Source organism: Trachypithecus francoisi, unplaced genomic scaffold (genome assembly GCF_009764315.1).
Source record: "Trachypithecus francoisi isolate TF-2019V2 unplaced genomic scaffold, Tfra_2.0 Lachesis_group1, whole genome shotgun sequence".
Taxonomy (NCBI): Eukaryota; Metazoa; Chordata; class Mammalia; order Primates; family Cercopithecidae; genus Trachypithecus; species Trachypithecus francoisi.
Genome location: NW_022681454.1, coordinates 60040330 through 60112418, shown reverse-complemented (window position 1 = coordinate 60112418; position 72089 = coordinate 60040330). Strand labels below are relative to the sequence as shown.

The window sequence follows — 72089 nt, the reverse complement described above, 5'->3', positions numbered from 1 at the left end:
TTTGAGTATTTCCATTTTTCTGAACCAAACTAGTGTATTTCTTAAATGTATTTGATTGAAGTCTCATGTCTCCTTAAAATGTATAAAACCAAGCTGTGCCCCGACCAGCTTGGGCACATGTTCTCACGACCTCCTGAGTGCTGTGTCATGGCTATGATCATTCATATTTAGTTCTGCATAAATATCTTCAAATAAAAAAAAGAAAATCAGCAAAGAAACATTAGAGTTAAACTATACACTAGACCCTAGACACCTAACTGACATTTACAGACTATGTTAGCCAACTGCTACAAAATACACATTCTTTTCATGAGTGCATGGAACATTCTTCAAAATAGACTATATCTTCATCCACAATACAAATCTCAACAAATTACAAAAAGTGGAAATCATATCAGATCTCTTTTCTGATCAGAATGGAATAAAACTTGAAATCAATAATAAGAGGACCCTTGGAAACTGTATAAACACGTGAAAATTAAGCAGCATGCTCCTGCACGACCAATGGACTAATGAAGAAATTAAGAAGAAGCTAAAAAATGTATTGTAACAAAATAGGATTATATTATACTAAAATCTATGGGATACAGCAAAAGTAGTACTAAGAGGGAAGTTTATAGCAATAAACACCTATATCAAAAAGGTAGAAAGACTTCAAATAAACAACCAAACAACCCACTTCAAGGAACTAGAAAAGCAAGAGCAAAGCAAACTCAAAATTAACGGAAGAAAAGAATAATGATCAGGCATAAATAAATGAAAGTGAGACTAAAAAACAATACAGAAGATCAATGAATCAAAAAGTTGGTTTTCTGAAAAAATAAATAAAATTGACAAGCGTTTGGTGAGACTATGAAAAAAGAGAAGACACAGATAAAATCAGAAATGAAAAAGGAGACATAACAACTGATATCATGGAAATACAAAGAATCATTAGAGACTATTATGATCAACTAGGTGCCAACAAATTGGAAAACCTAGAATAAACAGATAAATTTCTGCACACAACCAACTTACTAAGATTGAGCTATGAAGAAATAGAAAACCTCAACAACCAATAACAAGTAATGAGATTGAAGCTACAAGAAGTCCTCATCTGACTAGGTGCAGGGGCTCACACCTGTAATCCCAACACTATAGGAGGTTGAGGCAGGAAGATTGCCTGAGGCCAGGAGTTCTAGAACAGCCTGGGAAATATACCAAGATCCCATCTCTACAAAAAATGAAATACAATAAAAATTAGCCAGGCACTGTGGCATGTATCTGTAGTCCCAGCTACTCATGAGGCTGAGGCAAGAGAATTGTTTGAGCCCAGGAGTTCAAGGCTATAGTGAACTATGATCATGCCACTCCTCTCTAGCTTTGACAACAGAGCAAGACCCTGTCTCAGAAAAATTAATAATGCTACAAAGCTATAGTAACCAAATCATCATGGCATTGGTATAAAAACAGACACACAGACCAGTGAAATGTAATAGACAACCCAAATATCAATCCATAAATTTACAGCCAATGCATTTTCCAAAGAGGATCCAAGAACGTATGACAGAGAACAGACAGTTTCTTCAACAAATGGTGTTGGAAAAACTGGATAACCATATGCAGAAGAATAAAACTGGACACACTTCAACATATACAAAAATCAAAATGAATTAAAGACTTAAATTCAAGACATGAGACTATGAACCTCCTATTCAAAAAACATTGGAGAAATGCTCCAGGACATTGGTCTGGATAAAAATTTTTTGTGTAAGACATCAAAAGCATAGGCAACCAAAGCAAAAATACATGGGATCACATTAAGCTAAAACACTTATGCAGAGCAAAGGAAACAATCAACAAAGAAATGACCCACAGAATGTGAGAAAATATTTACAAACTATCCACCTAACAATGATTGATAACCATAATGTATAAGGAGCTCAAACAACTCAACAGAAAAAAAATAAATAAAAACTGATTTAAAAATGGGCAAAAGTTTCTAAGAGATACTGCTCAAAAGAAGATATATGAATAGCCAACAGTATATAAAAAATGGTAAACATCACTGATCATCAGAAAAATGCAAATCAAAACCACAATGAGATATCATCTCATTCCAGTTAGAATGGCGTCTTATTAAATGACAAGGAATAGCAGATGCTGGTGAAGATGTAGAGAAAGGGGAATCCTTGTACACTGTTGGTGGGAATGCAAGTTAGTATAACCACTATGGAAATCTGTATGGAGGTTCCTCAAGCAACTAAAAATAGAACTACTATATAATCCAGCAAGTACACTACTGGGTATGTACTTGATAGCAACAGGAGACAGACAAAGTTCTTAGGCAGACAAGGATGGGTCCTTAGTGAAACCTGACCTTCAAGCCAAGGACAACCTGAAGCCTGAAAACTGAGCTGTTAGTTCTGGGTAGAGTACCCCACCAGAGTGAAAACTTTCTCAATGCCTTCTGGCCAATTGGAATGGTGCTTTTTCCAGGCCTGCCCATGGATCAATCAGCATGCACTCCCCCATTCTGAACCCATAAAAACCCTGGACTCAGTCTCACAGATGGCTACCCGCTTTGGGCCGCTTCTCACACAGAGGGCTACCCACTTTGGGTCCTCTCTTGTGTTGAGAGCTTTTCTGTTACTCAATAAAATTATTCTCTGCCTTGCTCACTCTCCGGTGTCCACCTACCTCATTCCTCTTGGTCACAGGACAAGAACCTGGAACACATCAAATGGTACAAAAAGAGCTGTAACACTCATTCCTGCTCACCGAGCTAGGGGAGTAAAAAGACAGCTGGGCACCACACACCCTAGTTTGCCGAGCTGCAGCAGCAGAAACGAATGTGCTGTAACAGGCCCCTGTCCTCCAAGCTGTGGGCAGTGGGGAGAGCTATAACACGCCTCCATTCACCTAGCTGTGGGCTGCAGGGAGAGCTGTGACATGCCCCCATCCACCAAGCTGCGGGCAGTGGAGAGAGCTATAACATGCCCCTGTTTGCGTAGCTGCAGGCCTGAAGAAGCGAAGCAGTTAGGTGCCATTCCCTCCTGGCTGGGTTGCCAAACTATTAATACAAAACCCACAACATTTCTTGGGGGCTCAGACCTCAGGACTCCCCGGGCAAAAGCTGTAATGCCCCTTGGGGCTCCGTGGTTGCGGACATCTCTGAGCTTTTGGACACCACCAGATTCCCCTCATCTAGACTCCGGCAACCAACGTGAAAACCTTCCACGGCACTCCCGGTCCAGCTGTAGACTGATTGCAGAGTTCCTGTTCAGGTGTGGGACGTGTGAGCCAAGTGCAGCCTGCCAAGCTGAGTGAGCAGAGTGAGGCCAGCAGGCCCGAGCCAGTCCCTGGGCAGAGGTCAGAGCAGCTGCAGAGATTTCTGGCCGGCGAAGCCGCAACGAAGGAATCCTGTAACATATTCAAAAGAAAGGAAATCAATATATCCAAGAGATATCTGCATTCCCATGTTTATTGCAGCACTATTCACAATACCCAAAATATGGACTCATCATAAGTGTTCTTCAGTGGATAAATGGATAAAGAAAATGTGATGTGTATATACACAATGGAATATTATTCAGCCATAAGAAAATGAAATCTTGTCATTTCCGCAACATGAACAGACTGGAAACCATATTAAGTGAAATAAGCCAAGTACAGAAAGACAGTTATCACATGTTCTGTCTCATATTTGGGAGCTAAAAAAGTTGATCTCATAAAGATAGAGAACAGATTGGTGGTTACTAGAAGCTAGGAAGGGTAGTGGGGAGAAGAGGAAGGAGAGAGGTTGATAATGGGTCAATTTGATAGGAGAAATAAGACCTACTGTTTGATATATCAGTAGGGTGACTAGTTTACAATAATTTATTGTATATTTTTAAATAGCTAGAAGAGAACAATTTGAATGTTTCTAGCATAAAGACATTTAAGATGATAGATCTTCTAATTACATTGATTTGCTCTTTAAAAATTATATGAATGTATTAAATTTTCACATGTATGCTGAAAAAAGTATATAGCTCTTTTGCATCAATAAAAAGTTAAACTAAAAGGTTGGACAGTAAAGAATGGCTTAACAAAGAATGTGGTAACTATCTGGCCTTTGAAGGCTAGCAGGGCATATCATGATGGTAGGGCACAAGAAATGTTTCTATTCTCTCTCTCTCTTTCTTTTTTCTATAATCCAATCTCTGTTCTGCAGCCACTATTTTCTTTTCTTTTCTCGTTTCTTTTTTGTTTTTTCTTTTCTTTTTCTTTCTTTCTTTTTTTTTCTTTTTTTTGAGACAGTCTCCTTCTGTTGCCCAGGCTGGAGTGCAGTGACGTGATTTGGGATCACTGCACCTCTGCCTCCCAGGTTCAAGCAATCCTGCCTCAGTCTCACAAGTAGCTGGGATTACAGGCGCCTGCCACCATGCCTGGCTAATTTTTGTATTTTTAATAGAAACAGGGTTTCACCATGTTGGCCAGGCTGATCTCGAACTCGTGATCTCAAGTGATCTGCCTGCCTTGGACTCCCAAAGTGCTGGGATTACAGGTATGAGCCACTACATTTGGGCAACAGCCACGTATTTTCAAACCTGAGCAGAATCAAATTGCTTTTCTTCTTAAAACCCTCAAACTGCTTTTCATTTCTCCTGGTATGAGGTTGAAAATTCCTTAAAGAAGCCAGGCGCAGTGGATCATCCCTGTGACCCCAATGCTTTGAGAGGTTGAGGCCTCCTCAGGCAATCAGGAGGATCACATGAGGACAGGAGCTTAAGACCAGCCTGGGCAACATGTAAGACCCTGTCTCTACAATTTTTTTTTTTTTTTAAATTAGCCAAGCACGGTGGTGCACATCTGTAGTCCCAGCTATTCAAGAGGCTGAGGTGGGGGGATCCCTTGAGCCCAGGAGTTTGAGGCTGCAGTGAGCTATGATCAAGGCATTACATTCCAGCCTGGGGGACAGAGACTCTGTCTCTAAAACAAACAAACAAAAACATTTCTTAAAGAATCTTTTGACCTGGATCCTGCTCCTTGTCTCTGGCCTTATCTCTCATTCCTTAGCTGTACTGAATTTCTCTGTTTCCCATAATTATCATGCTAATGCATTCCTGGGCCTTTTCACATATAGCTCTTCTTCCATAGACCACTCCTTTCTCCTATCACCAAGCTGACTTTTACTTACATTTTAGGGTTTCTTCTTCTAGGAAACCTTTTCTGATAAGTAGTTGCTATTTTGTCCCTTTCATAACATCCTGAACTTCCACTGGCATAGCACCCGATTTTGTTTTAATTTTTTGTTTTCCTGTTTCACTGTAAGATCCCTAATAACAACATCTAACATTGGTGGAGCCAGGTGCCAGAAACTGTTTTATGCACTTGACATGCATTCTTTCCTTTAATCTGTACAACAAACCTATGATGCTTTATTGTTCCTTTTCGACAGATAAGAAACAGAGGCAAATGCAGGTTAAGGAACCTCACAGTAAAGGGTAAAACTCATATTTTAACCTGATCTGCCTGATTCTAGAGCCTGCACCATCATTCCATTGTGGTGCTTGCCACATGGTAAGGATTCAACAGACATTTATTGAATGAATGAATTTGGTAAACCTAACCAGGATAGAAGAGGAGCACTCAGGATTATTGGAAACAAAGTAGGAAAATTAGGCCCAGATATCAAGAGTCTAGGACCCTGAGAAGTAGTTTAGACTGGAAGTGGCTGGGAATAGGGATTCATTGTTGATAACATTTTTTAAAGATTAGATTGGCAACAGTTTGTACAACTTCTACACAGCCCCTCTATCTCAACTTCAACTTGAAATTAGAACATGTAGAAAAGGGCATAATGAAACATTTATGAAAAAAATTATTATTTTAATGCATAAACTTTAAAGGCTGAAATTTTGGTTTGTTTTTTTTTTTTAACTGAAGATCATATACTCATAAATAACAAAAAGTGTGTATTTTCCAGATAATTTTATGGCCATGACAATTAAGATTTTATATTTTAAAAACAAGAATAGATGTTTAAAAAACAACTTACTTTCCACAGGATATTTAGGGGCAAATCATGTCTTATTGAGAATTTAAGTTACAGGTGCTTATCAAAACTCTTATTATATATATATATATATATATATATATATATATTTTGGCAGATTTCTCTTTTAAAAATCTTTTCTTCAATCAGGGTTTTAGGGATTGTGTAAAACCCAAAATAAGAAAATCAACTACGTCAATCAGTAACTTGTAATGCTTTCTGCTGGTTCCATGTTCACAAGGCAAATATAGTTATACGTCTTAACAACAAGGAGACATTCTGAGAAATGTGATTTTGTCATTGTACAAACATAATAGAGTGTACTTACACAAATTTAGGTGGTATAGCCTATAGCTTCAAGGCTACAAACCTGTATAGCATGTTTCTGTACATGAATGTTGTAGGCAATTGTAACATCATGGTAAGTATTTGTGTGTATCTAAACATATGTAAACATAGAACAGCTACAGTAAAAATACAGTATTATTATCTTATGGGACCACTATTATATATGAGGTTCATCGTTGACCAAAATGTTACAAGGGGCATGACTGCAGTACTTCTTGTTGCAAACAAAGTCATCTATTGGCCCAAACAACTTACTGAAAAACTGTATTGTTTATCTCTAGGTGTGAAATTCCACCTTTAACTATGTTTGTTGAGGATGGTCCAGACTTAAAAAACATTGTCCTCCAAGGTGATTTGACTACACTGGGTAAATTCTAGGGATTATTTAAACATAGTCATGATCAGACTCAGTAATATTGTAGACATCATAATATTTAACTTCTTTTTCCACCTCGCAGCCTGAACCCCCAATTTTTACTTCTATTGCTCTGAAGAGTGATAAATTGCAGCAATATCTCCCTAAATTCTAGTTGTTCTCACCGCAAAGTGCCTTAATTATTTTAGAGTTGTTAATCCAGGTTCTCTTGTTATTCTATCGTGTTTTTTTCTCATTTCCCTTTTCTGCAGGCATGAACTATGCCACTTATGCACATTGTGACAACTTAGAGACAAGCATGAGTTTTAGTGACCTAGAAGAAACCAGACTAACAGGAAAAGACTTGCCTGCATAGTTGAAAGACACTCTTTGTTGCCCTGGGCAGCATATATCTAAATCTACACATTCCTGTTTTTAGAACATGGGAATACAAGGATTGGAAGATATACAAAATCATACCTTACACTGCAGAATGTCTAAGTTTGATCAGAACCTCACATAGAGTTTTTTATCTGAAATGGTAGAGAGTCATCTATCTTGGAAGTGAAAACAGTAGTCATTTACCTATAATATAAGAAATACAACTTATATTTTCATTTATATGCTATAAAAAGTTTTATGAATGTAAGTTTTATTCTCATTCTCTCTTGTTCCCTCTCTTCTTCTCTCCCTCCCCCAATTTTTCTATCTGTAGAGTTTGATAGGTGATACAAGTAAAGAAATAATTTACCATCCTTTCAAGAATATTATATTTAATATATTTCAATATGTCTAATTTTAGTTTGGGGATAATTTTATATATTTTTTTATTTTTTTAACTTTTTTTCGAGACAGAGTCACTCTGTTGCGCAGGCTGGAGTGCAATGGCATGGCCTTGGTTCATGGCAGCCTCCATCCCCTGCCCCCCACCCCCTTCAAGTGATTCTCCTGCCTCAGCCTCCCGAGTAGCTGGGATTACAGGCACGCACCACCATGCCCAGGTAATTTTTGTATTTTTGGTAGAAACAGGATTTCACCATGTTGGCCAAGCTGGTCTTGAACTCTGGACCTCAAATGATCCAGCCGCCTTGGCCTCCCAAAGTGCTGGGATTACAGCTGTGAGCCATTGCACCAGTTCTAGTTTGGGGATAATTTTAGACTATTGACATGCAAAATAATTTAAGCAACCAAAATGTAATATATATTATGATATGATATGATATATATTCAGAGAAAGAAGCCTATAAAGATCCAGTCTACATAAATAACTCTGGAGAGTCCTGTGGAGAGCACTTCAAACAGATAGCCAGTAATTCCCTATAACAACTAAAATTGAGTTGTGCTACCTCAGTAGGGAAAGACAGACTATGCGTATTAAAACACAATGAACAGAGAAAACAGATAATAGTTTTGAACGTAAGCATCAATCAAAATTCACAAAAGAGGAAGTTTTGATTTTAAACATTGGTTATAAATTGAGCTGCTTCTTTCAAGGACAACTCTATGTAGTATATAGTAGAAAATGAGGTAATAGGGCTTGATTCATTATTCAGGATGGTTGAAAAATCCACTATGGAATACTGGAGAGGCAAGCTGACTATATGTAATAATTTTTTTAAATATATGACAAATCTGGTATTTTAAAACAATGAGGAAGATTTTATTTAAAAGTAAATGTAAAAAATCAAATGGTTTGGCCGGGCGCAGTGGCTCAAGCCTGTAATCCCAGCACTTTGGGAGGCCGAGACGGGCGGATCACGAGGACAGGAGATCGAGACCATCCTGACTAACACTGTGAAACCTCGTCTCTACTAAAAAATACAAAAAACTAGCTGGGCGAGGTGGCAGGCGCCTGTAGTCCCAGCTACTCGGGAGGCTGAGGCAGGAGAATGGCGTAAACCCGGGAGGCAGAGCTTGCAGTGAGCTGAGATCTGGCCACTGCACTCCAGCCCAGGCAACAGAGCAAGACTCCGTCTCAAAAAAAAAAAAAAAAAAAAATTAAATGGTTTGTCTACAATTTGAAAAGGTTTATAAGACATTAAAAATCTGAGTATTTTAAATTAAAATAATCAAAAAAGTATTTGCCTCAGTATTGACAGAAACAATATCTATATCATAAAAGAGTTCATACAAAGTGATTAGCTTAATACTGTCTTAAAAAATAACAGACTACTTGATTTATTTAACAAAAAGTTAATAATGAGAATAATGTTCAATTTCAATAGTAATTAAAATATAGTTTAAAATAAGATACTTTTATTCCTATTAACATAGCAAATATTTCAGAAAAATAAAATGACTAATGATGAGGTTAAATTGAATGTGTTATATTTACTGATGTCAGTATAAAGTGCTCAAACCATTTGTGAAGTTATTAGGGTGTAAATATAAATAGTTACACAGGATCCTCTCCCTTTGATTTTCTAATATGGGAATTATGTAAATTCTTGTGAAAAATGTCAAAGAAGAAAAAAATGATATGCATTATGATTTCATAGGATGAGGAAGGAAAATTATAAATGGCCAATAATAGAGAATTGCTTAAATAAATTGTGATGCAGAAACTCAATGGAATATTATGCTGCCATTTGTAGGAAATATTTGGGATACATGAAGGACAACAATGGTGTTTAGCTGGGTGTGATGGCTCATGCCTGTAATATTTAGGATACATGAAGGACAATAGAGGTGTTTGGCTGGGTGTGGTGGCTCATGCCTGTAATCCTAGTGCTTTGGAAGGCTGAAGAGGGCAGATCACTTGAGGCCAGAAGTTCGAGACCAGTCTCACCTACATGGCAAAACCCCATCTTTACTAAAAATACAAAACTTAGCTGGTTGTGATGGTGCTTGCATGTAGTCCCAGCTACTCAGGAAGCTGAGGCATGAGGGTTGCTTGAATCTGGCAGAAGGAGGTTGCTGCAGTAAGCCGAGATCGTGCCTGTGTACTCCAGCCTAGGTGACAACGCAAGACTCTGTCTCAAAAAAAAAAAAAAAAAAAAGTGAGGTGTTTCTCAATAACTAAGGTTTAAAAAAAATTTATATATATACACTTTTTTCTTTGTTTTTTTTTTTTTTTGCAAGAGGGAGGCAGTAGAATCAAAGCATACTGGTGGATTAAGGTAGAAGAGAGAGAATGGCTCCCAAGCACAAAGTATAAAACTGTAACCAGAATGAATTTACCGCCACATTCAATGAAAGAATGTGTCAATTAAGGACAAGGTTGCAAACAATGGAAACAACAACAACAAAAAGAAGGAGTCTTGAAGACAAAACAAGTGTGCCCATCCAGCACTGACTAGGACTTTATCTTGCTTTGAAGTGCTTGAAACTATTATGGAGATAGGCATTCAAATTATATTAGAGACTCCTTTTTTTTGGAGGCCAAATTGATCAGCCAACCTCATTATTAGACATCCATGTAACTTGTCTAGAGGGAGAATATGTGATAGGTCAAAGCAAACACAGGGAGGTAACCTTGATGGGCATACTTCTCAATGTAAATTTATAAATTGCTGTTTTAGTTTCGTCGTTTTTCAGTCTCTTTGAAGCTTGCTAAAATTGATATCCGTGAATTCTATCAATTCTGGGACAGAGAACAAATTGTGTGTCAGCCTGTAAGGATGGAGGGACAGTGAGGAATTTGCCAAGGTAAGTGGCACCTTGTGTATGGCGCCTGGCCTTCCGCAGGTGATACACTTTCTCATTGATAGTCTCTGAATGTCTGTACATTGAGATGTTAATTTTGCATCCATGTGGCAAGGAGAAAAGCATTTTTGGTATAATTTTAGTGAAAAAGCTAAAGCATAACATTTTGTCTATTATGAAAGCAATAATTTAATCTGCATGAATATGGGCACAATAATAAGGAAACAAGGGAAAAGAAATAGTGACTGAGTTAGTGATGGGCATGACAATCATCTTTCTTTTTCTTTACTGCCATTTTGTTTGTTTACTTCATAAAAATCAGAAGAATAAAGGCAAATTCAGTGTTATATGGATATAAAATTGTATAATGATATTTAATAATATAAATTAATATAAATAATAGCATATTTGTAATAATAATTAAATGATAAGATAGACATGAAGCAATACTAATTTTGGAAGTATTTCATCTCTAATTGGTCCATGAATCTGTTATGGCTAGTACATGGTAGCTGAAGACACTCATTTAAAATGAAGATGCAGTAGCCACATAACTATGTATTTCATGCCAAAAAGAGTATTTTCTGGACCTGTGGTTTTCCAATTCTTGCACAAGTGAAATCTTGTTGAGCATTGACTCATCTTCTAAACATATAGAGACTTCAAATAATCTCTGTTAAGTTACTTTGTAATAAATCAACAAATGCAATGGCCATCTATGTTTTCAATTTTCTTTCTAACAAGCAGACCAATCTATTGACTTACTGTTTTCATGTTTCTTTTTACTAAATTCTTAGAACAACTTAACAAACTATTTTTTCCCCTTATATCTCCTAGCAGCCAAATTCAAATTTATAAGAAATAAATTTCTTATGGAGGCGCTTATCATTAAGGGGCTTAACACATTATGATTTCCACCTAAACCCTTGGTGGTTAAAGGTTTTTGTAGAATATCATGACATATGATTTAAAAGTTAGAAAGGAATTTTTTGTTGCGGACTACCAGTGTGGGACTTGTAGTACAAAAGAAAGTCAAATGTGAGTATTACCCAAATAAAGATTTGAGATTTAAATTTTAACCTTAAATATTTAAGTAATTTCACTCAAATAGTGATTTAATATAAGCAGAATCGTTATCACTGCAATTCTCTACTCTCCTTTGTGTATATCATCTTTTCTTTTCATCTCTCTTGTATTTTCACCATACTGAGTCAGTTTAGCTCTAGTCTGCACCTCCCTCTAGAGTATGAAAATAGCAGTCACTTTTCACATTTTGAGGCAGAAATAATCTTCCTCAGAGGAATTTGATTAGTGCCTCCACAGTTCTGCTTTTCAGGGTTCAGCACCAAATTCTATTTTTGTCAGCAGTCCTCTTTGATTGTCCTCCTGGCTGGCATGGAAGCTGAAGAAGCCACTGAATCTGAGTCAGGCACTGCTTGATACATTTAAAACAATTTCTCTGGGATAACAGTAAACAACAAAGAATTGTGACCCATGAAGTTAAAATAAACTGAAGTAGCTCTCTAGAAAAGTGAGGAGACAGTAGATTTTACTGTAAATAAGGAATGAATGTTGCTAATTGCATCTATGGGTACATCATATCTCCAGTCAGCCTTCAAAACACTTTGAACTCAAATGAGCTGTAACAATTTGGTTAGTCTCTATGCTCCTCATTCATAACATGCAAAAATGTGAATTCAGAATTAGTGAAGATTGTCTGCTTTTTGCTTGTTTCTAGAAGCATTTTATTGTGCAGTGACTTTTACCTCAAAGCTCTGGGATTTATCTGCAGAGATATATATACATGTGTATAGCATAGGCCAACATAAATAGACAGAGATAGACCAAATTTCAAGAGATTAAAGAAGACATGTAGGACAAAACACTCTTAAATACACCAACCTCCAACCTCCATTCTCAAATACATGCACATCCTTGGTTGTCTTTCCTTTCCCCCTACTTTTTTGGGAATACATGTAAAGAAAACAGAAAGAAAGAAAAATATAAACCTATTGTAAAATACAAATAGATATCAAAGGAAGAGCTGTTTAAAAATACAGAGATTACTACCGATAAAATGCATAATTTTGGATACCAGTGGTTTCACCTACCATGCTGATGAAAAAAAAATGCATTTTGCAGTAAGTTAAGGAAATACATTTGAAGAGCCTTATACAAAAACTGTTTCCACTGTCTCTAAACAGTTTTTAAATGATTCATGTTAAAATACTTCACATATGCTCTGACTCATATACAGTAGTCTTGAGCTAACATTCTTTTATCAGTTGGATGTTAACGCAAAGTTAGATTATATTAACTTTTAAGCATCACATTATATTTTATTTCTTTGTGAGCCTGGAATCCACTAAAATCTGTCAATCTTTGTCACATAATCATTATCCTATAACTCTGAGATTGAATTTTTGAACCTAAGAACAGAACTTTGTATTAACGACTGCCAAGTTTTATCTCATTTAGTTCACTTCTTTATTCTAGTCAGTTAAGGCAATCATTTTGAATCTTGATTCTGTCATTGATCATATTTACTGCAGGAGTTATAAAACTTTCTTTGTGAAAAGCTAGTGAAGATTTTAGGTTTTGTGGGCTGTGGGTCTTTTTAATGTAGTATTCCTTTTCTTCTATTAAATAAAACACAAAAAACTATTTTAGTTGTAAAAACCATTCTTAGCTCAAGGGCCACACAATGACAAGCCTCAGACCAGATCTGGCCCACAGGTTGTAATTTGCCAACCTCTGGTGAACTGTATTAGTTACCTGTTGCTGTGTAACAAATAGCCCTACCAGTTAGTGGCTTAAAATACAAAATATTTTATCTAAATATTTTGGGTCTGGAATCCAGGGCATTGATTTGTCTGGGTACCTTTGCCTTGAGTTCTTTCCCAAGATATAATAAAGCAGTTGGCTTGGGTTGCAGTCTCATCAGAAGACTTGACTGAAATAAAATCTGCTTCTGAGTTTCTCATGTGGTTATTGGCAGGATTCAGTCCCTAATGGACTGTTGGCCAGAGGTCCCCCTTGGTTCCTTGACAGGTGAGCAGTTCACAACTTAGTAACTAGGTTATATCACAGTTGGTCAGCAAGAGGAAGAAGAAAGAATTTGCAAGATGGAAGCCACAGGCTTTTTGTAACCTAATTTCAGAAGTGACACCCATCACTCGTGCTGCATTGTATTGATTAGAAGTGAGTTCCTAGGTGCAGTTCACACACAAGGGGAGGGGATTTCACAAAAGTGTGAATACTGGAATGGCAGGAATGACTGGAGCCATCTTAAAGGCTGCCTACAAAACCTATCCACCCAAAATATTCTACAACTTAGAAGAAACAAGTTTTCAATTTATCCAAGTTTTTGATAAAAACATCCAAGAAGGGGTGTTCATGATGGACTTTTGTGGCATGCTTTCTTCCCCCCAAGATTGATTCCAGCCCATTAATACTATGAATAGTGCTGATTGCCTAACTGCAAATTCTCAATGGTAAACATTTTTCAATCAATGGTAAACATTTCTCAATCATAAACATTTTATCATCATATCCTTGAAAATCTCAAGAGACATTTTTGTCAAACACATTTTAACAATCATGCTGTTTCTGCTTCACTGGACAGGTGAAATTAAGTTAAACTGACTCTCAAGGACTGTCTTGAAGAATAAAATAAGTCATAGCAGTACTATAGTTCAAATAATGTCATAAATAGAGAGAACCAGTTTCATCTGCCTTGTCTCCATGACAGGAAGTTTTAAGGCTGGTTGCATCCTATATAAGCCTCAATTTTTTTAACCAACTGGTAAAGCTGCCTTTTCTTTTTTTTTTTTTTTTTTTTTTTTTTTTTTTTTTTTTTTTTTTTTTTGAGACGGAGTCTTGCTCTGTCGCCGGGGCTGGAGTGCAGTGGCCGGATCTCAGCTCACTGCAAGCTCCGACTCCCGGGTTCACGCCATTCTCCTGCCTCAGCCTCCTGAGTAGCTGGGACTACAGACGCCCGCCACCTCGCCCGGCTAGTTTTTTGTATTTTTTAGTAGAGACGGGGTTTCACAGTGTTCGCCAGGATGATCTCGATCTCCTGACCTCGTGATCCGCCCGTCTCGGCCTCCCAAAGTGCTGGGATTACAGGCTTGAGCCACCGCGCCCGGCCAAAGCTGCCTTTTCCTCCACTTCCATATATGCTTTTATAGAATATGTATATTTTCTTATAGAATAGCAAAGAGATCAAATCAGGGATGAACTGGACTTTACAAATATTGTAACAGTAAATCGTAATCATAATTTGATTCAAGGATCTTTCAAAATTAGAGAATGCCAGTTATTGAAAGCTGCTATCTAGATACCAACAATATACCAATATACCATTACAATGTTTCTACTGCTTCAAAAAAAAAAAGTATAAAGGTCTAACCCAAACTGCCAACAAAAGTACTGTCATTTTAAATACTGTATCACTCAAACTGCAATCCTACTAACAACCCACATGTTTTGCAACGCCCCCTTAGGCAATATAATTATTATTACCCATTGGGTGTATAATATGAGTGACATGCTGAGCTAAACAACTTTATTAGGATCTTCTCATTAATTATCCTTAACAACTCTGGCAGGTAGTTACTATTATTATGTGCATTTTACAGAGATTAAGCAACTTGCCTGTGGTCATCCAGCTAGTAAATGATGAAGCAAACGTTTGAAACCTAGTAGCCTAAATTGAGCCCTCCTTTTAAAGCAGAGACACAAATGTAATATTTGTTTATTTAAGAACTGGTAAGGAAACTTTTCCTAGGAAACATAGTTGAATGATTCACTTACGTATAGCTAATTTTTTTCCAGTTTGAAGCCACTAGATGGCAACATTTTCAAAAGTTTTTTTTTCTTTTTTCTTTTTTTTTTTTTTTTTGAGACGAAGTCTTGCTCTGTCGCCCAGGCTGGAGTGCAGTGGCGCGATCTCGGCTCACTGCAAGCTCCGCCTCCCAGGTTTACGCCATTCTCCTGCCTCAGCCTCCCGAGTAGCTAGGACTACAGGCGCCCGCCATCTCGCCCGGCTAGTTTTTTGTATTTTTTTTTTTTAGTTGAGACGGGGTTTCACTGTGTAGACCAGGATGGTCTCGATCTCCTGACCTCGTGATCCACCCGTCTCGGCCTCCCAAAGTGCTGGGATTACAGGCTTGAGCCACCGCGCCCGGCCTTCTTTTTTCTTAAGTTGGAAAAGTAACTCTACAGTATTAGTGACTGGTTTTCTGTGAAAAAATTATTTATCTTTGATTTGCCAAATTATAACTATTTTTTGTAGTAAAGTTTTTCAGTGATATAATGATGTAATGTGACCATAGCAGTTTGAAGTGGGACAAAAATTGGAGTGTTTTGTGCTATTTCGTTTACTTTTTGCTTTACTTTAGTTTGAGGTTGAAGGGAAGTTCCTAGAAACTTAAAATTTCTTCCTGGAGTCTTCCCTCATGCTACAACACTGCCATCAAGTCCTTGTTGTTTAATGTCAAACATGACAAACACTTACTTTTCAGAAAAACATTGTGCTATAACAAACTTTAGTGACTGTAAAAATATAATTTTCTTTTTTTTTTTTTTTTTTTTTTTTTTTTTTTGAGATGGAGTCTCGCTCTGCCGCCCAGGCTGGAGTGCTGTGGCCGGATCTCAGCTCACTGCAAGCTCCGCCTCCCGGGTTCACGCCATTCTCCTTCCTCAGCCTCCCGAGTAGCTGGGACTACAGGCGCCCGCCACCTCGCCCGGCTAATTTTTTTGTATTTTTTAGTAGAGACGGGGTTTCACCGTGTTAGCCAGGATGGTCTCAATCTCCTGACCTCGTGATCCGCCCGTCTCGGCCTCCCAAAGTGCTGGGATTACAGGCTTGAGCCACCGCGCCCGGCCAAAAATATAATTTTCATTGCCTGGAATGTACCACTCCTCTTTTACATCATACATTCTGTGTATCTTTTAAATCCTAACTTACATATGTATCTTTTTCCTCTGTGATGTCCCTTCCACAAGCACAGGCAGACTCTTCTAACAGCACCACCTCAGTCCCATACCATTTGAGGCTTTGATACATTATACATGTCCTAATGATATACTTATGTGTTTATCCTCCCACTCCTTTGGGAGCACCTCAAAGGCAGTCTTTTAAAAATTGATATATGGGACCGGGCGCGGTGGCTCATGCCTCTAATCCCAGCACATTGGGAGGCCGAGGCAGGCAGATGACAACGTCAGGAGATCGAGACCACCCTGGCTAACACGGTGAAATCCCATCTCTACTGAAAAAAATACAAAAAAATTAGCTGAGTGTTGTGGCAGGCGCCTGTAGTCCCAGCTACACGTGAGGCTGACGCAGGAGAATGGTGTGGACCCAGTAGGCAGAGTTTGCAGTGAGCTGAGATCGTGCCACTGCACTGCAGCCTGGGCAACAGAGCGAGACTCTGTCTCAAAAAAAAAAAAATATATATATATATAAAACTCTCAGTTTCTCAATACCTAAATAAAAAAATCACATTAGCATATCACAACCTATTGATCTAATCCTCTACCAATGACATTTGATTTCTTTTCATGTTTGTTATTACATACAATGCTTCAAAACAGTCTTTTTGTCTCGCATTTGTGTAAGAATTGTATTAGAAATTCTAGAGATCGAATTTATGTATAATAGGGTACATATGGTACACACAATTTTAATTGCACCTTACATTTGTCATTCATTTTGGCTGTTCATCAACTAATATGCCTATACTTTGGGAACTTTCCATTTTATGAGTATGGTGGGAGACTGACCCTGTTTTCCACTATAAACACTGAAAGTGCCAAATACTTGCTTCCTGAGCTTCCTTTGCACCTAGGATGTGGGCACATGGTCTTGTTTCTCTACTAGAAATTGAGAGCCAGTGCATCTGAAGAAAGGACTCTGCACAGCTGTGTTGATTGTTGCAGGAGGACTAAAGTTTGTATCAGTAATGGAAGCTATGCTATTGGTGGCATTTAGTACACAGAGCCAGTTCTCTGTACAGTGCAGGTTGCAACCACTTTTGTTTGCTGAAGGCCACAGTGGGGTTCTCTTTAGATCATTTCTATGGTGTGATTTTGAGCATTGTTTTTGGTGCAAAGCCCTGTCCCTAACTGTCTAGGCTTCCTAATGATTCTATGAACTACCCCCAAATCCTTATAATAATGTCCTATTCTGCCTTCATCAGTTGAACTTGGTTATTTTTTGTTTCTAGCTAAAAATCCTGATATAAACTGGTATCAGGAATGGGCTGGAGGTATTGTTTCTAAAGAAGCTGAACAGCTAAATAAAAAAAGAATGACATTCTCAAAATTCTAGGGCATAGATTGAAAACCAACTAAAAGAATATCTCCTTTCTTGCAGCCACAGGGTTGAGATAGTCAAATTTTAATTATGTAGGTTTCCCAATTCCAAACTCAGCTGAATTCACAGTCTTGTGTAGTATGTGAAAGTTAAGAGTTTGATAACGAAAGAGTAGTATCCCCCCAGACTAAAATGGGGTACATGAAAGGATTTAATTTTATTGACTCAGAGAATACTGACCCCTCTTCATAGCAACTCCCTTGCTTCCAGAAGTGCTTACTTTCATTTGACTCATGAGATTGTTCTTACCTTGCTTTACAACCCTGTCACAACTTTACCTAAGGAGGTCATATTGCAGGAGGAAGTCAGTCCTGTTCTTGCTCTACTCTTAATACTTATTATGTCTAGGCCAATAATGAAAACTAGATCCTCAACTTGAGCTTGTATTAAGGGAGTGATATTATAGCATAACCCCCAAGATGACAAAGCTTATACTTTAAAATAGTTTAAAAAAAATATTATTTTAGTTCAGTGATGAAAAAGAAGATTTGGTTAATGTATAGATATAAATAAGGGAAGAATGTATTTTAAGAAGTAACTGAAGTTACCAATATGGGTAACCTTGTCAGAAATTAGGCTTTTAATATCCTAGTTTAAACATATGGGAGTAGTTTTAATTGTTTTCTTGTTTGGTTGACTGAAATCTGGACTATACCTCATATGAACAGAAATGGACCTACTATAGAGAAGAAAGATATTGATACAAGAATTAAAACACTTGGGTAGAAATCTTGAGGTAGAAATATTGGAGTAATTTGTTGTTTGCATACTGCTCTCCTGACTCCTAATAAAATCCCTCAAGAGGGTTTTAGAGATAACCTCTTTGCCAAATCTGTTAGAAAGACATTAGACAGTAGGTTGGGTGCAGTAGTTCACTTCTGTAATCCCAGCACTTTGGGAGACCAAAGCAGCAGGATCACTTGAGCCCAAGAGCTTGAGGTCAGTTTGGGCAATATAGTAAGACCTTGTTTCTATTTTAAAAAACAAACAAATAATTTGGGAGTCTTTCTGAGCCACCTCTGGCTCAGGTGGCTGCCCAATAAGCAACAACAAGAAATACATTACATGGGCATTGTGGCTCATACCTATATTCCCAGCACTTTGGGAGGCCAAAGCAGGAGGATTGCTTGAGGCCAAGAGTTTGAGACCAGCCTAGGAAACATAGCAAGACTCCCATCTCTATGAAAAATATAAAATTAGCTGGGCATGGTGGCTTGTGCCTGTGGTCTCAGCTACTCGAGAAGCTGAGGCAGGAGGATCACTTGACCCCAAGAGGTTGAGGTTGCAGTGAGGCGTGATTGTGACATTGCCCTCCAGCTTAGGCAACAGAACAAGACACTGTCTCAAAAAAAAAAAAAAAAAAAGTAAGAAAACAAATTAATTAGGAATACCTCTTGAGGGCACCCTTAATTTCAGTGAGAATGTGAAGATCTTAGGTTGACAGAAATTAGGGTAGTTACTCACTACGGCAAATTGACATGATTACCATAATTATAGACAGTAAATTCCTGACCATTAGTCCAGATAACTACTTGATGTTTGATCTGAGCTGATCATGATGAACCACATGTTATCAATTAAAATACCAAGTTAGTCATGCCCAGTAGCAGTCCACTATCAAAAGGAAGTAGTATATGTGGAACTGAGCCGGAGAATATCTAGAGGCACAAAAAGGATACGTGTGTATATGATTCATATTCTGAGTGTGCTACTTCTGCTGTATTGTCATTTTTCTCTCAACTTCATTTATGACCTCATGGCAAGTTATCTATGACCTAAATCTCTGACCTTGGTTAACAGATGAGTCAACATAATTTGCTGGCACTAGGTGAAAGTAGACTACCACATCCCTACAAACCTAATCAGGGTTAGCTCTTAAGGATCATGAAAAATGAATTCCTCTTGACAGATAGAATTTTGAGTATCCCAGTTAATTTTCCAGTTACCGTGAAAACCATAGCCTGAGTCAAGAGTCTATACTCATTTATGGTCACTAGCTAATGGAACTAGAAGGAGGAAGATTAGAGTCTTAGAAACAAGGAGTTTGAAAAGTAAAATACAAGGATAGATGTCTTCCTATGGATCCAGAATATGAGAATATTGTCCCAAATGAAAGTGCATCAAAAAGTCTTTACCGTGGAGGAAGCTCTTAATAATCAAAGAGGCTGGCAGTTAGCCTCTATCTATGACCACACCATTGCTTTCTTAATAGGCTCATTAAAAAATGCCAGTCTTGCAGGGATGGAGGCCATGCATGGACTCAACAACATCAATTTTTACTACTGAAGGCTTGCCAACAGCAGGAACTTATCTTCAATCTTTTATGTGACATCTCCATTAGTTTTCTATTGCTGCATAAAAATTATCACAAAATTAGCCATTGGTAACAAAACACATTTATTAGTTCACAGTTTCTACGTGTCACAAGTCTGGACATGGCTTAGCTGAGTTCTTTGCACAGGTTCTCGGAAGGCTATAATCAAGGTGCTGGCCATACTAGCATTCTTGTCTAGAGGCTTCATTAGGGGAGAATCCAATTCTAAGTTAATTCATAGTTTTTGGCTATATGATTGAAGGTCCTGACTTTTTGTTAGCTTTTGTCCAGAGGCTGCCCACAGCTCCTTGACATATGGTCTTTTAGAACATGGCCACTTACTTCATCAAACCCACAAGCCAAGCTGGCTTTATGCGGACACATCCTATGCTGTCACATATTCCTGTGCTTAGAAGGACCCATACTTGGTTTAAGGCTCCTTTGTAGTTGTTTTGAAATTCTTAGTAATTTTTGTAAAAGGAGCGTCAGGTTTTGCTTTTGCAGTGGGTCCCACAAATTATATAGCTAGTCCAATCTGCAAGGAGAGTTTCTAGCTCCAATCTGCTAAGATGGAGACTTTGGTAACAATCTAATCACAAGAATTACATCCATCGTCTTTGCCATATAATGTAATCAAATGTAATCATAAGAGTGACATCACCTTTCCTAGTGTCTACTGGTTAGAAGCAAGTCACAGGTCCCTACCATACTCAAGGGAAGGGGATTATAGGAAGATACAAATACCAGGAGGTGAGAATTGCAAGGGCCACTCCTAGGTCTTTCTGCCACAGTACCATAAACTGGACTAGGACAAGTAGAGAGCAGGTACCTAGAAAAGATTTCAGTTGGATTTCTCTGCCTGCCATACTTCTGTTTGCAGCACTATTTCTTGGAATTTTTGAGTGTCTTATTCACAGTCATTGTATCCCACACAGCATTGCCTCCAAGGAATTATTTTACAGTTTACAATTGTTCCCTTACCACCTGCTTTATAGATTGTCGAAATGTTGTACTGAAAACTAGCACCTATAGTGCCAGGCAGGAAAGCAATATCTTGGGAGGTCAGGATATTGTCTTGCATAATGCATTATATGCTCTGAACTGATAATCAGCACATGGGCTGTTTTTCTCATAAACAGAATGTGTAGATTTGGGAAGCAATGACTATAAATGGTGGCTCATAAAATTACACCAAATGCCTACTTACACATTTTTTGCATTGTGTCTTCAGAACACGAGTTTTTACTGGTTCAGAGATCTTAATGTCTAAGAGATATTACTTAATATCTAAAAGAGATTTCCCGTAACCACCAGGAGACACAAGCAAAGTTCAACTGTATTGACAGTGGCCGCTGCCAACTGACTATTTTGAACAATTGATGCCACTGGACAAACCAGACCAAAAGGGAATTCATGTGTTGGCAGTGGTGATTGATTCTATTCATGAAGAGCAATAGGCTTATTGCTACGCAGTGAGAGCAAAGAAAAATATGGATAAAATCCTTCATTATTTAAGTATTTATAATTCTTATTTATTTTTCTTTTCAGATTTTATTGTCTGCGAGCACTAGTACATTACTGAAAAGCAGTGGCTATAATGGACATCGTTTCTATGTCCATTTTTCTATGTCCAAATATGACATATGTCCATATGTCATATTTCTAGCATTTTATCATTACATAAGATGTTTGTGGAAGGTTTAAAAAGATGACTGTTAGTTAAGCCCATTTCTTCTTTTTCTTTCTTTTTTTTTAAAAAAGAAAAAAAACTTAAATTTTTGTCTCAGGATTTATAAGCCCATTTTCTTCTATTCTTGGTACTCTTAAAAAAACTCATGAATGTATGTTGCATTTTTTTCTAATGCATTTTTTATTAACTAAAATAATTATTTACTCATTTAATTTATAAATGTGGTGAATCACATCAATTGATTTTCTGTGTTTCAGACATTTTGGAGTTTCTGAAATAAAACCTGCTTGATCCCCTCTATGTTCATCTCCTGTGCTGGATTTGATTCATTAATATTTTATTTAGGTTATTAAATCTGTATCTATAAATGACATTCACATAGCATTTTTCATTCTTGTATTATCCTTAGTTTCCATTTCAAAGTAAATTGGGTAGTATGTTAGTCAGGGTTCAGTTTAAGATAACAGATTCCATCCTGGAAAAAAAAAAGGATTTATCCTGTAAGGTGCTAAATGGATTACTTACAGACATGTTTTGAGAACTGAAGAAAGAGACTTATTTGCATTTCCAGGAACTATGACTAAATCCATATAGCAGAACTGAGCCCCCAGGGAAGATACTGCCAGTGTTATAATCAAGAATTTGAAACATTGTGAAGCTGCCATCTCTTCCACGATCAGGAAGCCACTGAATCAGGAACTTATGCTGTCTCCAAATCAGGATACAGAAGCTGCTATAGTTGGCATTTCCAGAATCACATCACCTCTGCTAATCAGGAAGGTATCTGCAGTCAGGACACTGATGCCCAGCTGTGTCACCAGCCCCTGCAGCAAAATGGATGCCCTGCATCCTAAACCTCTTCCCATTTGATTCACTTCCAAATTAGTTTCAAATGGATAAAGTTTGATAGCAGAACTCAAATCACATCTGGTATCTGAGCTAAAGAGATTCTGGGAAATACAATGTTTTATATGGCTTCTGCCTGCTTTGTGGAGCTGGAATAGATGTTGTATGAGCCAATTAGCACTGATGTCCGTAGGTGTCTCCCTTCCTCCCTCCCTTCCTTCCTTCCTTCCTTCCTTCCTTCCTTTCCTTCCTTTCCTTCCTTTCTTTCTTTCCTTCCTTCCTTCTTTGTCTTTCTTTCTTTCCTTCCTTCCTTCTTTGTCTTTCCCTTTCTTCCTTCTTTCTTTCTTTCTTTCTTTCTTTCTTTCTTTCTTTCTTTCTTTCTTTCTTTCCTTTCCTTCCTTTCTTTTCTTTCTTTCTTTCCTTCTTTCTTTCTTTTTTTTTTAGACGGAGTCTCGCTCTGTTACCCAGGCTGGAGTGCAGTGGCTGGATCTCAGCTCACTGCAAGCTCCGCCTCCCGGGTTCACGCCATTCTCCTGCCTCAGCCTCCCGGGTAGCTGGGACTACAGGCGCCGCCACCTCGCCCGGCTAGTTTTTTGTAGTTTTTAGTAGATACGGGGTTTCACTTCATCCTGTTAGCCAGAATGGTCTCGATCTCCTGACCTCGTGATCCGCCCGTCTCGGCCTTCCAAAGTGCTGGGATTACAGGCTTGAGCCACCGCGCCCGGCTCTTTCTTTCTTTCTTTCTTTCTTCTTTCTTCTTTTTCTTTTTTTCTTTCTTTCTTCTTTCCTTCCTTCCTTCCTTCCTTCTTTCTTTCTTTTTTCTTCTTTCTTTCTTTTTCTTCTTTCCTTCCTCCTTGTCTTTCTTTCTTTTTCTTTCTCTCTCTCTTTTCTCTTTCTTTCTTCTTTCTTTCTTTCTTCTTCCTTCTTTCTTTCTTTCTTCTTTCTTTCTTTCTTTCGTTTTCTTCTTTCCTTCCTTCCTTGTCTTTCTTTCTTTTTCTTTCTCTCTTTTCTCTTTCTTTCTTTCTTTCTCTCTCTCTTTCTTTCTTTCTTTCTTTCTTTCTTTCTTTCTTTCTCTTTCTTTCCTTCCTTCCTTCTCTTTTCTTTCCTTCTCTTTTCTTTCTCATTTACCACTTTATGATAAGGGATTATTGCAAAGGATGCAGATAAAGAGACCTGTAGGGCGAGGTATGCAGGAAGGGATCTGGAGCTTCCATGCTTTCCCTAGGTGCACCACCCTACAGGAACTTCCACATGTTCAGCTATCTGGAAGCTCTCTGAGCCCTGTCCTCTTGGGTGTTTATGGAAGCTTCATGACATCAGCATTTTTTTCCCACAGGATATAGGGTGGGACCCTCTCATGAGAGGAACATTAGAGTGAAAGGAGGGCAGGAGAAAGTCAGAGGCCTGCCCTGAGGCCTAACGTACTCCACATTGTAACAAAAGACTGTAACAAGGGCTATGTGAGTTATGAGCCAGGATGAACCATGGACAAAAATCAACATATATCATAACACCACAGCCACCCCCGGGATTTTGACGAGAGAACTTTTATATCTATCTATTTATCTATCTATCTATCTATCTATCTATCTATTATCATCTACAAACACAATAATTAATCCAGTCCATCATATTGTATGAATGTCCCCCAAGTCGAGGCCATTCAGGTTTGCAAATTTCCTCTCAATCTTGTCTGGTTTCCAAAGCAAGAGTGACCTTAGTAAAGAGATAGCTTCACCCTTTCAGGCATCTGGGATAATTGATCTAAGAGACAATATCCTCTTGCTCTGAGACTCTTGAATTGTTCATGTAATATTTAATTTTCCTCAATAACCCATATATTTATTTCTTTACTATATGCTACAATTTCTCCTTCTCTCCATTAATACCCATACTTTTTTACCTTTGGAAGGGACATTGGAATCACCACTGTGCTGGGGTCTATAGTGCAGGTAGCAATACAAAGTATAGCAAGCAGCTCCTCCTCACAGTTCATGCGCATTCAGACAGGGTAATGTTACCTAGGTGCAGAATGAGTGAGCTATTTTTACCAGGCAATATAGGTTCAGTCACTGTTAGTCCCAGTTTTGGTAGATGGGGTGAAGGCACAACTCACCCACATCCTGCCCTTAGGAATTTTGACCCACATGGTGCCCTTAGGAAGGTTTAAAAATATAGTTACAGTTTTTTGCTCAGAAATTATCCCTTCTGTTCCAGCACTTGCAGTCACAGTGGGGTCCTAGTGAGAGGTGAAGCCGGCTGGGCTTCTGGGTGGGGTGGGGACTTGGAGAGCTTTTGTGTCTAGCTAAAGGATCATAAATGCACCAATCAGCGCTCTGTGTCTAGCTAAAGGTTTGTAAACGCACCAATCAGCATGCTGTAAAAACGGACCAATCAGTACTCTATAAAATGGACCAATCAGCACTCTGTAAAATGGATCAATCAGCAGGATGTGGGTGGGGCCAAATAAGGGACTAAGAGCTGGCCACCAGTGCCAGCAGGGGCAACCTACTGGAGTCACCCTCCCACTCTGTGGAAGGTTTGTTCTTTCTCTGTTCATGATAAATCTTGCTACTGCTCACTCTTTGGGTCCACACTACCTTTATGAGCTGTAACACTCACTGGGAAGGTCTGCGGCTTCACTGGACACCAGGAACCCACTGAGAGGAACAAACAACTCCCGACCTGCTGCCTTTAAGAGCTGTTAACACTCCCAGTGAAGGTCTGCAGCTTCCTCCTTAAGTCAAGTGAGACCACGAACTCATCAGAGGGAAGCAACTCCAGACACATGTGAACATTTGAAAGGACGAAGTCTGGACACACCATCTTTAAGAACTGTAACACTCCCTGAGACAGTCCATGGTTTCATTCTTGAAGTCAGTGAGACCAAGAACCCACTGGAAGGAACCAATTCTGGACACACTAGTACCACTCTATCAGGTAGGGGGAAAAAAGTAATTTTTTTTTTTTTCTGAGGTGATTTGGGGAAGAAAGAAAACATTATAGTCATTATATCAGTGTATGCCTCCCTTGGCAGGAACTGCATAGTCATACTAGTATGCTCCCCAGCCCTTCTTCCCCAGATCACCAAAAAAAACGGAAAAAATCTAGCAGGCACATTCTAGTCCAACTGACTATGAGTGTGAGCAGACACTGGAAGGTGTGTAAGTCAGCTCTTCATGCTTTTATTTCCCCCTGATTTAGACGACCAATGTTTCCATTGTCTGCTCTACTTCTCTATCAAACTATTACTCTAAGGAGGATCTGTGCCTATTGTTGGACATTATAGGCCATACAATGTATTCCTTGGTCTTCAAAAATGATGGCTAGCCTTCCATATCCACGCAATATATTCTATTTTTTTTTTTTATGGCACTTGGAGCATTTTCGTCTTCCATTGGATACGCAAAGCCCACTCCATAGCCAGTGTCTATTGCTGTCAAGACTCATTTGTAGTCCCCCAGGGCTACTAGCATCTGTCTCACTATCCAGCTATGCTCAGGGCCTTCCCACCAGAGAATCTGTCCTATAGTCATCAGCAGTCTTTGTCTCTCTTGACAGAACAGAACAGTTCTTGCTGGCATTTTGTGCCTGAGAAGGTGTAAAAGAAACATGTCTACATTCAGCCCATCTCTGCTCTGTGAAATACCCCCATATTCACTCATTTCAAGGACCCAGGTGGCCACTTCAAGGGAGTACATGGGTATATCTGCTTGTCGATTCCAGTCACTTTCTGAACCTGGAAGGGAGTTCTTCAGATGAGCATTGACTTGTTCTTCTTTAATGCACCCCTGAAATTCTCCATAGGACCGTGCTTCATATGTGCATCCATTTAATAGGCCAGATTTCCATGGCCCTCTTGCCTGAGTGTATGGCCAGACCATGGGTCACTGCCCATGGGTCAGTAAACACCCAGACTCAGGGACTTTTACCATTGATCAATTCTTCCATCACTGTTAGAAAAACAGCATGCAATTCAGCCCACTGAGCAGACCTGTTTTTACCTTCTTGATCAAAGTAGCTGCCTTGCAAATAGGTGGTGTCCATTTACCCTGGAATTGCATCCACAAATCAAGCGGCTGTTGGTTAGTCAATTGAAAGCAGTTTATCAGGCACTGTAGAATCCAGCAGTTTCTCACACAGTTCCAGAGTCAGTCTTAGGGGAAAGGAAACACCCTGCTCAAGAGCATTCCCTCCTTAGATTTCCCAGATAGCATGATCCTCTATAAACCATGTCCATTTTATTATGGAAGTATTCTGGGCACTGCCATCCCCATTAGACTATTTCTCTGACACCACCCAAGACAACATGGGTATCTCTGGTGTCACAGGGGTAGCTTCAGCTAATATTTCATAGCAAGCCCTCTCAAGTGGAAATTCTCTAGTCCAAAGTCCCAGTAGATTTTGCTGGGAGATGCTCAGAGGCTTTTGCCATAAGGCCTAGGGAATGCTTCACAGAGGGTTATCAACTGGAGAATTTATCCCTACTGGCACTCTAGCTTCTATTCTGTACTGCACAGACTTCGAAAATTTTGCTGGTTCTCATTAAGCATGTCCAATTAATACTGCTTGAAGGGCAGATTTACATGCCATCTGTTTTACAGTACCAGTTAGGCGAAACATCTAATCAGATACAATGTTCAAATATACTAACTTTCAGAAGCCCATCAACTTTTACATTTTTAATTTTCTAGCTTCAGTAACTTCTCCACCCTCAGACTATTTTACCCTCTGGTGTGCAAAAAACTTTGTGCAAAAATCCCCAGCCAAGGATTAAGACAAAGAACCCTGGCCCTTTTGTCAATCTTTATCTTGATTAGTCTGCCCAGTTACTGCCACAGGCAATTTCACATCAGATTTGTCATTGTAACCTCTGCCTTCTAGCTTTTTTAATTTCTCCAAATTGGTTTGGGGCCTTTTAATATTGGGGGCCCAGAAGGGGTTCCCTTGGGAACCTTCGATAGTGTTTTATTAAGACCTTTCTTATAACCCCATCAATTTCCATCATACTCATTCAATTTCTTAATAACCGTCTAAAGATTTCCACCCTGCTGGGATCAGTCCCATGACTCTCCCCTTTCTTTATCTTCTTGGTTTCACCCCATCAATGTTTTCTTTATTCACCTTATTTCTAACTAACCTTTTAAAAATTTCCATCTTCCTGGGATGAGTCCTTTGACTCTCCCTTTTTCCTTTCACCGTTCTCTTATTAGTTAAACTATTTTTTTTTTTTCTTTTTTGAGACAGTCTCATTCTGTCACCCAGGCTGGAGTGCAGTGATGTGATCTCAGCTCACTGCAACCTCCGTCTCCCAAGTTCAAGGGATTCTTGTGCCTCAGCATCCTGAATAGCTGGGATTACAGGCATGTGCCACCAAGGTCGGCTGATTTTGTGTGTGTGTGTGTTTTTTGGTAGAGACAGGGTTTTGCCATGTTGTCTAGGCTGGTCTAGAACTCCTGGCCTCAAGTGATCCACCTGTATCACCTCCCAAAGTGCTGGGATTATAGGTGTGAGCCACTGTGCCTGGTCTAATTAACCTAATGTTTTTATTAGCATCTGTAAGACACATGAGGGGAAGCTGAGACAGAAAATTTGCTAAGTCTTCTAGAAATGTTGTTTGATTTACATGCCTTCTGTTTTATAGTACCAGGTAGGGGAAACATTCCCCAATCAGATACAATGTTCATCATTCCCGTAATAAAACCAGGTAATGATTTTAAGGGGCCCTCTTCTGCAGGAGTAATGTAATGTGGGATGCCCAGGTGGAAGGGGCCCTTTTAATTACAACATTTACCATAACCTGCGTAATGGGCATATTCAGTGGTTGAATATCCCTATCATCATAAAGCCAGTCCCATATGGCTTACATACAAAGCGTATCAACTGTCTCATCTGGGGTGCTCCACTTGGCATTTATAGGTGGAGTTGGACAGTTCCCCTTTTCAGGGTAAACAGTGGATTTTATCCAGTCCACCAGCCTGGCTATTCGCTGAGGAATTACCTCCTGTGTACCTGAATTGTATACACCCATCTACGATTGTTCAATGGTGAGTTGTGGGTCCTACAACCCAAACATGCTGTTCCACTCTGCAGCATTTAAAATCAAAGCTACTGCCCCTAAATTTGATACTCTCATAGTCCATTTGAGTAAAAGTTTCTCAGGAAGTTGATATCAATCTACAAAATGGAACAATTTCTTCACATTATATCCTCTGGTTTCAACTGTTACCTGGTTTTGCCCTCCTTTCACATTGATTATGTTATTAGTAATCATAGGTTTCAGGGATACTTTCTGTTGTCACTGCACAATTTTCTCTTTTGTGGGTGACTTTGAGCCTAGTGGCCTGTGCTCGGACAGACCTACATCTAAGCTTGGTCCAGCCTGGAGTCCTGAACCAGCACCTTCTTTTACTTTCATTATAGCCAGGATAGATAACAATAACCAAGGGATTGAATATTTTGCTTTATTTCTTATTAGTTTGCATTTTCTTATGCATCCACTGAACCAGTTCCTGGGGAGTTGAATCCATCTCCAAATTCCACTGGTAACGTTCACCTTTAGTAACTGATCACAAAACAGCTACTGGCTTCATACGACAGGTGACCACATGGCCACTCAGGAATCAAAAGTTCCTCACCCCCCACCCTTTTATCCTTTCTCTTCCCAAACCACATGTTTCCATGAGTCAAAGACAATTCGAGCAAATTCCATTTTACTGACACCAATATGTGTAGGGAATACTCTCCTCAAACTGTGATTTTACTCTCACACCATAGCAATCGCCAACACAGGAGACTTCTGTGACCAAATGCGTGGGGGTTTCCTACATATCAAGCAGTGGACACCAGCTGGGTGTCCTCTAATTTAGCTCCGACACTCTTTACCCAGAAATAATGTCAGATCCCACAGGTTGAGGCCTCAGTCTCCAAGACTGCCTCCTACCCACCAGTCCCAAGTCCCGGCCTATGGATCTTCTGACTGACCGGCTTCAGGTTGGGGTTCCTATGACTCCCTCATTGGGGTTGATTAATTTGCTGAAGTAGCTCACAGAACTCAGGAAAACACTATGTTTACTAGTTTATTATAAAGGATATTGATGAAGAAAGGCATAGGGTGAGGTATGGGGGAAGGAAGGTATGAGTCACCCTCCAGGAACCTCCATGTGTTCAGCTATCTAGGAGCTCACTCATCTTTCTATTACCTGAAGCAAATTGTATGAGAGAAATTATCTAATTCTTGAAGGTTTTGTGAAGTATACTTATACATTTTTGTCTGGGAGAATCTGTAAAACCTGCTAGTTATTTTATTTGTGAGAAAGGTGGTAAGAGAAGTCATATTTGTATTAACCTGTAAACGAATAAAATGTCTTTGGAAGTATTCATGAATTAATGAAAACATTGGACTGCCTTTGAGAGAGATACTGGGCAGTTGGAGGAGAGATGGGAAAGAGTTTTTACTATAATGACTTGGAGTAGTTTAAATTTAGACCCATGTGAATGTACTATCTTTTGAAATTAACAAAATAAAATATCTAAAAATGAAAAGGATGGACTAAAACTTACACTATTATTTTATGATTTTAAGGATTTCCTTATTTCTGCTTAGGCTCCCCCTTTCATTCCTAATATTGCGTTTTTCTTTTTCTTTTTCTTTTTTGAGATAGAGTCTCTCTCTGTCACCCAGGCTGGAGTGCAGTGGTGCAATCTTGGCTCACTACAACCTCAGCCTCCAGGGTTCAAGCAATCCTCCTGCCTCAGCCTCCCTAGTAGCTGGGATTATAGGGGTGTGCCACCACACCTGGCTGATTTTTGTATTTTTAGTAGAGACAGGTTTCACCTGACCTCAGGTGATCTGCCCACCTCAGCCTCCCAAAGTACTGGGATTACAGGCATGAGCCACTGTGCTTGGGCCTAATATTGCTTTTGTGACTTCTTTCTTTTATCCTTTTTTGCCTTGATTGCAAACAGCTTATTTATTTTGTTAACCTTTTCTAATACTAGGTTTCAGATTCTCTATTCTTTTCTTCCTTTTTTAAAGATTTTTTATTTTTTTGAGACGGAGTTTCACTCCTGTTGCCCAGACTGGAGTACAATGTCACGATCTCGACTCACTGCAACCCCCGCCTCCCTGGTTCAAGCGATTCTCCTACCTCAGCCTCCTGAGTAGCTGGAATTACAGGTGCCCACCACCACACCTGGCTAATTTTTTTGTATTTTTAGTAGAGATGGGGTTTCACCATGTTGGCCAGGCTGGTCTTGAACTCCTGGCCTCAGGTGATCCACCCACCTCAGCCTCCCAAAGTGCTGGGATTACAGGCATGAGCCACTGTGCCTGGCCCAGATTCTCTATTTTTTTCTGTTGCTTGTTTGCCATTTCTTCAGTTTCTGGGTATAGCTTTATTATTTTCTCCCTGCTACTTTGTTGGGTTTTCTCACTCTCTCATTTGTATACTTACTTAACAAATGTAGTTCTCCTTCCCTTACCTCATACTTCCCTTAAATGCAGTTAAGACTTTAAATTTCCTTGTATATCAGGAATTTCCTTGTATAACAGGCCACTGGTCTGTGGCCTGTTAGGAACCGGATCTCACAGTAGGAGGTGAGTGGCAGGCGAGTAAATGAAGCATCATCTGTATTCATAGCCACTCCCCATCGCTTGCATTACCACCTGAGCTCCACCTCCTATCAGATCAGTGGCAGCATTAGATTCTCTTAGGAGCACCAACCCTATTGTGAACTGCTCATGTGAGGGATTTAGGTTGCATGTTCCTTATGAGAATCTAATGCTGGATGATCTGTCACTGTCTCCCAGCACCCCCAGATGGGACTGTCTAGTTGCAGGAAAACAAGCTTGGGGCTCTTACTGATTCTACATTATGATGAGTTGTATACTTACTTCATTATATTTTACAATGTAATAACAATAGAAATAAAGTGCACAATAAATGTAATGTGCTTGAATCATTCCAAAACCACACCCCCAACCCTGGTCCATAGAAAACTTGTCTTCCACAAAACCAGTCCCTGGTGCCAAAAACATTGGGGACTGCTACTCTAGATGTACTCTGGGTTCACCCCCCACCCCTGGGTTTTAGTATACAGTAGTTTACTTTAACTGTCATTTTTATTGTACATTTTAACAAGTTAAAAAATTCTGTTCTTTATGTAACTTAATCATTTATTAGCACCACACTCTAAAAACCTGAGCTAACCAACCACATAAGTTAGCCTTTCAAAATCAGTAGATTGTATCTTATTTTCTTGTACCACAAGAAAATTTCCTTGTGGCAACCAAGGAAATGAAATCAATCTATGTATTTTGATACCTCAGTTAAGTTTCTCAGTTTAGAAAAATGATACAAAACAAAAACTTTTATACAAGCTAAGCTGTCATTGCTGTTATGTCACAAAATATCTTAGTCTACAATTTTTTTTTCAGGGTCAAAGACTTGATGGCTCAGAGTTTTGTCTCATTCCTAGATTATTCTTTTCACAGTCTTTTCCTTTCTTTGGGTTCTTTAAGCTTTCTTCCCTTTATCTATTCATGTCACCAAAACCAGTAAAAATCTGAGAATCTATCATTGATACTCACTTGCTGTCTGATTACATTTAATCTGAAGCTAATTTGCATTTCAACCATCTATCTGCATTTAAATTCTATTCTTTGTGAGTTTTATTTTTTATTTTATTATTATTATTTTTTTGAGACGGAGTCTCACTCTGTCACCCAGGCTGGAGTGCAGTGGCTCCATCTTGGCTTACTGCAAGCTCCGCCTTTGGGTTCATGCCATACTCCTGCCTCAGCCTCCCAAGTAGCTGGGACTACAGGTGCCCGCCACCATGTCCTGCTAATTTTTGTATTTTTAGTAGAGACGGGGTTTCACCGTGTTAGCCAGGATGGTCTCTATCTCCTGACGTGATCCACCCACCTAGGCCTCCCAAAGTGTTGGGATTACAGGTGTGAGCCACCGTGCCCGGCCTCTTTGTGAGTTTTAAAAGTATCTGTAAGAGGTGAGAATATATTAAGATGAGCGTCAGTGAGGCCCCTGAGGCCTCATGAAGCATATAAAACCAAAACCCCCAGAAAGAAGCCTGGAGTTTGTCTTTCTGAGTAGCTCGAAATGCAGAACCAGAATATTTTGACTTACTTTCTTTTTTTGCCCTCAACTCAATTCCTTTGAGGAGACTGTTCAAGCAAGAGCCAAGTTTCAAGAACTTCTGAGGATGCCAAATGCCATCTGTGGTCTCACTATCTCACCACAGTTGTGTCTATTAGAATGTATCCTTCTCTCCTTCCTACTTTTTTTTTTTTGCCTAATCAGAGGGCATCTTCTTTGACCCAATGTTGCCAGTTTTTTTTCTTTTTCTTTTCTTTCCTTTTTTTTTTTTCCTTAAGACAGCATCTTACTCTGTTGCCCAGGCTGGAGTGCACTGCAGTGATCTCAGCTCCCTGCAACCTCCACCTTCCCAGGTTCAAGCAATTCTTGTGCCTCAGCCTCTCTAGTAGCTGGGATTTTATAGGCACACACCACCACGCCCAGCTAATTTTTTGTATTTTTAGTAGAAACGGGGTTTCTCTCCATGTTGGCCAGGCTGGTCTCTAACTCCTGACCTCAAGTGATCCGCCTGCCTCAGATCCCAAAGTGCTGAGATTACAAGCGTGAACCATTGTCCCCAGCCAGATTTACCTTTAGTACAATTCAAGAGACATAATGTTGATGACGTAATGTTGATAATTTACTGTGCTCAAAGCACTATGATAAACACTATTCTAATTATTAGTTTGTAGTAAAACTTTTAGAGTGTTTAGGAATGTATGTAAACCATTCCTAATTCCAGATTTGACATTTCTTACTAAAGTGCACTGACACGTTACTTTGTTACTATGTTTCCTATGTTTTTTTTTTGGAAGGGGGGTGGTGTTGCTCATACTTCTTCGCATTATAGTAAGGTTTATGTCAATTATTTCCTGTGTTGTATTTTTAACTCCTTGAGGAGACTACATCTTTGTATTTAACATAGCAATTAGAAACGGATGCTTACACTTTGTAGGTACTTAGATGCATGAACATAAAAGCATTCGATAAATAGTGAAAGCTCTTTTTTTTTTCTCATTGCTTCTATAGACATTGATAATATCAGAAGTTTTGAGAGATATTTGATGAGTATCTCTATTCGTAGTGCTTACTGGTAAATATTTAAGAAGCAGCTTTCTAAAAAAAGTATGCATGTATGTATATGTTTATTGTAAAGTGTATTTACATACAATGTATAGAGCAACTTAGAAACAATAATAAAATATATAGTGCTTTTAATATAGCCAATTGATTCTCATAGAATTATTTCAGATTTTTTTTTCGGTCTCCTGTATCCATAGCTTCCCTATGGTTGTAGTTGATGAACATGATGTGGTTAACCATGAATGTTGGTTGATATGTTTGTTTACATTAACTAGTAAGAAGGAAGTGAAAAAGACTGATGTTAAAACATCACTTGTTTGTCAGTTTTGCGTGTGACGTTTTTGCTAAATTAGGTAAGTTTTCAAATACTGGGAGAATAGTTCTCCAATTTTTTGGTGCTACTTATAATATGACATGATGTGACACACTTTAATTTGCATTATTAATATTTTCTCCATACTTTTCTTTTCTGTTATCAAAACAAGAAATCAAGGCTTGATCTGTAGTGTTTCTAAAAATAAATAGGAGTAATTTCTCTTTTTCTAAGTACCTTGTTAGATATACATGATATTTATCAGCTAGTAGCATAAATATGAATTTGCTGGCTGAAAATTATTAATCTTGCTGTATATGTATGTTTGTATGTTTTGGTGTGTGTGCAGACACATAGTTAAGTTGGGCTCCCCTATTCCTTTTTCACTTATCAATTGTTCCTATAAACAAAAAGATGAATTCTACTATGGTGTGAGACTCTTTATCAGATATTTCATCCTGATTAGTTACAGCAAATCACTTTCTCTTTCTAGGCCTCTGATTTCTCATCTATAAACTTATGAGATTGAATTAGATTATCTCTAATGTTTCCTTCAGACTCTATTATTCATGGTGATGACAGATTACTGTTTTTACATGTTTGCTGTTTATCCTGTGAAAGGCTGATAATTCTCCATCTGTGATGTTGGGCTTCACCGACCAATGGTGTTTTTTTCTGTTTAGTGATGTCAGGTTTTGCTAGATGACTTGCTTTAGCCAATGGAATCTAAGCAGAAATGATGTCTACTATTACTAACCAGAAGCACTAAGGGCCATCTGTGGTTCTGCCTTCTCTTTTCCCACTGCCACAACAATGACAAAGCTCCACATGAAGACTGCTACTCTACCTAAATCACAAATGGAAAAGAAGGTGGAACACACAGGCAACCTCCTACTGACATGTAAAGTAACAAGATGTTTGTTGTTGTAAGTCCTGAGAGGCTGGATTTTTGTTACTGCATCATAATTTGGCAATACCTGGTTAGTATATGAAGTCATCAATAATTGAATTCATCAATAAAATTTTAAAAATAATTTCCAATTAAAATTTAGTCTAAAATTCATAAACATATAAGTAATATATATAGATATTATAGAGATAAATTGTAAATGAACTTTAAAATAAAACATAAGTGTAAAACTTATGTTGAAGAAATTGACCTAAACATGTCTTCACAACATTCCTTGAAATTTTTGCCTTAACAGTAACAAATGCTGTCGAGGAGGTGAAGAAAAGGAAACCCTTGTACACTGTTGGTGGGAATGTAAATTAGTACAACCACTATGGAAAACAGTTTGAAGGTTCCTCAAAAAACTAAAAATTGAGCTCAATTTTGGTAGGGGGGGACTGGGGTCAATGGTTAATGGGTACAGAAAAGATAGAATTAGACCTAGTATTTGATAGCACAATAGGGTTACTTTTTATAGCCAGTAATAACTCGATAGTACATTAAAAATAATAAAAAGAGTATAATTGGATTGTTATAACACAAAGGATAAATGTTTGAGGGGATGGATACCCCATTTTACATGATGTGATTATTAAACATTGCATGCCTGCATTAAAACATCTCATGTACCCCATAAATGTATATACCTACTATGTACCCACAAAAATTAAAATGAAATATTAAAAAAGAAATTTCTGCCTTGAATTACTGAATGGTTCTTCTAAGTAAAACTGGATATTTTGCAAAAGAAATTCATTATTACAATATTACATGCCTACCCCCAAATGGCAATATTCCTTAGCAATTCTTAATTTCCAAAGATTAATTCAAGAGTAGGGCTTCTCCAGAAGTAATCTTTTGACTGTATATTGGTTTTTGTCATTTTAAACCTGGTTAAAGAAGCTAAAAGGTGTCTAAGTTTATCCATACTTCATTTGTGGCACCAGAACATTGATTCATTTTTCTCTCTGCTCACCATTGCAAAGGGAACCTGAAAGTAAGTTCTCTTCGCCTATGGCAGTGACTTATTCCCATGAACTTGTGTCTTTGATATCATCAAGGTAACCTTTGCAGCAGTTTTACTACTTTATATACTTTTCTTTTGTTTGTTCACTAACTCTCTTGTTTTTGAAACCAATTATGTCTTAAATACATTTCTGAGGAGTAGCTACATGAGGCTTTAGAGACTTGCAGTTTTCATATTTATGTCTGACCTAAGATTTTGTCTCAGCATCACCACGTGCCCCTGTGTTTCTGTGTGCAAAGTAAAATATTCCTGAATGACCATCACATATAAATGTATTATGATTTTTTAAGATATAACTCACATGCCATATGATTCACCCACTTAAAGTGTAGAATTCAAGAGTGTTTAGTATATTCAGAGTTATGCATCCATCAACACAATTTTAGTACATTGTCATTACCCCCTCCAAAAAACCCTCATTCCCTAACCATCACCCTACAATCTCCTTTTCCTCCCCAGCATCAGGCAACTGCCAACCTACTTTCTGTGATTTTTCCATTCTTGAAAATTCATATAAGTGAAATCATGGAATATGTGGCCTTTTGTGATAGGTTTTTCACTTAACGTGTTTTCAAGGTTTATGTATGTAGTGGCACGTATCATTACTTCATTTCTTTTTATTTTTAAACAATATTTCATTGTATAAATATACTACATTTTGTTTATCCGTTCATCAATTGATGGACATTTGGGTGGTTTCTCCTTTTTGCTATTATGAATACTGCTGCTGTGAACATTTGCGTGTGCGTTTTTGTGTAGATACATTTTTATTTTCCTTGGGTATATACCTAGGAGTGGAATTGCTGGATCATGTGGTAACTCTGTTTAACCCTTTGAGAAACTGTCAGACTATTTTCCAAAGTGGCTACCACCATTTTACAGTCCCATGAACAATATATGAGAATTTGAATATCTCCACATTCTTGCTAACATTTGTTATTGTCTATCTTTTTTAGTGTAGTCATCTTAGTGGATGTAAAATGACATCTGGTGGTTTTGATTTTCATTTCCCTAGTGGCTAATAATGTTGATCATCTTTTCATGTGCTTATTGACCATTTGTATATCCTTTTTGGAGAATGATCTAGTCACTTCCTTTGCCCATTTTTAAATTGGGCTCTTATATTAGTCCATTTTCATGCTGCTGATAAAGACATACCTGAGACTGGGAATAAAAAGAGATGGCTGGGGAGGCCTCAGAATTATGGCGAGAGATAAAAGGCACTTCTTACATGGTGGCAGCAAGAGAAAAATGGCAAAGATGTAAAAGGGGAAATCCTGATAAAACTATCAGATCTCATGAGACTTATTCAGTACCACAAGAGCAACATGGGGGAAACTACCCCCATGATTCAAATTATCTCCCACTGGCTCCTTCTCACAGCAAGTGGGAATTATGGGAGTACAATTCAAGATGAGATTTGGGTGGGGACACAGAGCCAAACCGTATCGTTCCACCCCGACCCCTCCAAATCTCATGTCCTCACATTTCAAAACTAATCACGCCTTCCCAACAGTCCCCCAAAGTCTTTTTTTTTTTTTTTTTTTTGAGATGGAGTCTTGCTCTGTTGCCCAGGCTGGAGTGCAGTGGCCGGATCTCAGCTCACTGCAAGCTTTGCCTCCCAGGTTCACGCCATTCTCCTGCCTCAGCCTCCTGAGTAGCTGGGACTACAGGCTCCCGCCACCTCGCCCGGCTAGTTTTTTGTATTTTTTTTAGTAGAGACGGGGTTTCACTGTGTTAGCCAGGATGGTCTCGATCTCCTGACCTCGTGATCCGCCCGTCTCGGCCTCCCAAAGTGCTGGGATTACAGGCTTGAGCCACCGCGCCCTGCCCCCCAAAGTCTTAACTCATTTTAGCATTAACCCGAAAGTCCACAGTTCAAAGTCTCATCTGAGACAAGACAAGTCCTTTCTACCTATGAGTCTGTAAAATCAAAAGCAAGCTAGTTACTTTCTAGATACAATGGGGGTACAGGTATTGGGTAAATACTGTAGTTCCAAATGGGAGAAATTGGCCAAAACAAAGCAGTTACAGGGCCCATGCAAGTCCAGAATCCAGTGGGGCAAATTTTAAAGCTCCAAAATTATCTCCGTTGACTCCAGGTCTCGCAACCAGGTCGCACTGATGCGAGAGGGTCCAACCCCACATTTCTCTTCTGCACTGCCCTAGCAGAGGTTCTCCATGAGAGCCCTGTCCCTGCAGCAAACTTCTGCCTGGCCATTCAGGCATTCCCATACGTCTTCGGATATCTAGGTGGAGGTTCCCAAACCCCAGTTCTTGACTTCTGTGCACCTGCAGGCTCAACAGCATATGGAGGCTGCTGATGCTTCGGGCTTGCACCCTCCAAAGACATAGCTCAAGCTCTATGTTGCCCCTTTCAGCCATGACTGGAGCAGCTGGGACACAGGGCACCAAGTCCCTAGACTGAACATAGCACAGGGACCTGGGGCCCTGCCCATGAAACCATTTTTTCCTCCTAAACCTCCAGGTCTATGATGGGAGGGGCTGCTGCAAAGGTCTCTGACATGCCCTCCAAAGGTCTCTGACATTTCCCCATTGTCTTGGGGATTAACATTTGGCTTCTCATTACTTATGCAAATTTCTGTAGCTGGCTTGAATTTCTCCTCAGAAAATGTGATTTTCTTTTCTATTGCATTGTTAGGCTGCAGATTTTTCAAACTTTTAAGCTCTGTTTCCCTTTTAAAACTGAATGCTTTTCACAGCATCCCAGTCATCTGTTGACTGCTTTGCTGCTTAGAAATTTATTCTGCAAGATACTCTAAATCATGTGTCTCAAGTCCAAAGTCCCACAAATCTCTAGGGCAGGGGCAAAATTCCTCCAGTCTCTTTGCTAAAACGTAACAAGAGTCACCTTTGCTCCAGTTTCCAGTAAGTTCCTCATCTCCATTTGATACCAACTCAGCCTGGACCTTACTGTTCATATCATGGTCAGCATTTTTGTCAAAGCCATTCAACAAATCTCTAGGAGTTCCAAACTTTCCCACATTTTTATGTCTTCTGAGTCCTCCAAACTATTCCAGCCTCTGCCTGTTAACCAGTTCCGAAGGAGTTCCCCGACTGCTTGTGCTTCCCAGGTAAGGCGATGCCCAACCCTGCTTCAGCTCACTCTCTGTGGGCTGCACCCACTGTTTAGTCCCAGTGAGATGAGCCAGGTACCTCAGTTGGAAATGCAGAAATCACCCACCTTCTGCATTGATCTCACTGGGAGCTGCAGACTGGAGGTGTTCTTATTCAGCCATCTTGCCAGCCACCTTGGTTACTGTAGTTTTGCGGTAAGTTTTGAATGATCAACTTTTTCTCCAAATTTGTAGCAGTTTTGACATTGGCATATAATTTGGATTATACTTAACAGGTGTTTGGTATTAATATATGCTTATGATTTGAAATGCTATGGTTAGAGACAATAAAGCATAATGGTTTTGGTCATAAGTTCTGAGTCCAAGAGACCTGGATTTGAAATGACTGTACCACTTACTAGATGTATGAACTTCTGTAATCCTCTCTGAGCTTCAGTTTCCCATCTTGAAATAGGAACAATAATAATACATTAATGGATTTTTCAATTTGCATTGCATGTTCATCATGTGTGTTCAGTGGTGTTTTTAGTGGTAGTATGTTGGCTTCTGCTCTAAGAAAATAGTAATTAACTTCTACTTATTTGGAGCTTATTTTGCAATAAGTATGAGAAAGAAATAAAGCCAAGAAAATAGAAAAGCAAAGCAAAACTGCCTGTGGAGTGGTGTAAGGAGGAAGAGGCAGAAATAATCTATGCATGGTCCTTCTCCAGGAATTTAAGAAAACTTCTTTCTCCAATAATGCTTTTAAAATAGTTTAAATAGTTTATCTGCTTGCAAAGGCTTGCAGACATCAATTAATGTACTTTCAAAGAACTCCTTGGAATCCTTTTAAAAAACTTACTGACTATGGGATTCTATAAGACAGAACAGGGTAAGTTTACATTTAACTGACTTTTAGCTCCTAAATCATAATTTCAGTTGTATTAAAAACATTTTTTAAGCACAAATCTGTTAAAAGCAACAGTAAACAACAAGAGTTCAGAGAACATAAGCTAAGCATTTTCCAGCATGTAGTAACCAATATACTAGTGTTAGACATTGGCATGTCTAACATTTTTTGCTGTGCTGAAAAAGGGCTTGGGCTCCCTTTTTGTTATATTTGGAAAAATATTTGTTAACAATTTTCTATTCCATGCTACTCCTGGGAGGAAGCTTCAAAGGCCTCAGCCACAAGTAGCTCTAGCTCAAACAAAAACAAAGCATGTTGAGAACTGTGAACAGTCAGTGATGCAACACAAGGTGGTGCTCTTGTCCCAGTGAGGGCTGTAGAGCCTTGTTAGGGCATTAGACAAAGGATGCACAACTCCAAAAGATATGTTGGTGTAAATGCCAATGGGGATCTGGCGGACAGACTGAACAGCTGACTGGGAGGCACAAAGCCAAAGGTGATTTTTCTTAGAATGTAGACTGGTATAATAATGCAGGAGTACAAAAAGCAGCATAGCAACAACCTAAGAAAGATAAGAACAAGTGTCTGTGCTTTATAGTATGTTTGTTACTTGCCCTTATTATTCATTTTAGTCTTAATAACAGTATCTTTGCACTGCTTTGCCATACACATGCCTAAAACAAATGTTAGATAATGATATTTCTGTGTAGAAATAATGGCTTCCCATGGTCTTCACGATAAAATCCTGCTTTGTCTCCTGGCAACTTTTACCCCTTCTTCAGGACTGAAATGTCTGAAGTTCCTGAACTGCATCCTGCTCTCTTGTCTCTGTGATTTTGCACATGCTGGTGTTCTACCTGGAACTTTCTTTCTCCTTTCACCTTCTTGGACAATTCCTGTTCCTTCTTTCTGGGTTGACACAGATATCACCTCCTTCTAGGACTTCCTTAATTACCTCCACATAACAGGAATGTGCGGATTGAAGCTATTAATAGTATATGTGAAGTACTTAATAGATGTATTCACTTAACAAATGATATCTATTGTTTTCATACAAGTCCAATAGTTTTAGTCTATGTACATATTGATCATTTTTATGTACTTATTTATGGGTATTTACTGTTTTCTGGGCCCATCTTTTAGTCACTTATGTCTTTATTGTTACATAATAACCAGATTGTCACTCCATATTCTCAGTGTAAAATCTTCCTTTTTGTGCAAGATGATATTTTATGTTTTGTTTACAGTATTCTTCCTGATTAGTTAATTCAATAAATAGTTTCTCAGTACTCATGTACAAGGTTCTGTTCTAAACACTGAAAGTATAGGATATAAAAATGGATAGCATAATGAAGATACCTATTGTCTAGTGATTCTTAATATTTATTGTTCTTTAAATTTTAAGATTAAATTGCATCATTGCTATGGAGAGAAAACTGACAATAATAATGTTTTTCCTGGTTTGTAGCTTTTTTTTTCTGCTATGAAGCAGCTTGTTTTATGCTATTTTCTAACTATAGTTTATATTATTGATTTTAAAAAGCATTAACCCTTGCCCATAGTAAAACTCTTAGCACATTTCTGCTAAGTAACACTGCCTTAAAAGATCCTATTGATATCCACTATTATATCTTTGGGTTAAAAAAAAAAAACACTAGAGGATTCTAATGTCAACCATAAAATTTGTCCCCTTTTCAAGATCTTATTCAGAATTGTGAACAAAGGCCTTTTAATAGTCAGGGTTCTGGCAAGAATCTGAGGGCCCATTCGAACTAGGTAATTTGAGAAGAGGACATTTGTACAAACCTGCAGGCAGAGTTTAGAAAACCAAACTATGTCAGATCTAGCAAGATGGAGAGACTATTATTTCTTTTCTTTTTTTTTTTTTTTTTGTTTTTTTTTTGTTTTTTGGAGAAGGAGTCTCACTCTGTCACCCAGGCTGGAGTGCAGTGGCGCGATCCTGGCTCACTGCAACCTCCGCCTCCTGGGATCAAGGGATTCTCCTGCCTCAGCCTCCCAAGTAGCTGGGATTACAGGCATGCACCACCATGCCCGGCTAATTTTTGTACTTTTAGTATAGATGGGGTTTCACCGTGCTGGCCAGGCTGGTTTCAAACTCCTGACCTCATGATCTGCCCACCTCGGCCTCCCAAAGTACTGGGATTACAGGCATGAGCCACCGCACCCGTCCTGAGAGACAGTATTATTTCTAGGCCTGAAGAGGCAAGGAGAGAGAGCAGATACTGTAGCACAGAGTGGGTGGCTGTTTGGAGATAACTGCCCATCCAGAGCTGAAGCTTCCCAAAAACAGACCAAATGATTCCCAATGACCCAGCAGGCAGGGAGCAAGGAAATTAACAGTCTTACCTCATTCTCCTATTAACCGCAATCTGCCACCAGGCTTCCCACTGACAGAACCTCATGGAATCTAGAGGGCAAGGGATTCAGTAGACACAGTCCATGCAGGTCAGTTTCCTGTAGCACAGACCAGGGTGGAGAAGGGTGTGGTATGGATCTGGCAAAGTGAATGCAAGAAACTCAGCACAGGCTTTACATTGTTCATAAAGTGGAAGACTCAGCTATTGATTTTTTTAAATTAAAAGAAATATGAATTTACCCCTACACATTTTTGTCATGTCTACAGATCAATGCCTTTTTCATGAAAAACTATCCTTTTTTCCTATTTTTTTCCTCAATTCATTCAATTAATATTTATTGAATCCTTCTTTGAGCAGGTGCTGAAGATACAGAGATAAAGACACAAGGGTCACACCATCAGGTGGGAATAAGAGAAATAGTCAAACCATCACCTTACAGAGGACTGTAAGCATGGTGAATTAGGGGGAAGTGCGGGGGACAATGGGAGCTCACAGATGAGGTAGCTACTTCACATTATAGATTGTCTGGAAGGCTTCCTGGAGGAGGTGATTTGGGCATAATCCTTGCTCGGTTTAATTGTTTGGTCTCTATTTCCATGTTGAATGTATTTTATTACCATTAGGAATGCAAATTTTGGGCCACATCTCTGAATCTTGTCTTGAAATAAACTACCAAATGCGGATCACCTTATGAAACAGTATGAACATTTTTATGGTTTTGAAACATATTGACACATTGCCTTCAGAAAGATTGTATACTGTTAATATTACCATAAACATTGTATGAGGACACATTTGGCACACACTTGCACTATCACTATGCATTATGTATTTTGAATATTTTCCAACTTTGTTTGCTCCTTTCTGTTAGCTGGCTGTTTATGTCAGCTTCACCCTAGCAATGGCTTTTTACATTGAAGAAACATTTGGTTCCAATTTCCACCTTCTTTATGTATTCCCAGAACTAGCCTTATTTTGCCATCTCAGAAATACCAGCAGCTATGGTAGTGTTCTCTCCTCCAGTGTTTAAGTTCCGACTTCTTTCAAGATTCATTATGCTAATCTATTTTGTGTATGTTGGAAGTTTTCTTTATTATATATTCCAATAATCCCACATTTCTACTTTGTCTCTACTCCATTTTCCATTGGGAGTTAGAGTATTCATAAGAGTTAAATCATCTGCCATTCCTTGAGGCAGAAACCCTCAGTATTCTTTCTTCATTTCTGTTGTAGCTCTACTTCTCTCTTCCTTTTATTCAGTTCAATTTTTTATGGTTTCTCTTTTTTTCTTGACCAGTTGTGCCAGAAGTTTTCAAATTTTATTAATATTTTTAAAGATTTATTTTATTTGTTTAATGAATTTCTCTATTGCCTCTTTGTTTCCTAGTTTATCTACTGCTGCTGTTATCCATATTATTTCTTTCTAAAATATATTGGTCTTCCTCCTGCTTTATAATCTTCTTCTGCAGCTGTCTTTGGCAGATTTTAACAAGAATTAACTGACAAAGGGGAAATACAATTCTCAAAGTTTCTGTCTCAACTTTACAAAATAAAGAAAAGAAGGATGAGTTTAGATCAGAGAGACAGTAACTTAAGAACTAACCAATATGATCCAAATGATACATTTTTGGAACTTAGCTTTTATTTTCCAAGGGAAAAATATTAAATTAATTTTTTTCTTTCTTTCTTCCTGTTCTTGCTCATTTTGTTCTGCTTTTGTTTCTCTCCTCCCCTTCTTTCTCCTCCTTCTCCCACTTCTTCTTCAGTTATAGCTCTGAACACAGATAAAATAATGGTTATCTGTAGAAGACTGAAGAAGCTGTGGTATCCATGTATTGTCAGCATGTACTGCATTCTTGAAACACTGAATTTGCTGTGAGGTTTAATGAACTGCTCTTGCAATAACAGGATGTTGAATGTTGAAAGATAAGTGATTAAGTTAGATCTGGGTTTGAATTCTGGCTTATTTATTAACTAAGCCTATGGCCTTGGATAAGTTACCTAACCTCTCCAATGCTCAATTTTCTTTTTTGCTGTGAGGGTAAAATAAAATAATACATGTGAAAGCTAGTGCCTAGCACTTGATAAGTGCTCAGTAAATGCTAGCCGTTTATTATAATTTTCCATATTAAACCACTATGGGATACTTTTTCTGTCACATAAAACATTGTTGAAATGCCTGCCATATATTAGTGCCCCGAAGTCCAAAGGTAGAGGAACTGAGTGTTTAAAAATTACTGTGGCTGTGGAGTCAACATGATATAAAAAAACAAACATTTGGATAAACACCAAGAAGCCAAATATGGTTGAAACGTTGACTGGCTGACAAAAATAATTTGGGTTGCTTAATGGTGCACAAAGGTAATGCAAAACACTCTCTTTAGATGTGTAATATCTTCACCTTTAATTTCTTTCTAAAGTACCTAAGAATTGGATTTTTTTTCCCAATAATAACTGTATGGGTTATACTCACTTTGAGACATTTCTGATTCCTACAAGTAGAAGAAAAAAATTTTTTACAGTGCTATTTTCTCTTTTATAGAAATTATATTACTTATAAATTTCTTGCCTTATTAGTTATACACCACTTAAAATGCATTCGACGTTTAAATAATTGTCTGCAAGAAGCAGCAGCAATTCTGCAGGACTTTTGGCCTGTATTAAAACTAGATAGCTTTCTATGCACAAGCCTCTGTACTAAGTGGTAGTCAAAGGTCTGTATAGTTAGCTCAATTCAGTTCCACGAACATAAATTGGGATCTTATAACGGGCTAACAGAATGGGCATCCATGAACAAAAGGCTTCATGTTTATGTATGAATAAAAAAAACAGACCATATCAACTTAAGCCACTGTTGGTGATACTGTCTTAGTAAAAGAATGACAGCAATATGCTAGATGCCTGTTTAACCTCCAAAACACACATTCTCAATCTGATTACAATAGCAACAACTTTTAACTTTTTATAAGACTTTAAGTAATACTTAAAAAACTGTGGGCTGGGCGTGGTGGCTCACGCCTGTAATCCCAGCACTTTGAGAGGCTGAGGCGGGCAGATCACCTGAAGTCAGGAGTTCGAGACCTGCCTGACCAATATGGCGAAACCCTGTCTCTACTAAAAATACAAAAAATTAGCTGGGAGTGGTGGTGCACACCTATAATTGCAGCTACTTGGGAGGCTGAGGCAGAAGAATCGCTTGAACCTAGAAGGCAGAGGTTACAGTGAGCCGAGATCATGCCATTGCACTCCAGCCTGGGTAAGAAGAGTGAAACCCCCTCTCAAAACAAAACAAAACAAACAAATAACCAACAAAAAAAACCTGTGGCATTATTATTACTATTTTACAAAAGATTAGTTATTTGAATACATGAATTTAAAAAAATTCTCTTGCAGATCCTTAGAAGGGGTAGACGTTATCTGGATAAGCCTATTGCACTGCACAATTTCCTAACAGATAATTAGTACATACATTTTTTGGTTAATTAAAGCTAATATTTCTAAATAACTCCAAGCCTTTCTTTTGAATAGTCTGTGGCATTTTTCAACTTATTTTCTTCTTGTTATTACTTTCTTTTTAAACTTGTTGCTTTTCTCTCCAATTCTAATTTCCATTAAGCTTGTGCAAATGAATTAGGTCCTTTTAATATTGCTGCTAATAAGGCACTTTTCAAATGAACATTCTAGTTCTCTTTGGATGGTTAGCTACTGATTCAAAACCAATAATGTTAAAACAACATTAATTAATGCAGTCTTTAACTTTGCCTAACAACAATGTGATGTGAGAGAGAAACTGATGCTCCCAGGTTTTACATCTGACAACAGGCTCAGATAGGTTAAGAAACTGTTCAAATTGCAGAGCAATTTGGAGCAGAAGAGAGATTAGAATTCAACTTCTCTTACTCCCTACTAAACTGCTTTTGTATACCCAACATAATTTTCTCGTCATTTAAATAGTGTTACAGAGCGTTCCCACATACTCCAGAGAGGAATAAAGATTTACATATTCCAAAGTGTTAGGTCTCTCTGTCAAAACGTGTTTGCATCATTTGTCTTTTGAAATCCTTCATAAAATGTGTTTAGGAGAAACAATATTGCCTTAACTTTGTGAAAAGCCATCTGAAACTCTCGGTATACAGTTGTGTAACTGAGTAAACATTGGAAATAATTTGTAATTTGAGACCACCAAATGGAAGAAAAAGATCAGAAAATTACATTAAGAAAATCTGTAGGATTTATTTTTGTTTTTTTAAAAAATACTATTTCTCTATAGGATTGCTATAGCTACATTATAGAATATCTGGTAACTTCAAGGGGGAAAATTTTTGGTTCAATTTTACAAATGTTATCACATTACAATTTTTTTTCTAGTTTATACCCAGAATCCATTATATCTATTTTTTAAAAGTATAATTATATACACAGTAAATACATAATTTCCATTCTGATTTTTTACTTACTATGATAACATAAGCACTATATTTTCAAATAGAAAATTCAAAAGAAAAAGTTAAATTTTGAAATACTTTTTAAAATAATGAAAATGTGAGTCAATTATAAATCTGTCACTAAATAATGACAGTTTTAAATGTGAAAGACTTCAGTTTTTGAACTAAAGTAAGAAAATAATTATAAGATAATATTTACTTTTCCAAATGAAAAAAGTATTTTTTAATGGAAAGCATTTAACAGTGAAAACCATGGATCTTTAAATTTTATATATGTGTATATTTTAAAGACAAAGTCTCACTCCGTCACCTGGGCTCGAATGCAGTGGCTGGTCATAGTTCACTGAAGCCTCCAACTCCTGGGCTTAAGCAATCCTCTTGCCTCAAACTCCCAAGTAGCTGGGACCTACATAATGGGACAAAATATTCACAAACTATGCATCCGACAAAGGTCTAATATCCATAATCTAGAAGGAACTTAATTCAACAAGCACAAGAAGACACGAACAGACATTTGTCAAAAGAAGACATGCAAGTTGCCAACAAATGTATGAGAAAATACTCAACATCACTAATCACCAGAGACATGCAAATCAAAACCACAATGAAATATCATCTCACACCAGTCAAAATAGCTATTATTAAAAAGTCAAAAAATAACAGATACCGGCGAGACTGCAGAGAAAAGGGAATGTTTATACACTGTTGGTGGGAATGTCAATCAGTTCAGCTACTGTGGAAAATAGTTTGGAGATTTCTGATAGAACTAGAAATTGAACTACCATTTGACCCAGCAATCTCATTACTGGGTATATTCTCAAAGAAAAACAAATTATTCTACCAAAAAGACACATGTATTCATATGTTCATCACAGCACTATTTATGATAGCAAAGAGATAGAATCAACCTAGGTGTTCATCAATGGTGGATTGGAAAAAGAAAATGTACATATACACCATGGAATACTATGCAGCCATGGAAAAGGACAAAATTATGTCTTTTGCAGGAACATGGACGCAGCTGGAGGCCACTATCCTAAATGAATGAATGTAGGAACAGAAAACCAAATAGTACATATTCTCACTTACAAGTAGGAGCTAAACATTGGGTACTCATGGTAAATTGTCTGACATGGGTCCTTACCAACCATTCTTCAGGAGCAGTATGCATCTGAAGACAAGGACTAGTGCAGACCTACCACTTTCCAGGGTGCCATGAGAGCACATGAGCCCTTGCCATTCATGTAGCTTCATGCCACTCAGCAAAAGTTTCTAGAGGTGGGAGTGACTTGAAAGTAGATACTTAAACAAAATAAAACAAAAAAGACTGAGTTTCAACACTCTTTTAAGAGTCTGAGAGATAAAGATACCACAATTCAAAAATTAAAATTTTATCCCTTTTCCTGCTACTCAGTGGGGAGAGAATGCATGACCATTTATGGTAAACAAAAAAACTAAACTTTTATTTTGCATCTGACTGTGGTGAGAATAAATGTTTAATGCCACTAAAGTAATATTCTGCCTTAATGCATTTGTGTTGCTGTAAAGGAAAACCTGAGGCTAGGTGATTTATAAAGCAAAAAGGTTTATTTAGTTTATGACTCTGCTGGCTGTAAGGTTGGGCATCTGGTGAAAACCTCAGGCTGCTACTATTCATGGCAGAAGGTGAAGGGGAGAGATCATATGGTGAGAGAGAAAGCAAGGGGTGTGGGGAGGTGCCAAGCTGTTTTAAACAACCAACTCTTGGGAACTAACAGAACAAGAACTTACTCATTACTTCCAAGAATGGCATCAAGTCATTCAGAAGTGATCTGCCCTCCTGACCCAAACGTCTCTCATCAGGTCCCACCTCCAACACAGGAGACCACATTTCAACATAAGGTTTGGGGGAGAAAACATCCAACTGTACCATATACATACTCAGCAATTATTCCAAATAATACAAAATGATTTACCAAACAAGTAAGCCATTCTCTAATCCAGACCTCTGGGAGTCCATTCTAACTTCCCAGAAATTCTTATTCTTCCAAAATTGTTCATGCTCAAGTATATTTATGTGTGAGAGAGACTGTTATTTACCCACCGATAACCATTCTCCGTTCTTCCTTTAATCATCGACTCCCTAGTTCTATCTAGGCACATCTGGTGAATGATTGCATTTCTAGGCTCCCTTGGATCTAGGTTTGGCTATGTGACTATGTTCTACTCAATGGGATGAGTAAAAATAATGCGTGCCTTTTCTGGGTTATTTCTTTAAAAGGAATGGTCCTGGCTGGACGCGGTGGCTCATGTCTGTAATCCCAGCACTTTGGGAAGCTGAGGAGGGTGGATCACGAGGTCAAGATCGAGACCATCCTGGCCAACATCGTGAAACTCCATCTCTATGAAAAATACAAAAATTAGCTGGGTGTGGTGGCGTGTGCCTGTAGTTCCAGCCACTCAGGAGGATGAGACAGGAGAATCCCTTGAACCCGGGAAGCAGAGGTTGCAGTGACCTGAGATCGCGCCACTGCACTCCAGCCTGGGCGACAGAACAGACTCGATCTCAAAAAAAAAAAAAAAAAAAAAAAATCAAAAGGAATGGACCTATTTTTTTTTTCTCCTAGAATTTTCCCCTCTTTTCACTAGCAAGGGGATGGAGAGAGTGGAACAACTATTTTGAGTCTAGAGATAGGTATTATTATGTCAAGGATAGCTGCCCTATCAGTCTCAGACTGCTTGTATCTGAATGTAATATTAGAGGAAAATACGTTTGAATCTTATTTAAGCTACTGTATTTTGAAGTCTTTTTCTGACAGAGGATTAGTACTGTAAATAATATACATAAATATATTTACAAAAAACAAAAACAGAAGCACTCTATAGTACTATCTTCTATCTTATTTTCTCTCTTTCTTTTTAAAAAAAAAAAAACAACAGTCTCCCTCTGTTGCCCAGGCTAGAGTGCAGTGGTGTGATCGTAGCTCACAGCCTCAACTCCTGGGCTCAAGCAATCCTCCTGCCTCTGTCTCCTGAGTAGCTGGGGCTACAGGTGCATGTCACCATGCCTGACTAACCTTCTAATTTTTTTGTAGATATAGAGTCTTGCTATGTTGCCAGGACTGGTTTTGAACTCCTGGCCTCAAGCAATCTTCCTGCCTCAACCTCCTAAACTTCTTGGAGTACAGACGTAAGCCACTGTTCCCAGCTTGTTTTTGTTTGTTTGTTTTTTTATGATTAATTTCAATTACTAAGTAGATAGTTTTTTAAATCAGTAATATGCTTTAACATCTTTTTCTGGATTTCTTTTTTATACTTATTCTACCTGGTGTCTGCAGAAAATTCTCCACATTCCATTTATTCTTTCAACAAATGTTTATTGGGAGCCTATTATATTGCTGCCTCAAGTACCAGCTCTGACAACACATGGACAGACTGGCAACTAATGTCCCCAGAAGCAATCTCTTCAACTAGTGAGAGATGAGGTTGGCGATAGTTCTTAAGTGTCTCCAGTGGTGTGAAGTCTCAGGTGCCCACAGTAATGACCCACTCATCAGCACACTCTTAATTGACTTTCTTCTTTTCCTTGCCTCATCTTCCTATTTCTTTACTCTGCTTTCAGGGATTGCCTTCCAAATAGACTCTTTCTACTCAATTCTGGTTTTGGAGTTGGTTTTGGAAGAAACCAAACCAAGACAATGGTCAGGGAAGTTTATATCTCTGTGAGAGTCTTTTGAATAGAAACCTAAATCTTGTGAGGCAGAAAGCCTCAGGAATATTTGAAGGAGGAGAAACTAGCAAATCCAAAGGACTTGAGGTGGGAACATGCTTGGCAATTTTAAAGAATATTAAGAAGGTCATGTGGCTGGAGTGGGGCATGTGAAGGCAGAGAGTTAGGAGATGCCTTCAGAGAGCTAGGCTGGGGCTGATCCTTGTGGGTGATGATAGAGATTTAGGATTTTATTCTCAGTGTCATGGGAAAACATTGGATGGTTGAGCTGAGCATTAATGTAATATGATTTAAGTTTTAAAGTATTCTGGAAATTAAGTGTAGCATATTGAGCATACACAATTTTCTTTTGTGTAATAAACATATAAAGACAAAGATAACTAGAAAAGAAGTCACAACACGGAAGAAATATTCAACAAATTTTTGAAATCTAGAAATATAGAAAAGACCTAACAGATTTAACAGACTAGAGACAGTTGAAACCTAAGAGAACTGGGGGAGAGAGGCTGTTATAGGTTGAATTGTGTCCCCTAAAAGAGGACGTGTTGTGGTCCCAACCTCTGCTATCTCAGAACATGACATTATTTAGAAACAAGAGTCTTTGCAGATTTAGTCTTGTTAACCTAAAGTCATTAGGTGGGTTTTAATCCAATATAACTGATGTATTCATAGAAGGAAGAAATTTGGATACAGGGACAGACATGCACCAAGAGAAGATGATGTGAAGAAACACAGCAAGAACACCATGTGAAAATGGAGGACTGGAATGAAGCATCTACAAGCCAGGAAATGTCTGAGGCTGCCAGAAGCCAGGAGAGAGGCCTGGAACAGATCCTGTACTAGAGCCTTTAAAGAGAGCATGGTCCTGCTGACATGTTGATTTTGGACTTCTGGCCTCCAGAGCTGTAAGAATAAATTTCAGATGTTTTAAGCCATCCAGTTTCTGGTATCTTATTATGGCAGCCCTAGCAAACTAATATAGACTCCAATAAAAATTCAAGTCATATATGCCATCGAATTTAGTATATCATCAGAAATGGGAGAAACTGGTAACTTTATAGGTGAATATGAAAGATGATAGGGATAACGGAAGGATTAAGTGATAATAAAAGAGCAGTTAGCTCTTCAGATCTCCGTTTGATTCTGTCCCTTTAGGTGATGACCCTTCCCTTACTACAGCAGGAAACAAGATTTATTCAATAAAGTTGTTGAACCAGAAATATCTCTGGACTCAGGAGGAAGAAAAATGAGACACCATATTGAAAATAGGGAAAATAAATAAAGACAGTATTTTAAATAGTGAGATGTCAGTTCCCTTTTCTTCACTGATCTCCAGAACATTGGCTACCAGACTTACATATATCTAAGCAGCCAATTAGGGAAACTTATTTTCTGAGGAAACCAGTGGAACTCTGTAAAAAATAATAAAATATCTGAAATCTAGTCATCCTGCAGCAAAGCCCACAGTCAATAAGTTTCACACAGCTTACACATTTTTCAAATAACATTTACTGTCTTATTTTTAAGTATGTATGCAAAACCAAGGATCACTAGACATTAGAGAGGAGTCTTTTATGCCAGAGATGGAGAACAAAACAACATAGAAACAAAATTCAAAAGAAACAGAAAATGCCAGTAGCAAAAGAAAACAAAACCAAAGCAAAAATTTACGTTAATCTTAAATATCACAGAAGAATCTATGAATCAAAAACAGGAGGCTTTACAAACATGAATGGTTACCGAAGAAATAAAGAATAAACCAAAAATATGACAGAAGGAAAATTTTGACAGAATTTGAGCTGGAAGATAAGGAAATTGCCCAGGAAGTAGAACAAAAATACAAAGACATACAAAATAGGAGGGTAATGGGAGGAAAATTTTAAGAAAACTAGAGAATTTGTACAAGAGCTTTAATATCCAGAATATAGGATTTGCAGGAAGAGAAAAAGAAAAGAAAGGAATTACCAATGAAGCAATTCAAGAAAGTTTCTTAGTGTGGAAGGACTTACTCTTTCATTACTCTTTGAAAAAGACCAATTTTGGATTCAGTACAATGATTGAAAAAGTCCCATAGTAAGGTACTTGATGAAATTCTAGTATGCTGATGACAGAGATTCAAAAGCTGCTAGCAGGAGTAACTACATAATTTGTTCATTCCAGTACAAAATCAAAATATGGAGGCTGCATGTTCAAAAGTGATTAAGAACTTGAAACCGGAAACAGCAGAGCTCTAAACCAAGCATGGGCCCATTATGGATGCAGAGCCCTCTGCTGTTGCACAGGTCACACACAATCATGAAGTGACCCAGGCCCCCAGGGAGAAAAAGTATCTAGAAATCAGGATATTTCTCCCTTTCCCATTGCTCTAAGCTGTGATTCTTACTTTACTCAGTATAAAGAAACAAACAGAAGAGGTACTTCCTCGTCTTTCCAACCCCCAAATTATCAGCTCCCTGCCCTTATTTCTGTAATCTGGTTTCTTTCCTTAAATGATTGAACTGTCCTGGTTTCTGTCTAAACTCTATTCTTCAGTTTGTATGTGGGGAACCCATATCCTCTAGCCTATTCAAGATTTTTCTCCTTCATTTAGCCCTTCTCCTGCATCATCAATTTTTGTTTTTCTTTTTGGATTATTTCCATCAGAATATAAATATCACCACCATCTTTGAAAGTACTCACTTTGCGCAAGACCTCTTTCTCTGTTTCCCTTTATAGCAAAATTTATTAAAAGAGCTGTCTTATTCATTCATTCATTCATTCATGTAAAGCAGGGGGTCTTGCTGTGTTGCCCAGGCTGGTCTCAGATTCCCAGCCTAAAGCAATTCTCCTGCCTTAACTTCCCTAATAGCTGGGACTGCAGGTGTGTACCACCACAAAAAAGAGTTATCTTTACCCACCTCCACTTCCTCTTCTTTGCCATTCTGTCCTCAGTGCTTCAGTCAGGCTGAAACATGTATCACTCCACTGAAACTACTATTGTCAAAGCCAACAGCGACCCCCCATCTAATCAAAACCAATGATCAAATCTGAGGACTTATTTTCCTCAAACTTTCAGGGGAATTTGAGATTATTGATTATTCCTTTATCCTGAGTTTTTTAAACAGGACACCACATGCTTCTAGTTTTCCTTTGACTTCACTGCTCCTCTGTTTCCCTTGCTGACCCCTCCCTTATACCAGAGCTTGGATTATTGGTGTAATCCAGAGCCCAGTCCTTAGTCTTCTTTGTTCTCTCTACTTTCTCCATCTAATCAATTAACTTTATCTCATGGTATAATCCCCATCAATACATTGCTGTTTCTTATATTTAGGCCTTTAGCTCCAGATACTCCCTTGAGTTTAAATCTATATATTCAAATGCCTATTTGGAGTCTACTTGAATGTCTAATAGGTAACTCAGATATAACATATACAAAATACAACCCAATTTTCTCTTAGAAATCTCCAGTCTTACCAATCCAATCAAATGACTCCATCATTGACACAGTTGCTTCAGTCAAAACTCTAGTAGTTATCCTTGATTCTGCTCTTTCCCTCGTATGCCACATCAAATTAACCACCACCCATTAGGTCATATTCGTTCCAATTCCCAAATATATCCTGATTGCTGATTTCCCACCACTCCTGTCATGACCCTGGACTCTCCCAGTACCATTGCAATAGCTCCCTAACTCTCCCTTCTTCCTTCCTGTGTTGCCTCATTACTATCCACTCCACATAATGACCAGAACAATCTTCAGAAAGCCCTATAGTATAAGGAGTGTGTTTATTATCCCCTTTTACAGATAAGACAGCTGGAGCTGAAAATGCTTAGGAAACGTATCCAATATCAGACAGCTAGTAAATAGTAATATAAAATTTAAATCTAGATGCTTTCCTAGAGTGCCCTTCCCCTCCTGTGTTTTGACATTCTTTAATCTTTGTGTCTGTGGTGCCTATCTCTGCACACTGAGTAGCACCTGACACACAATATGCACTTAATAAATTGTTGAATTAATTAGTGAATAACACTTGGCCATAGGTGCTATTCAAAAACGATATTCAATAAATGTTTTTTATGTGAGTGTCTTAGAATATATGCTCTGTAGCAGGTAAGGTTTTAGAGGAACCATTTTATTATACATCTCATTCACATTGAACTTTTTTTTTTTTTTTTTTTTGGACACAGAGTCTCACTCCATCACCAGGCTGGAGTGGAGTAGTGCACTCTTGGCTTACTGCAAGCTCCGCCTCTCAGGTTCAAGTGATTCTCCTGCCTCACCCTCTGGAGTAGCTGGGATTACAGCCATGTGCTGCCATGCCCAGCTAATTTTTGTATTTTTAGTAGAGACTGGGTTTTGCTATGTTGGTCAAGCTGGTCTCAAACTCCTGACTTCAGGTGATCCACCCACCTTGGTCTCCTAAAGTGCTGGCATTATAGGAATGAGCCACTGTGCCTGACTCCATACTGAACCTTGAATTTGCCATTATGTTGGGAACAGGCCCTCAAATCTGACCATAAACTGGCCCCCAAACTGGCCATAGGCAAAATCTCTGCAGCACTGTGACATGTTCGTGATGGCCATGACACCCACGCTGAAGGTTGTGGGTTTACTGGAATGAGGGCAAGGAACACCTGGTCCACCCAGGGTGGGAAACAGCTTAAAGGCATTCCTGAACCACAAACAATAGCATGAGCAATCTACACCTTAAGGGCATGTTCCTACTGCAGATAACTAGCCAGAGCCCATCCCTTTATTTTAGCCCATTCCTTTGTTTCCTGTAAGAAATACTTTCAGTTAATCTACAATCTATAGATACAATGCTTGTCACTGGCTTGCTGTCAGTAAATATGTGGGTAAATCTCTGTTCGAAGCTCTCAGCTCTGAAGTCTGTGAGACCCCTGATTTCCCAACCACATGCTGTATTTCTGTGTGTGTGTCTTTAATTCCTCTAGCGCTGCTAGGTTAGGGTCTCCATGACCGAGCTGGTCTCAGCAAGATGTGCCCAACGTGGAGGCTCAAACCCAGGTCGAAGGGTCACCAAAGCAACAGTTGGAGAATGTGGAACTAAGCTGGAGGACACCTGAGTACTCTTAAGCAAACACCATGGTGAGTAAGAAGGGGAGCTCGGAAGCATCAGGGTAACAGTGGGACAAGTGTGGGCTCTGGTTCATTCCACCTTGGAACCTTTTCACACTGATGATGAAGAAGAAGGAAAGTATAACAAAGTAACAGAAAAAGTAACAGAGCAGGTTTGTTTGCCAGCTAAAGCTAAAGCAGCAAAGGAGGAAGAGGTTCATCCCTACTCTTCTGCACACCCTCATTATTTTGAAAAAAAAAAAAAAAAAAGAATGGCCTGACCCTCCAGATCTTTCTTTTCTGGAGGACACTGGGTGAAAAGTAGTTGCCCCAGTGACTGTTTGAGCAGCACCTTGAGTGACCGCTCTCAGTTCTATTCAGGCAGGAATTCAGCAAGCTAGAAGAGAGGGTGATATAGAGGCTTGGCATTTCCCTGTTAGAATACATCCTGTAGATCAATGGGGAAATATTATAGCTACATTTGAGTCTTTTCCTCTTAAATTACTCAAAGAATTTAAACAAGCTATTAATCAATATGGACCAGGTTCTCCTTTTGTCATGGGACTGCTAAAGAATGTTGCTGTTTCCAGTTGGATGATTCCTACTGACTGGAATGCTCTTACTCGAGCTTGTCTAACTCCTGCTCAGTTCTTACAATGTAAAACTTGGTGGGCAGATGAAGCTTCCATTCAGGCTTCTCACAATGCCCAGGCCTAACTTCAAATTAATGCAACTGCAGACCAGCTTTTGGGGGTCGGCAGCTGGGCTGGTTTAGATGCACAAGTGGTCACGCAGGATGATGCCATAGAACAGCTTAGAGGAATGTGCATTAGAGCTTGGGAAAAAATCACTTCAGGTGGAGAACAATACCCTTTCTTTAGTGCTGTAAAATAGGGGTGAAGAGAACCATACACGGATTTTATAGCTCGGTTACAGGAGTCTCTTAAAAAGGTGATTGCAGATTCAGCTGCTTAGGATATAGTGTTGCAGTTATTAGCTTTCAACAATGCTAATCCCGATTGCCAAACTGCTCTGCTACCTATTAGAAGGAAAGCACATTTAGTTGATTATATCAAGGCCTATGACGGTATCAGAGGTAATCTGCATAAGGCTACTCTGCTAGCCCAAGCAATGGCAGGACTGAGAGTGGATAAAGGAAATGCTCCATTTCCTGGAGCTTGTTATAACTGTGGGAAGCATGGTCATACTTAAAAAGAATACAGAAAAAACCAGCGAGTCTGGCTGCCAAATAGGGCAAAAAAGAAAACTGCTGAGCCTGAAATACGTCCAAAATTTAAAAAAGGAAAACACTGGGCTAATCAGTGTCACTCTAAGTTTGATGAAGATGGGAACCTGATTTCAGGAAATGCCAGGAGGGGCCTATCTCAGGCCCTGTTCCAAACCAGGGCATTTCCGGCTGAAGCCATTCCCTCACCCCTGTACAAGACAGACGTCCCCCACCACAGCCGGTAGTGCCACAGTAGATTTGTGCTGCACAAAAGCTGTGAGCCTTCGGCATGGGGAATCCCCCGCAAAAGGTCCCAACAGGAGTCTGTGGACCCTTGCCAGTGGGGATGATAGGATTACTTCTAGGAAGGTCTAGTTTAAATTTAAAAGGGTGCAAGTACAAGCAGGAGTCATTGATTCAGATTACAGTGGGGAAATTCAAATTGTTATATCCACTTCTGTTCCCTGGAAAGGAGAGCCAGTAGAGCGTATAGCACAGCTCCTGATTGTGCTGTATGTGGAAATGGGGAAAAGTGAAATTAAATGAACAGGAGGATTTGGAAGCACAAATAAACAAGGCAAAGCAGCTTATTGGGTGAATCAAATTACTGATAAATGTCCTACCCGTGAATTAACTATTCAGGGAAAGAAATTTAAAGGTTTGGTAGATACAGGAGTGGACATTTCAATCATTTCTCTACAGTACTGGCCGTCCGTGTGGCCAATTCAACCCACTAAATTTAACATAGTTGGGGTTGGTAAAGCCCCTGGAGTATGTCAAAGTAGTTATATTTTGCATTGTGAAGGGCCTGATAGACAACCTGGGACTATTCAACCAGTTGTAACTTCTGTACCTATAAATTTATGGGGAAGAGATTTATTACAACGGGGAGCACAAGTTCTAATTCCGGAACAATTATGTAGCCCTCCAAGTCAACATATATTGCATGAAATGGGTTATGTCCCTGGTATGGGACTGAGAAAAAATTTGCAGGGTTTGAAGGAACCACTTCAAGCAGAAAGACATAGTTCCTGCCAAGATTTAGGATATCATTTTTGATGGCAGCCATTGTTAAACTTCCAGAACATATACCTTTAAAATGGTTGACAGATAAGCCAATTTGGATAGAACAATGGTAGTTAAGTAAACAGAAACTAGAGACTTTAGAGGAATTACTTACTGAACAATTAGAAAATGGACACATAGCTCCAACATTTTCACTTTGGAATTCTCTAGTTTTCGTAATGAAGAAAAAATAAGGTAAATGGAGAATGTTGACAGATCTTAGAGTCATTAATTCAGTTATACAACCTATGGGAGCATTACAGCCAGGATTGCCTTCTCTTGCTGTGATTCCAAGAAATTGGCCTTTTATAGTCATAGATTTAAAAGACTGTTTCTTTACTATCCCCTTAACTGAGCAAGACTGTGAATGGTTTGCATTTACAATTCCTGCAGTAAACAACCTGCAGCCTGCTGAGCGTTTTCATTGAAAAGTGTTGCCACAAGGCATGTTAAACAGCCCAACAATTTGCCAGACTTATGTAGGGCAAGCAATTGAACCTACTTGTAAAAAAATTTCACAGTGTTACTTTACTTATTATATGGATGATATAGTTTATGTTGCTCCCATTCGAAAAATATTACTCCAACGTTATGATCACTTGCAAAATTTGATTTCTCATGCTGGTTTAATAATAGTTTCAGACAAAATTCAGAATACTACTCTTTAATCCTACTTTGGGACCTTAGTAAATGACATTACCATTGTGCCACAGAAAGCAACCATACACAGGGATCAATTGAAAACATTAAATGACTTTAAAAAATTACTAGGGGACATTAATTGGATATGACCTGCTCTAGGCATTCCTACCTATGCCATGAGTAATCTATTTTCTATCCTTAGAGGAGATCCTAGTCTCATTAGCCCTTGGCAATTAACAAAATAAGCTGAGGCAGAGTTACAGCTGATTGAAAAGCAAGTCCATAAAGCTCAAATAAACAGAATAGATACAGAGAAGACTCTAGATTTGCTAATTTTTCCAACTCAGCATTCACCTACTTGTGTTATTTTTTTTTTTTATTTTTTTTTTTTGAGACGGAGTCTCGCTCTGTCGCCCAGGCTGGAATGCAATGGCTGGATCTCAGCTCACTGCAAGCTCTGCCTCCCGGGTTTTAGCCATTCTCCCGCCTCAGCCTCCCGAGCAGCTGGGACTACAGGCGCCCGCCACCTTGCCCAGCTAATTTTTTGTATTTTTTAGTAGAGACGGGGTTTCACTGTATTAGCCAGGATGGTCTCGATCTCCTGACCTCGTGATCCGCCCGTCTCGGCCTCCCAAAGTGCTGGGATTACAGGCTTGAGCCACCGCGCCCGGCTGTAGAGCAGCTTTTTCTTCTACATACTAATTCACAGACTCTAACTCCTTATTTGGATCAAATTGCTACTATGATAGGTAATGGGGTAATGGGATAACTCGGATTGTTAAATTACATCGGTATGATCCTGAGAAAATTATTGTCCCTCTCACAAAGGCACAAATACAGCAAGCTTTTATAAATAGTCTTACTTAGCAAACCCATTTAGCTGACTTTGTGGGTATTCTGGATAACCATTTTCCTAAAACAAAACTCTTGGAATTTTTGAAATTAACTAATTAAATTCTCCCTAAAATAATTAACTTTAAACTAATTGAAGGTGCTGAAAATGTTTTCACAGATGGGTCTAGTAATGGTAAAGCTTCTTATTCTGGCTTGAAAGGTATAGTTTTTCAGAGACCCTATACTTCAGCTCAAAAAGTGGAGCTTATAGCTGTAATTGAGGCATTGACTGCTTTTAATATGCCTATTAATGTGATTCCTGATTCTTTATAGGTGGTTTATTCCACACAATTAATTGAAAATGCTCAGTTATTATTTAATACAGATGAACAGCTGGTGACTTTATTTATCCAATTGTAAACAGCAGTCAGGAGTAGAATGCACCCTTTTTACGTCACTCACATTAGGGCTCATACACCTCTTCCAGGACCTTTAACTGAAGGGAATCAGATGGCTGATCACCTAGTTGCTACTGCAATATCTAATGCTAGACACTTTCACAATTTAACCCATGTTAATGCCTCTGGTCTCAAACGTAGATACAGCATTACCTGGAAAGAAGCTAAAGCTATTATCCAGTAATACCCAGCTTGCCAAATGGTACATTCCTCATCTTTTACAGGAGTTAATCCTCGAGGATTGGAACCTAATTTTCTTTAGCAAATGGATGTTATACATGTTCCCTCGTTTGGGAGACTAACTTACGTACATGTATGTGTGGACACCTTTTCTCACTTTGTGTGGGCTACATGCCAATCAGGAGAGTCTTCTGTGTTAAACATCATCTTTTGCAGTGTGTTGCAGTGATGGGCATTCCAGTTTCTATTAAAGCAGATAATGTCCCAGGCTATACTAGCCAAGCTGTAGCTACATTTTTCTCTATATGGAATATTCAACACATTACTGGTATCCCATATAATTCTCAAGGACAAGCCATAGTGGAAAGAATGAATCTCTCCCTGAAACAGCAGTTACAAAAACAAAAAAAGGGGGAGAATAGAGACTACAGGGTACCCCATATGCAATTGAATCTAGCATTATTAACTTTAAATTTTTTGAGCCTGCCTAAAGGCCAGATGTTATCAGCAGTTGAACAGCATCTACAGAAACCAGCTGCAAAGACAGAAGTAGAACAACTGGTTTGGTGGAGAGCTCTGATAACAAAAATCGGGAAATAGGTAAAAATAACTTCGGTTAGAGGTTATGCTTGTGTTTCTCCAGGACCAAATCAGCAGCCTATTTGGATACCATCAAGACACCTGAAACCTTATAAACCAGATGCTGAGTAAGAGATTCCTGAAGGATCCTGAAGACCCCCCAGTAGCAGCCATGTCGAGACTGACACTGAGGAGGACCCTAGCTGTCACGAGCAATACCCATCAAAACACAGCCACCCACTTGGGGACAGATCAAGAAGCTGTCGTAGATGGCGGAAGAAAGCCTGAGGAAAGTGGGACAACCAGTCACAATGAGTAATTTGATGGTAGCTATGATAGCGGTGATCACCATTGCCATGAGTTTTCCTTCAACAAGGGCTGACACAGAGAACAATTATACTTATTGGGCATGTTTGTCAATTTTGGCTGGCAATAATGCCTGGATATACTCACTCTATGACACAGTTACACATGCTTTCTGGTCTCAGTATTTACCATAATAAATCTGCTCCTGTAATTGAGGCATACCACCCTCGAAAACCTATTTGAAAACAAAATTGAACCTGGTCAGAAAAAATGAACATCCTTGTTTAGGAAGATTGCATCGCAGAACAGGCAGAGGTGCTGCACAGTGATTCCTATGGAATCATTATTGATTGGTCCCCTAAGGGGATGTTTAGCTTGAATTACACCTCTCAGTCTGTGTGCCACGGCCACACTGTGTTCAGCTGGTCTGCACAAAGTGGTCAGATAGTAGAATGATAAGAAATATAGCAAGAGTTCCTATTATCTGGAACCATGGCAGTATAGTGGCACCTCAACCTCAACTGATACGGCGTGCTGTAGGAGCTAAACATAAGGATTTGTGGAAACTATTAATAGGTCTTAATAAGATCAACATTTGGGAAAGAATGAAAAAGCCTCTAGAGGGACACTCTACAAACTTGTCTTTGGATAGTGCAAAATTAAAAGAACAAATATTTAAAGCATCCCAGGCACACCTGGCCTTAATGCTAGGAACTGGAGTACTTGAAGGAGTTGCAGACAGATTAGCAGCTAGTAACCCATTAAAATGGATAAGAACAGTTGGAAGCTCTGTGATTTCAGTGATGATTGTGCTTTTCATCTGTGTTGTTTGTCTTTGTAAAGAGTGTAGATGCAGATCCCGACTCCTGGGAGAAGTAGCTCACCATGACAAAGCTGCCTTTGCTTTTATCACCTTGCAAAACAAAGAAGGGGGATATGTTGGAAACAGGCCCCCAAATCTGGCTGTAAACAGGCCCCAAAACTGGCCATAAACAAAATCTCTGCAGCACTGTGACATGTTCATGATGGCCATGATGCCCACACTGAAGGTGGTGGTTTTACTGGAATGAGGGCAAGGAACACCTGGCCCACCCAGGGTGGAAAACCGCTTAAAGGCATTCCTGAACCACAAACAATAGCATGAGTGATCTGCACCTTAATGACATGCTCCTGCTGCAGATAACTAGCCAGAGCCCATCCATTTGGGCCCATCCCTTTGTTTCCTGTAAGAGATACTTTTAGTTAATCTACAATCTACAGAAACAATGCTTATCACTGGCTTGCTGTCAAAAATATGTGGGTAAATCTCTGTTCGAGGCTCTCAGCTCTGAAGGCTTTGAGACCCCTGATTTCCCACTCCACACGCTGTATTTCTGTGTGTGTGTCTTTAATTCCCTAGTGCTGCTGGGTTAGAGTCTCCATGACTAAGCTGATCTCAGCAGTATTACATAATAGTATTTATTATGCAGTAGTATTGAGTTTGCTACATTTTCTACTCATGACCCTACCTTGGCTTTCTGTCTCACCTGGGGAAACAATCGAGATTCTGTCAGTCATCCATAGGACGTGATATGGTCTGGTCTCCTTACCTCTGACTTTGTTTCCTACTACACTCCCCCTTGGTCACCCTGTTTCAGACATACTGACTTCCTCAATGTTGTTCCAACACATTTGGCATGCTCCTTTTGCAGAGCCTTTGCACTCATTCCCTTTGCCTTGAACACTCTTTCCCTACTATATATGTGGCATCTACCTTGTCTCTTTCAAGTCTGCTCAAATACTGCATTCTCATTGAAATCTGTGGCTTATTTAAAATTTCAACGTCTCTGTTGCCTGCACTCCTAATCTCCTTTAACCTGCTCTAACTTTTTTCCATAGTACTATTCACCTTCTAAAATATTGTATAATTGACTTAACTGTTTACATTAATGTTGTCTGTCTACCATGCTAGAATGTAAATTCCATGAAGGTAGGAGCTTGTGTCTTTTCTTAATAGGCAGTCAGTGCTGGTTGTGCATCCCTAATCAGAAAAGCCAAAATCTTATGTGCTCCAAAAGTTTTGAGTGCCACCAACATGATGCTACAAGTGGAAAATTCCATGCCTGACTTCATGTGATTTGTCACAGTCAAAACTTTGTGTAATCACACAATTATTTTTTAAAATTGCATAAAATTACCTTCAAGCTATGTGTATAAGGTGTATTTGAAACATAAATGAGTTTCATGTTTAGACTTGGATCCTATTCTCAAGATTTCTCATTATACATATGCATATATTCCAAAATCTGAAAAAATCTGAAGTGTCAAATACTTCTGGTCCCAAGTATTAATATTTCAGATAAGGGATACTCAACTGGTATTATTTGTTGAATGAATGAATAAATAAAGTTGTGAAACAACTTGAGAAAGTTATTTCATTTATGTAGTATTGAGAATTTATAGTACTCAGCTTATTAAGACTACATGTGAATACTTGCTCATTTATAGACAAGTAACATATACTTTAAAATGATAAAATATGTTTATGAAGTTTGGAATAACATTAAAGGTTACTAAAAATAAATAGGACTATTATTGTGACTTGATTATCACAGTTAGCTCTTACATTATAAGAAAGTCCTTACTGTCCATACATGATTATTAAAACCAAGTTTTTGAAATCTGTTTTTTTTTTTTTACAAGGACTCTCTTCTTTAGTTTACCTCCTTATAGCAAGATAGAAGTGGCTTGATGTTTTCAGGACTATTTTGCACACCATAAATTTCTCAAACTCTGTTTTGTTTGAGAACCTACATGGTTCTGTGAATTTCATTAAAGCTAAAGTGGTCATTACTTAGAAAAGGAAATTTTAAACTGATTTTGAACTTGTTCTTTGGTTATTGATCTAAGGTGTTATTTTAAAAACATTTCTAACATCAATATGTAAACATATCATATTTTACAGATTTAGACCTTAATAGAGACACAGATAAAAGCAGTTTTCTATTGGTATACGTTTATTTTATAGATTCAAATTAAAATATTTAATAATATGGTTAATCATGAAGACCAATAAAGCCATTTGATTGAAATTCATGAATGATAGCTGCAGTGCTTTTCTCAGCCTGCTTCTCAATTTATGTCTGGAAGGGCTTTGGTTGAAAGACAACAAGAAAAATAGTTGGAATGGTTCTATTAAAAGTGACAATAGTTAAAAACAAAACAAAATGAAAGCAGCCTGACTTGCAATCTGAGAATAACATGATTAATAGGAATAGTGGGATAATTTTATTTCATAACTACCTCACCAACAATATCTAACAACCATTTATATTATTATTATTATTTTCGAGACAGGGTCTTGCTCTATCACCCAGGCTGGAGTGCAGTGGCACGATCACTGCTTCTGCAGCCTCAGTCTCACAGGCTCAAGTCATCCTCCCTCCTTAACCCCCCAAGTAGCTGGGACTACAGATGTGCACTACAATGCCCAGATAATTTCTAATTTTTTTGTAGAGATGGGGTCTCCCCATGTTGCCCAGGCTGGTCTCAAACTCTTGGACTCAAAATCCTCCCACCTCGGCCTCCCAAAGTGCTGGGATTACAGGCATGAGCCACCACACCCAGCCCATTTATATCATTTATCATAAATATGTCAGACAAGGAACAACTCAAATATATAGTAAGTGATAAGCCTATAATGGTTTCATGTGCTACTTGTTGGAAGTTCATTTGTCTTTGCACATATGGTTATTATAATTTGATAAAACCATGTCCTAGGCAGATATGCTTAAAACTTGATTGACATTTACTAGAGTATGGCACATGCATTTTTCTGAGTACCAATTTATATCTTCCCTTCCCCCAAATCCCTCAACTAGGACTCACAAAATTCTTAAACTTGTAACTTGAGGATATTTTTTTTCCCACCCAGTATACTACTACTGGAAAGGGTGACGGTGAGAGGGTGGTGTGGAAATATGATTTGGATCCATAATTGAGGAGCAAATTTCCCCACCTCTAAGAGGTGAACTACTCATGTCTGGAGAAGAGGGAAGAGTAGGAATGACACAAATCACCACCTGCCCTTTCCTCACAACCAACCAAAGCAATGACTTCCATCCCCTGATGCAACACTAAAAGCTGCATGGGACCTGAGTGAGTTTCACATTTTTTTTTATTGCTGTCCCACAGTTAGGACAAGTCACCAGAATTCAGTCTGTTCTCCATCATTTGTTCAGTTTGGAGTGATATCCTCTGTACCTTGAGGCTCTGCCAAGTTCTTCATAAAATAATCTTTGGTTTGAAGTGGCCCAGGACTCCTGTAATGCACACAATCTCAAAAGGGTGAAGAATTTAGCCACTGTAAAGGGTGATGGTGACTTGAAGCTACATTTTTCCCCTGACTCAGGAGGAAATAGCTAGATGAAATCAGTTTGAAATTGTCTACCCACCTGGGACAGCAGAAGAATAGAACAAACCTTTTATCTAATTTTTTAATTTTTTTATTAGGAAAAGTGTACATATTTGGAGAGATTAAGGTAATGAACCCCTATGTACCTAGAACAAATATTTTAAATATAATTGTACATAGTTGGATATGCTCAGTTCAAAATTTTAGAAAAACACATTTTGTAATGTTCAACTTTCCTAAGCACCGACATTTTCAAGAAATTCAAATGTATGTATAGATAGTTTTCCTAGATTTATTAAAAACTGAGCTTCCCTGGCCATGTTTTCATTATCTCTGAAGTCTCCAACTTGGGTATGTATACACACACATGTTTATTATATGTGTATTATAATACATATAATTGATATGGAACGTATGTATACATGTGTATATATGTATGCATACATGGAGTTTAAGCTATATATACTTTTAAAGAAGTAGAGCAAATCAAATATTTGTAGATATCTGAAGCACCTGAAGGTTCCACAGAACATAACTTGAAAAACACTATTCTAGGTGCTGGGTGCTACAGGGATGAATAAGATATGATGTAGCCTCAGAGAACCACATGATCTCAGAGCCACTGTTCAATAAAATGTATATCAGTGTAGCTCATTGGCTAGTTTCCAACTAGAATAAAAATTGTTGCTTGTGCAAGCAGTAAATTTTCTTTTGTTTTTCCTCAATTTCTTTAACATCATTTCTATCACTCTTCAGTGCTTACAGAATGAAAAATATCATGTGCAATGATTGAGATTTAATGTTGAATTTTAAAAGTGCAAAGACAGAAGTAATTTGTGAAGGATGATGCTGAAGTTTCTTATTCTATTCAGTCATTGTAACCAGTGTGATTCAAGATTGGTTGATGTATGGACCATGGTCAGCAGCAGCTTTTTTCAGAAGTAGGAGAGCAGAAATTTTCTTCCCTGTCAATTATATAAGAAGGAATCTAAAGTATGTGATTTTAGACACCATCTTTCCTAATATGAGACATACTTTCCTAGGACTCATACAATGGTAAAATAAATCTTGCCAGTTCTTAGAGTCACAAAAACTACTTTATGTCTTAAATATTTGTTCAGTTTTAATTTCAATTATATTTGAATGAATAATACATTAACATGATTTGTATTATTCAATGAAAGGTATATATTCCATAGTCATCTATCTCTCCTTCCAGGAGTTAACCAGTATTATATTTTCTTGGGCATACTTCCGGATACCTTTTTTAAAAAAATTGGGAGCCAGTCAATATTTATATGTCCTTCGCAACATGCCTTCTTTTTTCTTTTTTACCTAAGTGGTAGCGTACTATATACTCTGTTCTGTACTTTGCTTTTTTTTTTTTTTCCTGAACAATATATCTTAGAGACTATTTCACATGAATTTATAAGGAGTATTCTCTTTTTTTTTTTTTTTTTTTTTTTGCTACAGGGCATAGTATTACATTGAATTGATATATTGTGAATGACATTTAGATGATTGAAAGATCATTTTAAAATCAGGAGTAGGTAATTCTTAGTGTGGAATGTAGTAAGAATACAAAAAAAAATATACTAAGAGATGTCTCATTATCCCGCTGATGATTTTAGGCATAGGAAAGATTGAAATCTACTCCCCTAGAACAATAGGGGGATCAAATATGTGATCACATTCATCTGGTGGGTGCAAAATGGCAAATAAATACTGGTTATTTTCCATCGGTACTCCCTGCCTGCCTGGCTAGATATTTTAAAATCCCGCTGAATATCAAACTTAGAATTAAATAGGTCAGTGAGAGGAACTTCTCTTCATGCAAGTGAGGAAAACACGCATATTAAAAAAGGGAAAGTTAGTAACTTTTGTAGTTTGTCCGGAAGTAAATGCCAGAGGTCTGTTTGAAATAAAGGAAATGTGGCAACTTTGTTGAGAGTACATGAAAATATTGGGACCAAGAGGGGAAAAGGCCGAAGGAAGGAAGGTGTGTCTGTTCCAGATGAGTTCTTTTTTTTTTTTTAGTGAAGGGGAGCCGCTGGCTCCCCTTCACTAAAAAAGTTTAAGCCCTTAAACTTGGTTATATGTGACCTCTACTCCCTGTGGTTAGAATTTCATGGCCAGAGTCAACAAGCTGTGGATGAGATTGTTAAAGTTTTGTAGTAGAGCAGAGTAGACAAACATGCCTGGGTGAGTTCTCTGGGATAAGACACGTTGTGACGATTCTAGATGATTTTTCCATGTGACATTGGACTTAGTGATTAAACTGTTGCCAAAGAGACTGTTACCTCCTCATAGGTTGGGCTGCTGTGCCTGAGACCTGTCCAGAACACTATGTTCTTGTCACAAGGCAGTTCAAGAAGGACAGTATGATGACCAAAATGAGAGTGACTGTGTAGGACTTCTTTTATTTTTTGATTTGGAGCTTACCTAAAGAGAAGTGATTAGCATTTAGCTTCTCTGAACTGCCAAGTATATAAAGTTCTAAGTTTTACTGCTGTGGAGTACTTTCTTGTCTTTTTTCCAGGATTCTTGAATTTGATTTTCTTATTCCATAGGATTCTATAGTGTACTATCCATACAGCATACTATCCTGTGTGGATATCTCAAATCTTGTGTGGTTAAACATGCAAAAATTCAACCTTCTGTATCTAATATAAAGTTCTATGAGGACCATACTTGGCTATACTCAGATATAATAGCAGATGAATTTACCAAATAGGGTTATCCTACCTCCACTTCAGACCCATAAGCTGGCATATGAGTTTAGTGCACAGGCCTCTCGTTCATTCAGTAAGATGTGATCATAACTTTTCAAGACATGATGCTATAGATCCTAAAAGAACTCTCTCATTACCATGCAATTGTTTGTTTCGGCTCCACAGGGGCCTCTGCATAATACTGCTGATGGGTACTTTGTGAGGGAGTCTTCCTAAGAGTTTCAAATGGGGAGTTTCAAATGTTTTTGGTTTTCTCCTCAACCTATCTGATTTTCCATCTTACATCTTATTTCTCTGTTTGGGGATAATAGATCTCAGAGTGACATTAGCAATGTATTCATCCTATTTTCATTCCTTTTGATTTTCTCTTTTGCTTCTTCTATTCTTCCTCAGGAAAGGCTCTCCCATTTTATTCCTGGAAAGAATTGAATGGCCTCATTCTCATTCAGAGTTCTATCTGATTTATAAGGTCTGTAAAATAAAAAAAAAGACACTTTAGGTTGAGACCATTTAAGTTATACTTTGATATGTAGAAGAACAAGATTAAGGAGTAAAACCTTTCAGCAAAAATTTATCAAGATTATTGTGTCAGTTGAAAATTTGATAATGTTAGATGAATATTAACATTTCTTTCTCTTTGCCTTTCTGCTATACCAATTTTATTCCTCCTCAAAGGATTGAATAGGGAGAAGATCATATACAAGGAATCAAAACAGAAAAAAAAATTTTAATTATTCTTGTTAAATATGTATATGTTTTAATGTTGATATCTATTTATCTGCCTTTGCCTTCCTGCCTTCAGTAAATTGGCTTTCTTTCCTATCATTTACTTCTTTTGTATCATACTACTCTTCACCTAGCCTTTTTTTTTTTTTTTTTTTTGAGACGAAGTCTTGCTCTGTCGCCCGGGCTGGAGTGCAGTGGCCAGATCTCAGCTCACTGCAAACTCCGCCTCCCGGGTTCACACCATTCTCCTGCCTCAGCCTCCCGAGTAGCTGGGACTATAGGTGCCCGCCACCTCGCCCGGCTAGTTTTTTGTATTTTTTAGTAGAGACGGGGTTTCACCGTGTTAGCCAGGATGGTCTTGATCTCCTGACCTCATGATCCGCCCGTCTCGGCCTCCCAAATTGCTGGGATTACAGGTTGAGCCACCGCGCCCGGCTCACCTAGTCTTTATGGATATTACTTCTTTTATCTTATCTAACTCATGCCATCTCTACATTCCCCATGTCATCGTATCTATTCCCTTTTCCCATTAGCATGGTTGAATCCTCACTCTTTTCATCCCAAGCCTGTTTCTTATCTATTTTATATGTCTCCTTGCTGTAAGCAAAACCTGACTCTTCTGTTCGTTGCTGAGCACTTATTAAACATCAATTATGTACAATCGTCTCCTTTTGGAACCTTGTATTCCACCAATCTGTTGACTTTTCACTTCCTTAAAAGAGCCTGTCATGCAAGTTGGTCGAGTGATTCAGATTACGAAAGACTCTCATTTCTAGGCTGCTTCTCTTTCTGTATTGAGCACAGGGTCCAGAACTTTATTAGAGTTTGGATTTTATTTTATATGCAATGGAGAACCACTATGAATTTTTGAGGGGAATGAGGGTGATGAATGCATATAATATTCTAGGAAGATATTTCTGGGAGTAACGTACAGAATTGCTTGTTTGAATTACATGTATCCATTAATACATTACCACAGTAAAACAGAAATGAGAAAAAGAGGAGAGAAAATAGACCAAAAGAAAAAAACTAAATGACTTTTTAAAAATATGGGTATAGTTAACTTTATTTGCCTATTGATGTTGTATATTGACTGATAGTAATCATTAAAGACAAACTGACATCAAGCTCAATAAATTTAAACTTTTGGCAATTTTCTTCATTTAAACAGTACCACTATATCAACCATATCAACACCAATTCAACCAACTAAATGATTTCTTGACTGAATCAACAGAAGACAAAGCAGCCTTTGGGTAGAAGATAAAAATAAGAGTTGTCAGCAAATAAGAAAGTGAACGGGCCGGGCGCGGTGGCACAAGCCTGTAATCCCAGCACTTTGGGAGGCCGAGATAGGCGGATCACGAGGTCAGGAGATCCAGACCATCCTGGCTAACATGGTGAAACCCCGTCTCTACTAAAAAAAATACAAAAAACTAGCGGGCGACATGGTGGGCACCTGTAGTCCCAGCTACTCGGGAGGCTGAGGCAGGAGAATGGCCTAAGCCCGGGAGGCGGAGCTTGCAGTGAGCTGAAATCCGGCCACTGCACTCCAGCCTGGGCGACAGAGCGAGACTCCGTCTCAAAAAAAAAAAAAAAAAAAGAAAAGAAAAAAGAAAATTCCCTATCAATAAGATAGGGAACTAGAATAATGGAATTTTGTTCAGATCAACATAAAAGAGGCTAATCAAATACCATCAAATGTGTCCTTTCATATGCATGGAACATGTAGCAAATTCAATCCCCTATTGGGATTGAATACAGTGACTTGAAAAGTTTCAGTTTCAGAGTAGTGATGGGGATAGTAATAATGTGGAATGAATTGAAAAAGAAATAAGTAGTTGTCAAATGGATGTCAGCATCAGATAACTGTGTGTACTGTACCTGTGGATAAGACAGATTCTTTGTTTAAACCCTCATTAAAGGAAAAAAAGATAACTAAATGCTGTTAGAGTTTAACGTGCTATTTATTTTCTCTTTAGCATTTCTTTTTTAAAGTTTTTTTTTTTTTTCTTTAGAGATGGTGTCTCACTCTGTCACCAGGCTGGAATGCAGTGGCATAATCATAACTCACTGCAGCCTCAGGCTCCTGGGCTCAAGTGATCCTCCTGCCTCAACTTCCTGAGTAGCTAGGACCACAGGTGTGTACCATCATACCCAGCTAATTTTCAAAATTATTATTTTCTGTAGAGACGGGGTCTTGCTATGATGTCCAGGCTTGTCTCAAACTGCTGAGGTCAAGTGATCCTCCCACCTTGGCCTCTCAAAATGCTAAGATTACAGGTGGGAGCCACTGCATCTGGCTTCTCTTTAGGATTTTTATTCCAAGGTAAATAGTAGTGATCAGAGCTCAATAATATTATTAATATTCTGAACATTATCAATGTTTATAGGAAATTAATTCTATTTAATTAACTGATTTAAACTTTATTTGCCTTAGTTTATTAAGGAGTTACATTTTCCTTATAAAATGTGCCTTTGATATTTTAATGAAATTTAACAGAAAAACAGAATTACACTACCAGAAATTTGTTTAGGTAGTTCTCTGCATTTCAATCAAGGAGATCATGAAGCAAAAATGAAGTTTTATTATATTTATGATATTATAATAAGATATTTTAACATTAATTTCAAATAGGTGTGACTCAAGGTCATATAGGACCATTATTTTTAAGAATAAAATGGAAAGATATAAAATATGTCTTTTATATATAAGGTAGGTGAGAAGAAAGATAGAAAATATGAGGTTTTTTAGTCCAGAGATTATTTGGTTTGGTCTGTACTATTCCATTCAATTTTTTACCAGTCAAATTTTCCATTCATGGGACAACACCTATTAAACAGCATTTGTGTATGTCCAAGGGTTTGTTTAACTTAAAGAGATACAAAATATACACGTTTTCCAAACAAAAATGGCTGGTTCAAAGTTCTATGACCAGTGACATGTAAACTGAAGCAATCAGTGCACGTCTGGATGCTCTGTTAAAATTTCAAAGGTTACCATGCGTGGGCTTTAGAATTTGTTTAGAGAAGCAGTGATAACCTTGACTCTCTTTCAGCACAAGCACAAGTTTATTAATGTAAGACTCAGTACTACTATTCACAGTTTAATCATTTATGTTTTTACCTTAAGGTTCAGGTAGTTACATATTTCCACTATAGGTTACTTGATTCTTAAAACTAGGTGACTATATTTTATGTTTGCTTTTACCCTATGCTCCATTATTTTAAATTGTTCTTTTTGGAGTTTAATTTTAATTAAGCTTATTCAATTCAATGTGAGATGGTCAAATGCAGCTAA

The 72089-nt window shown here is 38.4% G+C and overlaps 1 long non-coding RNA gene across 1 annotated transcript; it reads left to right on the top strand.

Annotated features, from left to right (window-relative positions):
• Window positions 1-38885: 38885 nt before the first annotated feature.
• On the top strand, window positions 38886-61448 carry LOC117085504. The gene is made up of 4 exons (XR_004437981.1): window positions 38886-39162; window positions 51259-51491; window positions 55522-55675; window positions 60696-61448. It is a non-coding gene; the product is annotated as an uncharacterized LOC117085504 (long non-coding RNA).
• Window positions 61449-72089: the final 10641 nt, after the last annotated feature.